At 36.1% G+C, this 72089-nt stretch overlaps 3 protein-coding genes, 3 long non-coding RNA genes and 1 pseudogene across 10 annotated transcripts; 4 read left to right on the forward strand and 3 right to left on the reverse strand.

Moving 5' to 3' along the window:
* Positions 1-17215: 17215 nt before the first annotated feature.
* LOC147499952 (uncharacterized) lies at positions 17216-19139 on the reverse strand. Of its 2 annotated transcripts, XR_015194563.1 has the most exons (4): positions 18991-19139; positions 18744-18804; positions 18527-18666; positions 17216-17538 (listed from the first exon to the last, which is right to left on the reverse strand). It is a non-coding gene; the product is annotated as an uncharacterized LOC147499952 (long non-coding RNA). The 2 variants fall into 2 exon arrangements; XR_015194564.1 differs by lacking the exon at positions 18527-18666 and having other exon boundaries at positions 18991-19137.
* A 2290-nt stretch (positions 19140-21429) lies between these two features.
* LOC147499953 (armadillo repeat-containing protein LFR pseudogene) lies at positions 21430-22541 on the forward strand (annotated as a pseudogene).
* Positions 22542-22667: 126 nt separating this feature from the next.
* LOC147499954 (uncharacterized) lies at positions 22668-30863 on the reverse strand. 3 transcript variants are annotated; one of them, XR_015196141.1, is made up of 10 exons: positions 30667-30863; positions 30352-30580; positions 28796-30263; positions 27280-27374; positions 26879-27023; positions 26706-26778; positions 24331-24482; positions 23429-23625; positions 23274-23309; positions 22668-23174 (listed from the first exon to the last, which is right to left on the reverse strand). XR_015196141.1 is itself a non-coding variant. In XM_086561699.1 (10 exons), the coding sequence occupies exons 7-10, from the start codon at positions 24463-24465 to the stop codon at positions 23124-23126; spliced, it is 387 nt and encodes a 128-aa protein (XP_086417825.1). In that variant the 5' UTR covers positions 24466-24482; positions 26706-26778; positions 26879-27023; positions 27280-27374; positions 28796-30263; positions 30352-30580; positions 30667-30858; the 3' UTR covers positions 22694-23123. The 3 variants fall into 3 exon arrangements, 1 of the variants encoding a protein (XP_086417825.1); XM_086561699.1 differs by having other exon boundaries at positions 22694-23174; positions 23429-23593; positions 30667-30858; XR_015196140.1 differs by lacking the exon at positions 24331-24482 and having other exon boundaries at positions 23429-23593.
* A 3616-nt stretch (positions 30864-34479) lies between these two features.
* Positions 34480-38654, forward strand: LOC147499955 (uncharacterized). The gene is made up of 2 exons (XR_015194566.1): positions 34480-34805; positions 38051-38654. It is a non-coding gene; the product is annotated as an uncharacterized LOC147499955 (long non-coding RNA).
* Positions 37473-38061, reverse strand: LOC147499956 (uncharacterized). The gene is made up of 2 exons (XR_015194565.1): positions 37892-38061; positions 37473-37808 (listed from the first exon to the last, which is right to left on the reverse strand). It is a non-coding gene; the product is annotated as an uncharacterized LOC147499956 (long non-coding RNA).
* Positions 38655-62199: 23545 nt separating the features above from the next.
* LOC147499957 (uncharacterized) lies at positions 62200-67581 on the forward strand. Of its 2 annotated transcripts, none has more exons than XM_086561700.1 (11): positions 62200-62245; positions 62346-62456; positions 62533-62706; positions 62865-62996; positions 63080-63219; positions 63599-63685; positions 63764-63889; positions 64031-64183; positions 64805-64906; positions 64996-65246; positions 65415-67581. In XM_086561700.1, exons 1-11 carry the CDS (start codon positions 62233-62235, stop codon positions 65449-65451), a joined length of 1326 nt encoding a protein of 441 aa, XP_086417826.1. In that variant the 5' UTR covers positions 62200-62232; the 3' UTR covers positions 65452-67581. The 2 variants fall into 2 exon arrangements, with proteins under 2 accessions (XP_086417826.1, XP_086417827.1); XM_086561701.1 differs by having other exon boundaries at positions 64996-65200.
* Positions 66043-67661, forward strand: LOC147499958 (F-box protein CPR1-like). The gene has a single exon (XM_086561702.1). The coding sequence runs from the start codon at positions 66043-66045 to the stop codon at positions 67165-67167; it is 1125 nt and encodes a 374-aa protein (XP_086417828.1). The 3' UTR covers positions 67168-67661.
* The last annotated feature ends 4428 nt before the right edge of the window (positions 67662-72089 follow it).

Genomic DNA, 72089 nt, shown 5'->3' on the forward strand with positions numbered 1-72089 from the left:
TTTCCAAGCAAGCATCCTAGTTGTTGTTGTTGTTGTTGTTGTTGTTGTTTTTTTTTTTTTTTTTTTTTTTTTTTAAGTGGAAATTTTATTGATAAAGATAACGAGTTTTACAAATAATTAGGACAAGCGTGCAACAAGTCAAGGCCGCCAAGTCCTTTCGAATGACAAATCCTATTCTCCTAAAGACAACAAACTCGTTAGAACTAGGTTGTCATTACATTCTTGCGGTCCCATAACTTTCTCATGCCCGCAATCTCTTAAGGAGCTCAATGACATGTTGGGCAAGAAACCAAAAAGTGTCAAACAAAAATATAAAAAGGAATGAAACAATCTTTGGTTAGCTCTACAAGCCTCCTCGTGTTTCTCAATTTCCCTGCCCGCAAAAACTCTATTAGGCTTTAAGCTTCTCCCACCTCAAAGACTCCATTCCCAAGCCCTACCAACGGAGGCTCCGATTTACATCAACACACGATGCCTTCCCTCGGACCAACCTGTAGACCAATACATCTCAGAGGTCGGTGTCGATCTTCCCTCATTGGGATCGAGTGAGAAAATTCTGAGAGCTTCCTTCTTCTTGTACCCCAGCCCTCAAAAAATGCATCACATAAAATATCTCGACATAGTCATTAGCCGGTATTTGAAACCCTGAAAATCTACAATGTGATGCATGGTCCCCAAAAGCATCTAGTCTTTTTTTTTTAAGTGAAACTAGGATTAATAACTGTAAAAGTCTTTAATGAGGCAGTATGTAATTAGTACCAATCAAGTAGGATATGACATCATTTTCTAGCTAGTTCCTTTCTATTCTACTTCTATACCTTCATGGTCCCCCCTTAGCTTCTCCCATCCTTCCCCATTTTCGATCTTCTCCTCATTTATGTTTTTAACATGTGATGCCATAAGCAGCATGCACAGTTATAATATTCAATAGGAAAAGAAAAATATAGCATTGTATTTACGATAACACTAGATCTAGATGGACCTTATTATCCCTTTCTGCAGTAAGGACCATATAAGTTCATACTAATTGGGTACCCTAACTCATTGGCAAGACGAAACTTTGTCGTACTAAACAAACATTCAACTGCTTTTAGTTGCACCATTTTTCTGGGCGAGCTGTCTTTTGGTGGGCTTCAATCGAAAATTTATATCTTCATATCACTTTCTCCCTTTGCACTAGATCAAACAACTCTGATTTATCATGTATGGCATGCACAAGTTCGTTGAGAGACTTTTGGTAAGTCATAACTTCTCGGTGGTGCATAATCCACCCCTAATTAGTTTGAGATTTGATAGAAAATGTACTTTAAAATTTTGTTCAAGGTGCTTCGTTCTCTTTAATGCATTTTGTTTATTCAACACCCATAATAATCAGGTAGCTGTTTTCTCAATCCTGCTGCATGCATTTTGTGTTGTAATGGTAGAGAGCAAAAGAACTCATATGTATGGAAATCCTAATCTCCTGTAGTTTGTTTATTCATTTTTGTGCCTAGAAGCACAGAGTCTCTAGTTTCCCTTGAACATTTCTAATTAACATTCAGTATTATTGTTGATCATTGTGTATAGCCAACTTGAACCGTCAAATCGGAGTGGAACAAATTGCTTGATTTAACTTTGTCCAAGTTAAGATCTATAATTCTTGATTTATTATTATTATTATTATTTGGGTACCATAATAATTCTTGAATTTGAAAGTAATAAAATGTGCCATTCATCTCTTGGCCTGCTGCCCTGCCATTATTGTTGTTGTTGCTCTCTTTTTCAATAGTAGGTAGCCGTATTGCCACAGTTGTGACCATAAGCACATTGACCAGAAGGAAAACGAGGACATAAAACCAGTAACGAAAAAATAACCACTGGCCAAATTCGTTGTAGCTCTTTTTAACCAACGTAATTGCACTGTTTTATAGCATTTTGCTCGCATTTCTATCAACAATTGTAGATTAAAAAGAAATATTCTATCTTGATATTTAATTAAGCATTAATGCATGCCTTGTTAGCAATACTCTGAATAATTCGCGTATAATTCATGAATCGAATTATTGAAAGGTTTGGAAGTGTTAAACGTTTTTTTCACTATAAACGTATAAAACACGAATTACCGAATTATTCAAAAATTCATTTCAAATACTTCATATAAAAAAAAAAAATCTTGTAAAGATGAGTAGCATGAAGAAACATAAATAAGAAACAAAAAATATAGGGGAAAAGAGATATAAGATTGACCATGACTTAAAAGCTTTTGTATATCTATGAAATGCATTCTTTTTTCTTTATAAAAATCAAATGATCGAGTAAACTAATATAAAGACATGAATGTGTTACTTCTAATTCTTATTTTCCTATACAATTTATAAATATACATTCTAAAATAGATGTAAATATAGAAGAGAGAAAAATATTGACAAATATATATTATAAAATTATACTAGAATAAAATTAGTGGAGCATTATACTAAGTAGAACATTTTACTCTAATTATATATTTGCAATATATAGTTATAAGCTAGTAGAACATTATAAGTATAACATTTTACTCTAATTATATATTTGTAGTATATAGTTATAAGCTAGTAGAATATTATAAGTAAAACATTTTACTCTAATTATAATATATAGTTGTTATAAATAAAATTATAAGTAAAACATTATAATAAGTTGAGTAAAATTAGTGGAACATTTTAATTATATTGACAAATATATATTATAATTTCTCTTTAAGTGTACCGAATTTTTGAAATCCGAATTTTTATTTCAAAAAATTTAATACTTGTATAAAACATATTACGTATTATTAACGTATTGCGAATTTTTGACCGAATGTTTCTAACATGTAAACAAATGAAACTCGAATTATTCCTGTACCGAATAATTCCCATATTTCGAATTGCTAACAAGGAATGCATGTCGCCATAATTCGATTTGTTTTGTTTTGTTTTTCTAGGTTCTTCTCTTCCTTACTAGCCTGGCAGAGGGGCAAGGTCCAACACTTGTTAGACAGCGCGACGCGTCGGACGACAGCTTGAGCGACGGGATGATGGGGTTGATCATCATCTTGGTATGCTTAGGTGTACTTGTGCTGGTAGGAGGTGTTTATTACGTTGGGTGGTGCATTAGGAACAGGAGGAGGAGTGTTAGGGTGACCGAGCTACAACCCGTCCAGCCAGCCCCGCAGCCGCTCGAGGAAAGATTTGAGTACTTTGCTTTTCAGTTTGATGGTTAAGATTCAGAGTTATTATTTAAGTTTATATATTTTTTTAGTATTACCCCCCTACTAGATGAGCCAATTAGGATTTCCCCCAACTAGATGGGGAAATTAGGGTCTCCCCCCTGAGTACACCAAAAAAAAAAGTCAACTTGCTATTTTTGACCGTGTTTTTTTTTTGTGTGCACTAAGGGGGGAGACCCTAATTTCCCCATCTAGTTGGGGGAAATCCTAATTGGCTTATCTAGTATAGGGGTAATACTAGTTAACCCTAATTTGATAGTACTGGTTGTGGTTTACGTTTATAACCTTGCTACTTTATGTTCAAAAATTTGTGTTTAGTCTTCATAACTATGACCATTAATGTAGAACGCTTAGGCGGACTGTTATAGTTATACTGTTTTCTTTTCTTCTTCTTTTTTTGTTTTTATTTTTTCGATAGAGATACTATTTAATTTCTGAATAGTATTCTAATGGATAGTTAACACTTAACAGGATAATATATTTTAAAAGATATAATTAATAAAGAAACAATCATATATTGTAATTTGTAACTAGGATAACATAAAAGGTGAAAAAAAATCAGTAACTATACTTTCTTTGGATCTGAAATGGTCACAAAGGGCATAAAAAAAAGGAGCTTTTTTTTCGATAACCATACCAATAGTCCAATATATATAATAATTAACAGCAATAGGCAAGAGTTCTGCATCCAACATACACGATGGTTAGCCCAAGCAGCTAAACCTACTGCACTCAAAATTTATTTGTTGGGTTCTTGATCACGTACTACAACATTGTCACCTCCAAATACTAAGCTAGTTCCTGTCAGAAAGCATGCTAACAGATCGAACTGCTACTTCTATTACTATCATTTATGCCTCCCCAGGTTCATGGGCTTTGTATCTACGCACTACTGCTCCAAATATCCTTCCTTCATTATCATCCCATGTCATACATCCGGTTAGCTCCAGCCTGACCTGTTCCCCTGAAAAAAGAAGCATCAAATCTTACAATAATAATAATGATATTGTTGGGATAAATAGGAAATATATGGTCTAGAGAAAGGTTAGACAAAAGGATAGGAGGGGGCTCTTGAGCCACTTCTCTGAATGCTAGTAAGCATTTTTCTACCTCCATGGTGCATCTTCAAAGTAAACTACTGCCTCTGCCTCTGTTGGCTGCTTTGTGCTCAAACTTAACATCATTCCTAGTCTCCTATATACCATGTAGAAGAGTAAAGCAGAAAATGCCAGCATGCCAAACATTTTGGTCACTATTGTTACACCATATATATCATGAATTGGTGCAACCATTCCCTTGATATTTCACCCTCAAGGTTTTGTAGTCAAAGCACATAAAGGTTGAAGCTTGAGTCTTTGATGTTTTGCTGCACCACATTACCACAGTAACATCATTGAAACTACTGTCATGAATTCTTCATTCCAGCTCAAACAATCAAAATTTGAGTCGACAAGAAGCTTCCTTGGACGTTTCAAGAAGGAACTTCTATCGATGGAAAGATTTCTTTGCCACGTTAGCATTCTCCAACTCTCTGCAGTCACCTAAATTCACTTTCTCTCCTAGATACGTCTTTCTTGTTTGAGGGGGTTTCTCCACTTGAAAATGCGCTTAGACCTGAGTAATTTTCTCTACATTGTTGAAAAACTGAACAGTTTTAGATTTGCGTATATCCGGACCGATCATGCATGCCAGCCCTATTGTTGACGTTGAGGGCTTGTTAACCCGGTTGATTAATTCACCCTCTAATGTAACATTTTCTTGCGTGAAAATGAAAATGATTTTCAATTCCCTTGTTTTATTAGAAATATATATAAAACTAAACGTAGAAACTACTTAATGATTTATATTTATATTTATATTTTATTTTGGAGAAAAAATTTATTAATAATGATAACAAGTTTTATAAATAATTAAAACAAGCGTACAAGAAATTGCGCCACAAGTAATTTATGAATGGCAAATATATATATATGCGGTCAGGCTATATTGACACCACTAATTGACACCGAAAAATATCTAACGGTCGTGACTTATTCACCAAATATACACCCTAAAAAAAACGGGCTTGAATGGTAATTTTACATTCTTCTTTCCTCTCTTGAAACAACGTGAAGAACAAGCTATGAACGAATGAATGTGAAGAACCCTTCTTCCAGCTAGAGCACTCCAACGAACAAGCAAAATAAAAAAAATAAAAATAAATAAATAAATAAATAAATATATATATAGATAGATAGAAAGAAAAATTCGTGAATAACCTTGTTGGCCAGTCGGTGTCAAACACCCATAAGGATTTTTTTTTAAAATTTTTCACTAGTACTTATGCACGCACATCGTGCGTATTTACATCCAATTTGTTAAAAAAAAGAAATCTAACGAAAACAAAAGATTTTCTGCTAATTCTAAAGTAGAACGAGTATGCCAACCGTGCTACGCATCAGTGTTTTTTCAAAATTTTAAACCTGTCGCTCTAACATCTCTCTGATAATATGATTTTTTGAATTCTAGTTATAATCTAAAAAATAATATAAAAACATTAGGAGGGGTTGAATATAATTTGAGTGACGTGAATGAGGTTTTCTAAATTATTTTAAATAATATGAAGCTAATTCTAATTTCAATAAAGTGAGAGAGTTTTTGGTAAATTATTTAAAAAGAAAGGAGCTGATTAGAATAATTAAGGGAGGTGGTTCAATAAAGTGAGAGAGTTTTTGGTAAATTATTTAAAAAGGAAGGAGCTGATTAGAATAATTAAGGGAGGTGGTTCTAAAATCATAAAATAAAGAGATTACAAATACACAGTTCGGTTGAGAAATTTTCCTCCTAAAGATCGGCTATCATATAGTGTAGATATGTATATGTGTTATGATACCTACTAAATAGGGGTGGGCAATGGGCCGGGTCGGGCTAGCCCGGCCCTAAACATTTAAAGCCCTTCAGATATTAGGGCGAGATTCGGCCCGCCCTAAAGTCGATAGATAGGGGCGGTCGGGCCGGTCACAAGTCTAAATCTCAAGCCTCGACCCGACCCCTAGCCTCTTTAAGGGCTTTAGGGTCGGAGCTTTAGGGGCCGGGCCTATATATTTTCTTTTTTTACTACATCGGTTTTAAAACTCATTTATATTACAAAAATGTCAATAATCTACAAACTCAAAGTCCAACCAATCTAAGTAATAATCTTGTATAAGTCCAAAAATTTAAAATGCACATCCACAATCTAATGAATCAAGTACATCGAGAGTTGAATTTGTTCTTCCTTGTACTCAAACCTCACTAAAATTACATTTAACATTGAAATACATAGACAAATAATTATATTATCATTTTAAAGGAAGAAGTAATAGATATAAAGAAGAAACATAATAGTTTTGGTTAGGGGTCATGGAAGTTGTTAAACTATTTGTAATATCATAAATTATTTCTATAATAGATTCAAACAAATATAATATTACCTTTATTCTAATTTAAAAGTGATTCAAGCTTTGTATATGGAAATGAAAATATTGGCTTTTGAACAAGTGATGGAGAAAGGTTTGAGATTACAAATGTCATTTTTCTGACAAAGGGTGTTTTTTGGTTTCTATGTTACAAATTAAATGTCTGCTCTGTATTTTGCTTTAATGGTGTGGAAGGAAACCTTTAGTTTTAGACTTGGCTTGGATGTGAATAAAAATATAATTTATAAGAAATAAGTGAGAAAAGAATTTGAGAATAATAAGTTATGGACTTTGACTTGATGATCAAAGGAATAAAGTCTTATTTTTTATTAGGCTAGTGCTCATTGTTCTTCGGTACGCTAAGTTGACAAGTTTTTGTTATATAAAACAAGTTATTGGAAGTACCCTTGGGTGTAAAGTGATGATAAATTTAAAGCCGACAATGTTATTTTAATTGAAAATATTTAACAAAGAGTTGGACAATTATGGTATGTGTATTTATAGTGAAAGTATGAAAACAAGGGGGTAGGTTAGGGCTTGGTTGGGGGCTTGGTTAGGGTCGCCTATGTTTTAGAATCTTAGCCCCTAGCCCCCGCCTCTAGAAAGGCATTAGGGCCGGCCCGGCCCGGCCCTAAACTCTGTGAGGGCTTTATAGGGCTTAGGGTCGGGTCGGTCAGGGCCGGGTTAGGGTCGTTAGGGCCAAATTCCCACCCCTACTACTAAATGTGCGTGTGTTACACATGTAGAGAAGAGTGTATCTAACATAGTGGGGCCGGCTAACAAAACAAAAGAAATTATAGGACTCACGTTTTCTAGAAAAAGTAGGTCAAATATTTGAATCTTATATTTACCAATTTACCCTTCTCCAATATAAAATTTACTAATTTCACATATTTTAGGTAGGGGTGTTCATGGGTCGGTTCTTACCGGTTTCAGTTCTGGGTCTATTTTTAGCGGTTCCTATCGGGTTCGGTTCTTTCGGGTTTTTTCTTATATTTTGAAAACCCAGACCCATACCCATTAATTAAGTCGGTTCCGATTCCGGTTTCGGTTCCTTATCGGGTTATACATTTTTATTGCTAAAATTATTTTTTTTAGTTATATAACCGATATAAAAGTTGGTTTACGGCAACTATAATACTTGTCATCGATATTTTTGTCCTCTCATAAGAAGTAATGGTCCTAAATTCAATAATAATATTTGAAAGTTATCTAAAAATTTTAAATACATTCTCATACATTATATGTATGTATATATTTTAAATCGAACATATGTATATTATACTATACGTAATGCGTCATATATAGAATAAATACCACATGTACCACAATTGTTATTTAGCATTACACGTATTCGTTATCTAATATATATACATGTAATATATCAAGCACGTACACGTTCATGCATTAGTTAATATAGACAGTGCATAAGTTAATTCATAGTATCACGACTATACATTGATAGGCGTGAGACACGTAAACATTATTATTAATATTTATAATACACATATTTAATGTAATATTATAAAAGATGCATTTAATAACACACATTCACTATTATGCTAAATGTTATATATATTTAGTATAATTTTATACCTAACAAATATAGACTATATATAATACTATATATAATAATAATGTTTGGGTTTGTTTTTATTTAGTGTAATATAATATTAAATTCTATATATCAAAATCAAACTAATCGGTTCCGGTTTCGATTCGGGTACCCATCGGTTTTTTACTATTCGGTTCTTGCGGTTTCGGTTCTTTATCGGGTCGGTTCTTGAAGACCCACTTTAAATGGGTCTAACATTTTAGGACCCAGACCCGCTATAAATGGTTCCGGTTCCGATTCCAGTTCGGGTAATTGGGTACCCATGCACACCCCTAGTTTTAGGTGATATAAATCAACAAAATAAGAGGGTAAAACTGGAAAAGAAAAATCATGTAGATGGAAAGGAGACCATCTAATTACCTTTATACCCTTCTATTTTATAACTTATTATCCTCATTGGGTTGAACAAATATCAAAATAAATGAAAATTAATAGGGACAAAAGCAGAAAATAATACTATAGATAGGGGGGTTTTATTTAAAGTAGTAGATATATACTAATATGGGTCTATGAGATCAAATCTCAATTGACATGTGTCAATATATCTTTTACCTTTTGAACTTAATTACTGGGTCGCACTTTTTATAAAAACTAGATTTTTGGACCCGTTCAACGAACGGGGGTCGTTTTTATATAATTTTTTTTTTCACTTTATTATTATATATTAAAAATCTTACTTTCAAACTATATTGAAACTCAGACAATAAATTAATTGATCAGAGTTTCCCGCGCCAATAATTTCTTAGACTAAAAGGCTGCTTTTTTTGTATCAATGGGCCTTTAGATTTCATACCCGTTCACTAAACAAATGCCCTTAAATAAAATGATTTTTTGTTGTAAGAAAATTTGCAATAATTTGTAATTAAACATAGCATTTATTCTTTGATGTTAGTTTCAATGCATTTGTATTTAGTTTTTTATTTTTTATTTTATTCTATGAGGTTAGTTCGATGCATTTGTATCCAGTTTCTGATTTCCCGTTAATTATTCTTTGAGGTTAGTTCGATGCATTTGAATCTAGTTTCCGATTAATTGTTAATTATTCCTTAAAGTTAGTTTTTAGCATTTGAATCCAGTTTTTGATTTCTCATTGATTATTCTTTGAGGTTAGTTCGATAGAGTTGTACCCAGTTTCCGATTTTTCATTAATTATTGATTGAGGTTAGTTCGATGTATTTGCATCCAGTTTCCGATTTTCCATTAATTCATTGAGTTTAATGCATTTGCATCTATTTTCTGAATTCATATTAATTAGATAGTTTAATGCAATTGTATTCAGTTCCCGATTCTCGTTAATTATTTCTATGAGGTTAGTTAACTCTGAAAAACATATAGTGCTCAATTTGTTCCATTAGCTAGAGATGCAAAGCGCATCACAAATATACTGAGAATCCATTACATTAGTTGGTCGCTTAATTGGTTAAACTCTCTCCAAGATTCATCCTATTGCGACAGGGAGACTTTAATTTGTACTTCTTTTTCTGATCCTTGTTTGGTTTGCTCTTAGAATCTGAGTAATTCTTTAAAAAGAAAACTGCACAAGGGCTGCATAATGTTACGCCAAGGTATGAAGATTTAATGTATTGTCAATATAAAGGCTTAACTACATAAGACAAAGCCAAATGAATTCTAAGAGTTTTCTCAATAAAGACTCTTCATTTCATTAGGTCTGCAATTGAGCAATTTTAAATCAATGAAAAGCAATACAACAACAAATAGCTTGCTTCAAGTTCTTTTAGATTTTTTTGGCACGAATTGTCCTTGATATTTTTTACTTGATATTTTATTTTTAGCTCACGTCTTATCTTGGTCACATGTTTTAGTTAAATTTCTTTTTCAATTGAAAGAAATTTATTACAAAAAAGGAATGAAAGTTCAGTTTTGCATTTTTATGGACTGATTAATTGTCATTCAGCAAGAAACTTCAAACATATATACTCCTTTAAATTAGTACGTATACAACATATTATCAAAAATATAATCAACAAAGAATTCAGACAATTAGGCGACTATTAGGGACATGCATGAACATTCCCAGTGAGCGTTTGATCCATAGTTGATATCTACAGTGGTATACCACACTTCACTTGTATTGCAAAAAATTGAGACTAAGCAACAAAATGAAATGTCACAAAATTTTTTTTTTTTGATATATGTCGAAGTGATGGAAAACAAAGAATATCTTTTACATACCCACCAAGTTGTTCAATATTTTTTGAAATGATACAACAGAATATGTTTTTCTGTCGTGATGCTATTAAGGAAATGAGCATTCCCAATGAAATAAACCAAGATGACCCTAAGCTCGTACACAACTTCATAACAGCTTAAGGTGAGCAATATGCCTAGCGCCGTCCCACACTCCCCGCTTTATGATACCTAAAAGCAACAAATCAACCTATCATGAAAAAAAAACAATAATAAACAAAAGTATAGTGATCTAATAATAACTCAACAATATACAATATTACGATAAAAAGTCAAAGAAATCCAATAATAAGTGCAATGTATTAGTAATCTAAGTAAGAAAATGTTGCCTAAAAAGAATCTTATGTGCTACTTCTTACCAAAGGATTGTCAACGTGTTGATATATATGCGAGTCTTTGAGTATGGTGAGTGTCCGGAGTCGGCTCCGAGTGTAACGGGTATCCGTATGTCTAAGGTCAAGCCATGCTGAAAGAGTTGTTGTATGTGGGCTTTGTGCACATCACATGTCACTTAGTTTAATTATTTTCTCTGGACGGAGTTGCTATATGGAGTTGTTAAAATTACTGTAAAATAGGTATGCTAGTGTAACGTTCAAACATGAACTCCGGGTAACGATCAATTACAATTTTAAAAGGTCGCATGTCTGTACTTCGAGTAGCCCACCTAACAAAGTTTGGCAAATATTAGAAACCAATAACACAATTTACATGCGGCAATGAACATCCCATCCCAAAAAGTGAACATCACTATAATTCAGAGGGGAATTCGTAAATGACTTCCCTACAATCTGCACTTATTTTTTATTCTTTAAAAATCATTCACACTTTTGTTGAACGGAGTGCATGGCCAAGTTTCTGTATTTTCACATTGTTGGGCCAATCGTTCTTCTCCACTTTTTTTTTTTTTTTTTTTAGACCAACCTGATCAAATCAACTAAAACTCCAGAAAAAGGAAATGGCAACCATATTCACAATTTATTGAATTAACATGCACATGTGTTTTTAGTACGATATAGAAATATAGGAAGGACAAAATTTGGTTTTCTCTTTTCATTTCCCAAATAAAAGTGGAGAATACTGTTTCGACCAAATATGATCAAAACACCAAGTGTTGATGAAAAGACTAAGAACGTGAGAAAGTAATTAGAAAAATGATGGTGATCGGGAATGATGAGATCAGTACCTTGCGGTTGCCCTACGCATCCAAATTATCGGTGGGATCAAGTCTCAAGAACGAAGTTGAATGAAAAAATAGTTTGGTATTTATATAGGTAGAGTAGAGAATCCTTGTAGATCAAGTATTCTTGTAGTTTGAGTCATTGTGATAGAATATAACTCTCAACTGATAATTATCTCTTTGATAAGAAATGAATCTGGACATAAATCAATGTACATTAGTGGCAAGCCATGTGGCTAAGGTTCAGCCTTAGACACATGAGTTAATGGGCCTGTACATTGATCCATGGTATTGCGAATTGGGCTTTAGCCCTGTCGATTAAACGAATAAAGTGGAGACTCCTACCAATGGACGCTTTTAACGTAGGTGGGGTCAAACACGCCCTCTTTGGCATGCGAACAAAGTTCATATGGCAAAGAAGAAAGAAAAATGAGCGAAATGTATAACGAAGTGTTGTGAAAAAAAAAATATTTGGAAAATTGACTGTCGAAAAAAATTCGTGAATTATCGGGACCGAAATAATGTCAAACTAACGTATACGGGACGCAATGTAGTTAAATAAAAGATGGCCGAAAAGGCATAGAAAAAAAAAAATAATAATAATAAAATATGCACAGAAATAAAATTGCAAAAGAAATCGATTGCCGAAAATTGTACCAATCAACGCAGCGTTAATAATATCTGAAATTTGAATTCGACGATGCGTGCCAACAGAATAGCGATACTCGGATTATATTATTAAAAATTAAATAGAGGGGCAGTTTAGTAATAATATTAATAAAAGGAATTTAAAACGTAATTGGACTCAAAGTGTTCGGATAAGATAAGAATTGAGTGTAGAGATGAAGTCGGAGTTGGAGAAGAATCCCACCAGCACTGGAAAACCTCGTAAACCTATATAAGTGTCTGAGCCGCGACATCCCATCTCATAAAAATAATCTTCGCTCAATCAACCGAGCAGGGCGTAAGCGATAAAACGTAACGTCGTCCGTAGATACGGCAGCATTCGTCTTCGCCTTCGCTTTGACTAGCAGGCACGTTTTCTATCACTCATCTCATATATAAAGTTGTATCGGTTTCCGAAGGCGCCAGGGCTGGCCGACAAAGCAACAAGGCCTTGACACATCTGCGCCATCAATCGGGCTTTTACCATAAATCAGCTTCTAACGATGTTTCGGATCAAAGCGTGAGAATGATATCTCCAAGTCCAGAGCGAAATCCATGCAAGAAGAACACGAGCGGGATGTTGTCGAAGAACATCATGAACAAAACCCAATAAAATTTAGGCCCTAAATTGTGGAAGTTATAAAATCGATGCTTCAATGCTCTTTTGGCTTTCTCTTGGGTATGCATTGTAGTAGCTGACACAAGAAATCTCCACCGCGGAATTATCGCGAGCTTGTGCCTTGTAGTAGCCGACAATTATCAAATTCCTCAAACCACGCACCACGCTTTTTGAACCGCATAATGCTTGATCCTCTTTTTATTTATTTGCATTGGCGGGACGGATTGGAAGGCCTATCCAAGCTGATGTCTTCGCTCTTGCATTAGTTCATTGACTGTGTTTTTTAAAATCATTGAAGCTCCGGAGGAGCCATTAATGGCGTCGACCTCGATTTTGTCAAGATAACAAAATCGCGTTTTGAGGGTATCGGTGGATAGGGTTTTTACAGAGAACCAAACCGGCTGGTTTTTTTGTGTAAAGGTTGCCGGTGGTGGTCGTAGTGGTGGCCGGATTGTTAGTGGTCGATGGAGCTAGAGAAGATGAACAAAGAACAAAACCGAACTTGGGCTTGGGCTTGGGTCAAGACTAAGTGGGTCGGCCGGGTTTGGGCCCGGATTCTATTTTAAGTTGTGTGGGTCGTAATTTAAATGTTTTGTTTGGGCCCAATTTAATTAAGTTTTGGGACCGGTTCTATTTTGTTTTGTTGGGCGGTTTTCGACTTTTCGTGTCCGATTTTCGACACCTATCGACCCGATGCGTTATGTGCTTTTTTTCAGGTAGAAACTACCGAATATAATGGATGAAATATAATCGAAGAAAAACGGCGATAATAACGCAGACTTGGTGAGGTGGAAAGAAGGTGGCGATACAAATGGCCATCCGGAACCGGAACCGTCGATGGTCGCTTTTAAGGAAATCTGAGAAAATACTAGGACTCGAAATTTGAGATGGATGAAATTGAAAACGAGTTTGAAACGGAAGTTGAAGAAGATGAAGTAGTAATGGCTTACACACAATTAAATTGCGAGGAACGCAATTCCGTTGGAGCAAAGAAATAGCGCGAATTGCTTTGGAGTGGTGGCAAATTGCACCGACAACCGCCAATATCGCTCGCTAATCTTTACGAGAGCTACACTGTTTACAAAATGAATTTAACGAAGGTTCGGGCTCAAGAAATCTTCGCTGTTGATAATGACCAAAGAAAGCCATAACCGATTTAAAGGGTACATAAAATTTGAAATTGAATTCAAGGATTCAAATAGAAGTTTTAAAGGGTTTCCAAAAGTATACGCCGGATGGGATAGATTGCATCGCTTTCGAGGGAAGTGGAACTGGAGCGAGTTTAAAGTGCCGAACAAATTTCGAGGTAAGCCAAAACATAAGTATTGAAAACTATACCACGATTAAACCGTTGACTAACACGAAGTTATTTTTGTGTCTAACAGAAAACGCGAAAGTATACTACCGCACATTGAATTGGACAAGGAAGTGGAGAGCAATCTTCGGTTCTTCTTTCATGAATGCTCTGATGAAAGATTGGTAGATCTGAGCTACTTTGATGATATCGTCGATTTCCGAAATTATGGGGGTATCGAACAACGGCCCGATAGGTCCAAGGAGACACAAAGCGAAATGGCAAAGAAGAATAAGAGTCGTAAATGCAATATTCGGCAGCCGACAGCTGATAGTGAAAAAGAAGATGGAACGGAGTTAACACGGCGAGAATTAGTGCTGAGTTTGCCAAGCAAAAAAAGTGAACTGTACAAAAGAAGATGTGCCACAAGAAAACGGGCGAACGGAGACCAAGAGAGACAACCCACGGTACAATGTATGATGCCTCGAGGGACGAGACTACAATGCACCAAACATCCCGCATTTAAATATAATACATACGGAACACCAAGAGGAAAAGGTATGCACCGTAGAAAACATAAATATGTAAAAGTGTGGTGAAATGTAATATCTCGTTCTGGTTTGGTATATACAGGAAAAGAATGAAACAGTGATACGGACAAAAGATAGTGCAATGATCACAAAGTCGGTGAAAGAAAATAAACGGCAAAGCAAAATGCAGGAGCAACGAATCCAACAACCAAGCGGCAAGTGGCCGAGGGTAATACCACGCGATGGAGGAAAACCACGTAATCTGTTAATGGTAAGTTGATCGTTGATTTTATTATTGCGTTAGGGACGGTAAAGAAATGAGTGTCCAACACTAATCCGATGAAATTGGTAGTTGAAGCGAGATGTTCAAGTCCCGAAAACTAAGTGAAGGAGTCGCCGGGATTACGCCAATGAAAGGGCTCAAAAATATCAAAATGTGACCGGAATCACGGAGAACATCGGAGAATATGACGAGCAATGTCAATGATCTTCGATAGTATAAACCGTGTATGATAGTATTATTTTATCGGTTATTGCAAACTTGTGTTTAAGTCAAAAAATGATGAACGAGAGTTGTATAACCCATCTTTATCAAACAAGATAGCTTCTTTAAAAGCGTAAACCACCATTAGATCGGATTGCTCGTGAAATCTCACCGCGGCTTGGCGGAAACGCGATAAAACTACGGAGAGTTTCCTCCGTTGTTGCTTGATGTTGAAAAGAACTTCGGACTCCATTTGGGCGTTTGAGATTATGATGAAAACGCCTTGAAAACTTTTCGCTTAAGTCCTTGAATCGACGAATGAAGCTGGAGGTAATTAAGCTAAACCATACCAACTTCCCCTTTTAATGTAGAAGGGAAAAGTTTGCATTTTTAAAGCATCATCACCTCCGATAAAACCAGTTTGTTTGTGAAATTAATCACATGAAGCATAGGGCAACCCTCGACATCATCATATTGATCAAACTCGGGTTGTTTGAAGTCTTTGTTATGAGTAGTAGCCCTTTGGACGGGCGAGAAAATTTGTCCAAAATACCATCTTCAATTTGCCGATTTTCTAGTGTCGATTCAAAAAGGATCGGCTGTCGGAAAAGAGCTTTTTAATAATTTCTCCGACGTTGAGGAGTCATTAGATCCGTTATCTGTTGGATCATGATCATAGTCACGATGGCGCTATGGGGAAGCGAATGAGCGAGAAGAAAACGGCGAAGATTCATCGTTTCCGTGTTGAGATGATTGTGGATGGTACGCGTTGGGCTTTTAGTACGATAATGCTCCGGAATGATAGAAACCGTTCTTTGAAGTGTTTCACCATCGGGATGGTTCACGATCATGAGTCGATCATTATTCTGTTCACCATTTGAATTCCTCGGGACTTGCCAAAATTTGTAGGACCGTGGGGTGCATTCGGACGATTATGGCGGTACCTTGCCTACCGAGAACGTGACCAAGTGGGTGGAGATTTCGGCGGAGGTCGGGGAATTCGTTAAGCCCATTACTCTTAACTTGTTGATGGCTATTGCGCGAATATTGCCTCATCCTCTTAAACGATCCCACACTATTATGTCATTGGTGTGTGGCGTTGTGGTGTGACGGATACAACATCATCTAACGGAGCGCGTTTTAAGATGGCGCTGTAGTAATTATTCTTTTGGACCGGTCTTTAACTTTTGAAGAAGTGCTTCCGAGACATATGACTTACATTATCCGCGTCGATAATCGGAGAATCGTCGTCGAAGCAATAACCTCCGCACTGAATAATTTGGCGCATTGGTGGAACGACGGTATTTGAAGGTATTATGTTTTGTCGCCAAGTTGTCCTTTTTGACCATCATGTTAATTGATGATGATCGATAATCACATCGGGACCTTGAGCTCTTCGTATCGTCATAACTTTCGCGAGAACGTGATCGAGGGTGTAGTATAAGAACCCAGACGAAGCGCCAATTATGTTTTCGACCAAATATGATCAAAACACCAAGTGTTGATGAAAAAGGCGAAGAGCGTTAGAAAAGTAATTAGAAAAATGATGGTGATCGGGGAATGATGAGATCAGACCTTGCGGTTGCCTACGTACCCAAATTATCAGTGGGATCAAGTCTCAAGAACGTAGTTCTGAATGAAAAATAGTTTGGTATTTATATAGGTAGAGTAGAGAATCCTTGTAGATCAAGTATTCTTGTAGTTTGAGTCATTGTGATAGAATATAACTCTCAACTGATAATTATCTCTTTGATAAGAAATGAATCTGGACATAAATCAATGTACATTAGTGGCAAGCCATGTGGCTAAGGTTCAGCCTTAGACACATGAGTTAATGGGCCTGTACATTGATCCATGGTATTGCGAATTGGGCTTTAGCCCTGTCGATTAAACGAATAAAGTGGAGACTCCTACCAATGGACGCTTGCCACGTAGGTGGGGGTCGAAACAAATACATTCATGCAAGATAATTATGGGTGAAGTCGAAAAGGCATATCAATCCATGAACCATATTGCAAAGCAATAACGATGAAATTCAGTAACTTGTGCATTACAACATACAAAAAGAACTCCTTTCACCAACCAAACTTATTCAAGAAATCCCTTGTACCCTATCTTAAAAGGGTGATAACTATTACAACCAAGGTAAGAATCCATGAAGGAAAGTGGAGACCTGGGAGCTTTAAACTCTTTAGCCAATCAAGAGTTTCCTCCATAGCCAAGGTTATCAAAATAGTTATAACGACAATTCCAACCAGGATCTTTGTTATATGAGAATCCTGCAAGTTAGAGACGATATGTGAGAATGAATATATATATACTGTTAATTAGAATATCAAAACTCTAGATTGTCAAACAATAAGTTAAATTAAACAAAGGAAAACTTTGTATTGAGTGTCAACTAATGGCTAATATTCAGTATTGTTCCTCTATCCTCTCGACATTTATCTCTATCTCATTACTATTATTTGTTCTACATAAAAGCAACTTCCTTCCTCTCGACATTTATCTCTACCTCATTACTATTATTTGTTCTACATAAAAGCAGTTTCTTGCCATCTATTACAATGTACCAAATGTAAAATCTTCTGACATACTGCTAAGTATTACAGAACCTTAAAGAACCTATGCACCCAGAACAAAGCAATTGAGTCATGCACAATATGCATGTTTGTTAATTATCTTCCAAGACAAAAACAAAGTGGCTATAACTTAAGTAAATTTTAATATTTAAGTCCTTTAAGTGGCTTCAACTGAACATGATTAGTTGATTACACTGTGCAACTTAACGAAAATACCGGTGAACACCAAGGGCAAGAAACATCTTTTACTCCACAGGCAGAGAGGTACGACTAACTTAAGGTGTAAACTACTAATACTACAATAGCGTGTTGACAATTGAAATTAATTAGTTCATCAGCTTTACCAAGCTACTATTATCCACAAAGTTAGTGAGTAGTTATCAAATAAAAAAAAAACAATTTGGGAATTTCATCTCGTGGGGAGAGAACTATTAAGATATCGAAAAAGTCCCTTTTGATTTTTCACTTATTTCAAACACTTTTAATCACCAGGAATCTATCTCTACAAAAATTCCTAAGTGTTCTATGACCAAGGCCACCAAAACCAATTCATCCATTGCAAAGTATGTATGTAGAAGTAAAAATAGCTATCAAACGGTGCCACCTAACTCGGAAAACAATTATCAACAACCTATTAAAGTATTATTTTTTTAATCAACAGAAAGATAAGAACATTTGAGAGTACCTCAAAGCATTGTAATATGCTGCGACTTCAAACTTGGGCGTAACCAAGGTTGAATTTAACAGACTCGCAACACCAACACTATCACACTACTACAATCACCATTATAATATCTTAACACTGCCTTTTGGTCTTGAGCAATTCTAAGAAAAAATTGGATGAAATATCTGCATACAACTATAGAAGGAAAAGACTTTCACATATCAATTTACATACTAACCTCTCTGTTTAGAATCATCCAATCAAGAATCGTCTAAAGGGTCCTATGGAAAGCATGTTAACTTAAGAAAAAAAAATGGGAAAAAAAAAAAAACTCCATTAGATCTGAACAATCTAATAAAAATCTGAAAACCGTATGGAAAGAATTTAGTCAAATCCCAAAACTTCTCAGAACAGTGGTAGTGGTATAGTCCAACCGTACCACTAAAAAGTTTTAGAACCTTCAGGAATTTGACGTTTGCACATACCTCATAATTTTTCAGTTTGATGCCTAAATCCTTCAACTAAGACTAAGAATGGGAGGACATGTTCTCAATCAGTATAAACCCATTGTGGAGCCCTAGTAGTAGCAAAAACATAAAAGACTTCTTAATTAATTAAATTCCAAGTGTTAAAAATAGTGGCTAAGTTGCATGCTTGTGACATGTTTGAGAAATATAAAATTAAATAATGAGTCAAATATTATAAACAACAATTAAAAAAAAGTTAATATGACAAAGCAAGATTAGAATCATTAAGAGAAGACATATATAAAGAAAAAATCAATTGTGCGGGCACTTCAAAAATACTGTTGGATGCTTAGCATATAATTGGAGGAGGACTCGAGTAAAATAGCTAAAAGTATCAGAGTCAATGAGCTAACTACTAACTTTTGAAACAGCCTCAGATGCAACTCGATCTTGATGCATTAAAAGAACGATTTTCAAAGGAGAAGATTCTACAAAGCAAATGGGCTATATAAAATCGCTTACCGATGCGCCAAGTATTTGCGAAGTATTGTGCAACACAAACCATATGTATGGAAGCAAAAGCAACACCTAAACCCTTTATGCCATTGCTGCTTCTTTTAAAGTCTTCTCACCAACTCCTCCAATTTTTGTTCTGTGGGGAGCATTTTTTTTTTAACAATCAACCTAGTACACACCAAGTTAGGAAAAATTGAAGAGAGACCTCAACTAACCAAGTTTCTCAATCAAATTAATATTTGAGAATTATTTTTTCTCAAGTTAATAATATGAATATCTTGACTATTCAGATTTGCGCTATTTTTAATATCTCAAAACAATATTGAAGAGAATACACATGAATAACTTAAATGTTCAATGACAACAAAATTATGTGCATCGAACAGAGGCTCCTTATCATTCTCAATAGCAGCATGGTATCATCTTTCTTGAGAATTAATAAAAAATCTTATAAATGTTTTGAGATTGACATACTAATAAAAGAATAGCGCTATATCATCTTTCACAACTATGAGCAAGCTTTCACACATTAGGAGCAAGTGTTGGATGTGGGAATTTAAGCCAAAGAGCCACGGATTTCTATACCATTTGGTAAGAATAATATAAGCACATCTAGCCATCTTAGGTATATACATATCTATCAGGCCAACATTCAAACATAAGGATCTTTATTTCTACATTTCATGTGATTGTTCACTACAATAGATGCCGAAAGCATAAGCTTGTATGTATAGCATGAATCTATTACGTATAGAAAACTGAAACAACAATCAATTTATATCTTTGAAATCATATTATAGAAGTTGATTATAGGGCTCTCAATCCTCTAGTGTTTGGAGATTATTCCAGAATCATGAAGAAGAATGTTGGGTCAAGAATTCCATCATTTACGAAAGGTGTACACTTCAATACAATGTATATTATAAGCTTTATGAGACAACTTAAAAATTACAGTAAATGATATCAATATTGTCATTATCTTGGTCGTGCATTAGAGGAAGAAAGCAATGAACACACTAACCACATATATGCGTAAAATAAGTCTAATGGTACTACTATCATGCTATGGTCCATATGACTGACCATCACATCCAATAGTTTACTACTGGCATTGGAGTCAAATTGAATCAGTCATGATCATTATTTGTAAGCCAACAGAGACCATAATACCAGTGAGAGAGAAAATATACAATGTATATATAACCTGAAAGACATCTAGAAAAAAGAACAACACGCGTTAGTACATTGACAACAACCATATATGCAGGCCTGAGAATATCATGTTGAAAGGCATCTTAATTGAACAAATAAGCTTGGCAAACCTGGAAAGTAACTACAACTCGGTATTTAGTCAGTAGTAATGCCATCTCAACTTAGGGTTTCAAACGATGCAATTAATAGTCTTAGATTGTTAAGTATCTATATATATATATATACAACCCCGCTTTTAAGCGGACGTCCGTAAGCGGACTCAACTTAAACACCGAAATATCGAAATACGAAATATACTCACGAAGGGTTTTAGAAAACCCCAAACCTCGCTCATATTCTCTCTCTCCTGTTCTCTCTCCCATATCTTCATTCGTGATTCTCTCTCAATGTTATCGCGACTTTCACTCTCTCTCCTATTCTCTCTCAGTATTATCGCGACTCTCTCCCTAAGGATGCCACTAAGATCTTCTCAGGCTGCCCGTTTCTTTAGTCGTTGAGCTTAACCGATATTGAGTTCGACAAGCTAAGGAGTCTTGATATTTGTTGTCCTAAACTTAGGCACTTAGCAATAGAAGATTGTTTTGATGCTAATTTTGGTGACCCTAGTACGGATTGTGATTGTAAGATTGAAGTAGTTGCTCTAGTTTTTTATCTTTAAAGTTGAAAGTTGATTTAAGTAACAAATACTCTATTGAGATCCCGTCTTCTCTAGTGAATGCTGACTTTGACATGGAGGTTGATATAAATGATGAAGAAAAAGTGATTGATGAATTCAATTTGGAATATTATGTTCAAAGGTTGGAAAAATATCTAAGAGAAGTCTGCAATGTCAGAACACTCAGATTGTGAGATTGTTAGGTGCAAACTCTGTTGTTTCTGGGTTCAGAAGTGAATACGAGGCATTATATCAGGATGAAGCGCATCTTCACCATGACTTAGCACCATCCGCATCTAGTACCGCGAGCTTAGGACGTAAAAACTCAATAAATCATCATCCCTCTGAATGGTGGTTCGATGAAGATGGCTTGTTTAATCTAGACGAAGAAGGCCGAGCAAAAACGCAGCAGTGTGCTGTTGTTGCTTCAATTATCATTCGTAACTTCTCTTTTATGCTGGAAAATGAGATTATTATGGCTCAGCATCGTCATTTCTTAGAAACCGTGTTCCAATGCATAGAAGATCATTCCACTGGGGATGAGGAGCTTGTAACAAATGCTCTTGAGACAATTGTGAATTTAGCACCACTGCTGGACCTCAGGATCTTCAGCTCTTCCAAGCCGTCATATATCAAATTAAACGAGAAATGTGCAGTCCAAGCTATCATGGGGATTCTAGGATCCTCTGTCAAGGCCTGGCACTGTGCAGCTGCTGAATTTCTTGGTCGCTTAATAATAAATCCTGACAATGAACCATTTCTATTGCCTTTTGCGCCACAGATATATAAGCGCTTAGTTGATCTCTTGAGTCTACCAGCAATAGATATGCAAGCCGCAGCTGTTGGAGCACTTTATAACCTTTCAGAAGTCAGTATGGATTGTAGGCTGAAGCTTGCAAGTGAGCGATGGGCAGTCGACCGGCTTCTGAAAGTGATTAAGGCTTCTCATCCTGTACCTGAAGTTTGCAGGAAAGCAGCAATGATACTGGAGAGCCTGGTCTCAGGGCCACAAAATAGAGCTCTTATTCTAGCTTTTGAAAATGCCTTTGCAGAGATCCTCTTTTCCGATGGAAAATATTCAGACAACTTTGCCAGGATTTTATATGAATTGACATCTAGACCTAACAGCAAAGTGAGTGCGGCTCATGGCATTTGGGGTGTAGGCGTCTGATTTAGATTGTTCCAAGGAATTTGGGAAATCAAAGCAATAGAAATCTGAGTTTTCTATCACATTAAAACACAAGCAAAGACAATATATAACGTGACAAAAAATGAAGCTAACGGGAGACATGAATTTCATGACTGAAAATCCAAAAAAGAATAATTCAAAGTTGTGTATAGAGAGAGAGATATGTAAAATATAGTCCATCAAAATACTTCACATGGATACAAAAAAGACCTTCATAAGTCTATGGTATTTACATAAGTCTATGGTAGTACAAATTCAATCAGAGGAGGCCTATGTCAAAGGGATCAAAATAGCCAACCATCGATATCTGCCAGAAGTTCAACTACGTCCAGTTCAAAAGTTTCTTACTGAGGTTTAGAGGAAGAATGTTTCAACAACGGACGATGCTCACGGAAGATGTTGTAGCTTCTCTTGAAATTTCCCTAGATAATGCTTTATTGTAAGATCACGTTCCTTGGAAGTGGAGAAAACCATTTTCTCCAAGACCACGACATTCTTCCGCAAAATTTCCACAAATTTAATTCCATTTGTATGCCCTAGAAAGCTTTGAAACTCAAAAGACTTGAGGTGGTACATGCATTACAACGGCAGCCCTGTATCTTTGTACTTGTGTGGTGGACTGACCCAATTCTGTGTTGAAATAATACAATGATGGTTAAAACAGTTTACTTTGATAGGCTGATAGCCCCCAGAGTCCTGAAGTATTTGTGTTCATAAATAGAAAGGTACCTCATACCACTCAGTGCAATTCACAAATATCTCGCGCTTCAAGGCAACAACAAAAGCAAAATTAGCACAAATTATAAAAGAAACCAACAAAAGCTACCAACAGAAGGTACAATAACTTTAAAAGCAAGATTTTGTATTATATGATTGGTCATTACCGACAATACTTCTACACTAAGAGTTTCCAAATTAGGAGAATAGTTGAGCAGGTATATTATTGCACGAATGCAATCTCCGTAAAGCCAGGTTTGGGGCTTCATATACCTCAGACTGACGAATTGCAAATCTAACGTTTCAATTTGAGAAGCAGGCTTAGAAAGAACCTTCACTCATGAAAAGCCCAATATTAGAAAATCTGTTGACAAAACAGCAATCTCAAAAACAAATAAATTATAAACCATAAAGTTAAAATTCAAACAACTAAAGCAAAAACAGCATATTTCAGTTGGTGCAGAGAACCAGAGTTTATAAATCTCTACTTATGCGGTTATGCATCAATTGAAAGATTTACTGACCACCTCTAGCTTGAACTCTTTATAAACAGAATAAATTTATAAGTAATAGACTGCCTGGGAACAGCCCGCTTACAGAATTTGACCCAGTTACTTCATCGAAATACAAGACAGAGTCAAGAGATAAGTTTGCATCTTGAGCACAGTGATAAGCTAACAGACTGCAAACACTCAAGTTATCTGAAATTTTAGTATTCGACAGAAATTGCTACGACAGTTAAACAGAAGTCATAATGGTAGCAGTGAAACTTTTAAACAAAAGTCATAAGTAAAATTTCAAAAGTTCATGAGAACTTTTACACTTCAACATTCTTTTGCAGCCAACATCGGTCTTCAACAAACTCAAAACATGTTCAGAAAATTTCATATTACAAACAAGTTAAGAACATCCGAATTGTTATACGCAATACCATAGCAACAGGACTACAGTCTTCTAGTACAGCACGAATATATACTACATTTTTGCTGAAGAATAATAAATATGTGAAAGTACCTAAAATGCAGCTTGAGTTGAATTTAGGCACTCAAACACAAGGGATCATACTAACCTTAACTAACCATGGACACAATCTGAGTGTTCTGACATTGCAGACTTCTCTTAGATATTTTTCCAACCTTTGGACATAATATTCCAATCTGAATTCATCAATCACTTTTTCTTCATCATCTATATCAACCTCCATGTCAAAGTCAGCATTCACTAGAGAAGACGGGATCTCAATAGAGTATTTGTTACTTAAATCAGCTTTCAACTTTAAAGATAAAAAAACTGGAGCAACTACTTCAATCTTACAATCATGTTCCGTACTAGGGTCACCAAAATTAGCATCAAAACAATCTTCTATTGCTAAGTGCCTAAGTTTAGGACAACAAATATCAAGACTCCTTAGCTTGTCGAACTCAATATCGGTTAAGCTCAACGACTAAAGAAACGGACAGCCTGAGAAGATCTTAGTGGCATCCTTAGGAAGAGAGTCGCGATAATACTGAGAAAGAATAGGAGAGAGAGTGAGAGTCGCGATAACATTGAGAGAATAGGAGAGAGAATCACGAATGAAGATATGGGAGAGGGAATATGAGCGAGGTTTGGGGTTTGGGGTTTTCTAAAACCCTTCGTGAATATATTTCGTATTTCGATATTCCGGTATTTATGTTGAGTCCGCTTACGGACGTCCGCTTAAGAGCGGGGGTGTATATATATATATATATATATATATATATATATATATATATATATATATATATATATATAAACTACAATTCAGCTACGTTTATCGTTTGAATTATAATAAAATCAGACTTTGCCACATCAATTTATCTGTTTCTGAAATTTAACTTTATTAAACTCTAATGATCTTTAACTTATGCCTGAAATAGCTCTGAAGAGACAGTCCTAAGCTTCCACGTTTGTCTGAGACAGTTGTGAAGATAGTCCTTGGGTTTCTCATTCTAATAGCCATTTAAGCTACTTTAATGTTTTCAAAAACAACTTCTCTGTATCTAGTTCTCCTACACCTCCAATAGCTACATCATAATAATGTTCTCGACGACCCATGTTTGACAAACTGTTTGGTAATACACTTATTAGGAAGAAAAAAAATGCTCTACTTGTTGGCTATGATGTCTCTCATCCAAACACGAATTCGTACTATTGACTTTATATCGGAAAAATACATCCATAAACAAAGAATATATATAGAAACAATTAAAAGAAGATGGACTTGAATGCAAGCATGGTTGTTGCTTAAATTACAGATAATAAAGAGCGGTGGAGTGTGTTGGATTCATTGTTCGGGTCCAAGAATTAATTTCTCGAAGCACTGAACTTCCTCTGATCAAAAGAAACTTAAAGATATATAAATACCGTAAAATATAAACATCTTAGTTGTAGTGTGTTAAGAGTACTACAACATTTGAGTTGTTATGAGCTCGGTCCATATAAGAGCAAAAATGGTGAAAGGCTAGCATTCAAAAGATGTTGATTCCATTACAGTTTAAATGGGTGATTATAAGAACAATGCAGTGATTAAGCTCAACATACCACAAAATGATTTTGTTTTTGTCACATTTAATCTAAAAAAACTACATCTTCTATTGAAAGAAGTTCAAAAGTTATTGAGCTTATTTGCTCAAAAATCCCAAACTATTTGTTTTCCTCTAACTACATTACCGTAAACATAGATTTGAAATATTATTTACCACGCTAGTTGTGCTAGTAAAATAATGCAATTATTTTTCCTTAGCAATCGTGTGCTAGATTACTAATTTTTGTTACGTAACAGATTCATGGATTACGTAAACTTTTTTCAGAAAAATATTTAGGGAATTGAAAAGATATCATAGAGATAATAACTAACAAAAATCATGGGCAAGAAATACAAAAGGAGGTTCAAGCAAATCAATGAGAAAACAATACATTTCAAAGAACAATACAATAAGAGCAAGATCGATACTGAGTAACCTAAATGGATTGCATAAAACCATCATATAGTCTTGATTATCCAAAAAAAAAAAAAAAAAAAAATTTACAGGATCAATTTTCGGTCATATAGAGATTTTTTTTTAATATGATTTCAAGTTTTCAACTAACATTCACTAAATCCGTATTAATACAATAAACAATCTAATCTACAGTTCACAATAAGTTTTCATTAAAGGATATACTCGCCATCAAATTGATAAATAAAATTACTTGCGAACTTTAAACTATAGTGGCCAGCTTGGGCTTTTATTGGCATACTTATCACATTGTGGAAGACCATGAAAGATTGAAACACTCTAGGTATTGCTATTTCATGACTCATGTACATTTTTTATTTATGCTCAGAAAGTTGAATCAATGAACCAACAACTTAAAAGTCAAACATGAAAATCAATACTGAACAAATATGTAAAGAACAAAAATGATGAACTCATACTATACCGAAACAGGTCTATCTTAGAAGAAGGCAAACATCTTTTTCTTTGGATGTTCGCTTTCACTTGAAGTACGGAATCTGAATAATCAAACGAAAACAAAGATTAGAAAGCACCAAAATAGACTATGATAGAAGACACAAAAATTAGAAATAGAAATGTACATAGAGAGACACAAACCTGAGATTTTATGCGATGAACAAAACCCCATGAAAATGGGCATTAAGAACAAAACCCCAGTAGGGCTCGAACCCACAATCACCTAATTAGAAATCCTTATCCAGAGATTAGCATATCTCTAGTCCCAACCTTTTTTTTTCCGTATCTGTAGTTTACATTTGAAAGACATGCATGGCTGATATTTTTATATAATTACCAAAGAAGTGAAAGGAAGTGGAAGTTGAGAACAAATTAAAGTACATATATCAACATAGATTTGAATTATATAACTTGATCCTTTGTATAGGTTATTTTGTGACAAAAAACCCTGGAATGTATCGAAAACATCCTAACTATATATAAATCAAATTTCCTCATACAAAGAATAGATATAGGGAAGAAAGAAAGATAGTGTAACTTACATATCAATGCTATGAGTTTTGAGAGAGGCGTAGAACGTGGTCGATCTAGTTAACAGTAGATAAGAGTCTTTCTATCTCGAAGCACTCTAAACACCCTGTTTAACAATGTGGAAACCCCACAACAAAATCACACACAAAAAGATTTTTAAAAGCAGGTTTTCAAGCCCAGTAGTTATATCAAACTGTTGCTACTTGGTAAGAAATAGTAGAAACCACACAATCACATATGCTACAAAATATTCATTCTGGCTCAATAAGTTGTGAGTCTGTGTGTGGACTGATTTATACCATGGTTTAAAATCGCCATACCAACCAACCGATGTCTCTCATCTAAACATGAATTCATACTATTGACTTTATCTCTGGGAATTCATAAACAAAGAATATATATATATATATATATATATATATATATATATATATATATATATATATATATTCTTTGTTTATGAATATATATATATATATATATATATATATAAACAATTAAAAGAAGGTGGACTTGAATGCAAGCATGGTTGTTGCTTAAATTACAGATAATAAAGAGCGATGGAGTGTGTTGGATTCATTGTTTGGGTCCAAGAATTAATTTCTCGAAGCACTGAACTTCCTCTGATCAAAAGAAACTTAAAGATATATAAATACCGGAAAATATAAACATTTTAGCTGTAGTGTGTTAATAGTACTACAACATTTGAGTTAGTATGAGCTCGGTCCATATAAGAGCAAAAATTGTGAAAGGCTATGCATTCAAAAGCTGTTGATTCCATTACAGTTTAAATGGGCGATTATAAGAACAATGCAGTGATTAAGCTCAACATACCACAAAATGATTTTGTTTTTGTCACATTTTATCTAAAACAACTACATCTTCCATTGAAAAAAGTTCAAAAGTTATTGAGCTTACTTGCTCAAAAATCCCAAACTATTTGTTTTCCTCTAACTGCATTACCGTAAACATAGATTAGAAACATTATTTACCACGCTAGTTGTGCTAGTAAAATAATGCAATTATTTCTCCTTTGCAATCATGTGCTAGAGTACTAATTTTTGTTCCGTAACAGATTCTTGGATTACGTAAACTTTTTTTAGGGAAATATTCAGGGAATTGAAAAGATATCATATAGATAATAACTAAACCCTGTAAAGTTTAGTACAATAGAGACCCCTATATTTAAGTCTACAAAAATTGTGGAAATTCTACTCGTATTGTACCACAATAAATCATATTATATCAAAAGTTCTGAAAAACATAAGTTTGTAAAATATATTATACCAAAAAGAAATATTCAACGATCTTAATGATAATATCTTTGATAAGGATTCTGTCAAGTTAACTGAAATTGTTTCATTACTCAAAAAAATAAATAAATAAACAACCAATACAAAATATTGAGTAAGCAAGAAAATAAAAATAACCGCAATGAAAAACACGATCAACAAAATGATATTGAAAAGGCAGACCATGCAAAATTAAACAACAAATTTTCAGTAGAAGTTATAAATTTTTTGGTACCTGGTGGTGCTTCCACTGGTACTTGCTCCATTGAGTTTTTGAAAAACATAACCAAGACGCTGTAATAATGACCTAATAAAGATACTACTCAAATCACAGACATAAAATCAATATTAATTTCTAACGAACGAAATGAGATTATATCTGCAAACAGCGAGGCCACCGAGAAGCTTATTTCGAAGAGACTCAACTTGAGTAAGTGCAACACTGTTTTTAGGAAACTTGAATCTTTTCTGAACAACAGATGTCAGTTCCCTAATCCTCCCCCCCTTCTCACCTTTAACAAACCAAATAACCCAATAAGCAAAATATAAATATCGGGGAAAAAAATGAGAATTTTATTTTAATTTAATTTACCGAGAACTTTTGAGTACGGGTGGCACAGATGATGATTTCAGTTTTATCGCTTTTATATAATTGATAAATACTGACACTTACACTAACTAAACCCCTCTTTAACTACCCCATTTCAATCATTCTACTTTATCTACCTTCAGATCCAAAACAATCCAAATTCAGCAATAATATTATAAACTCATAGAGTTTCTTACACCAAAAGAAAAGTGGATTGCCAAGCATCTTCCTAACGCATAGTGTGGGTTCTTTGGTTAGAGCGAAATAGGAAAATTTTAAAAGCAAAGAGAAAGAATTGTAAAAGATCTTAATTGAAGTTAAAGAGACTTTGTATAATTGGTCGAGGAGCGATGCTAACTCTAGGGAGTTGAACTCTAGGGAGTTGAGATTTCAAGATTTTATTGTGAATTGGGATAATATAGTCTCAAAATCTTTGCATTTTTCATTTGTCGGGTTATATGGAGCGTAACTGTTAGCATCATGCTAACAATGTGGTGATTATGTGTGATTGTAAAAAGGAATTAGGGAATGAAATATAACTTTTCCCGATCAAATAAAAAATGCTCATAGTAAACCAACATTCCAAAATAACTACATATCCCATAAGCATTAAGATTGGACATAAAAACCCAATCAACTCAATCAATCTAATTTAACACTACCTGATTAATGACCGGCGTGTTCTTTAACATGCTAAAGAACGAATAATCAAGCATTGTATCAAAACTCTCCTGACGACTACGTCCACTAAACCCCTCTTTAAAATACACATTTTATATTCATTATTTAACATACTTCCTCTATATTCAGATCCAAAAACTAACCACATTCAACTAACAAACAACAATACCCAAAATGTCCAATTTATATTAACCAATCAATTCAATTAATATAATTACCAGACTAATAATTAAAGCAAATCAATGAATCTAATTATAATTAAAAGGATGATATGACATATCTGACAATTAATGAGCAGCATGTTCTTGGGCATGAGCAAGATGACGATGTTCTTCAGGAAGAGCAACCAAGTAAGAGAAAATCATCCCACCAAAACAAACATGGAAAATAGGATCAGGTGAACCGGTCAGAATATATTTCTGTCAGCCACAAACTGTTAACCCCAAAATGAACACATTAGAAAAAATAAAAAAAATAATAATATTATATATAGTAAGAGAATGGAAAGAGAGGGAATTTACCTGTCTTTTTTTTGCTCATCTCGGTCGTCATGATTGGAGGATGAGATTTAGTGGTGGTGAAAGAGAAGAGGTTTTGCATATCAGGAAATATCAAAATAAAATGCATCCACTCCATTCTAAAGTTTTCACCTTGTGCCATATATGGGTGGGCTTTGATATGAGGAAACTTGTATTCGGTGTAATTTGGATTCATGCATTTAATCTCTTCTCTAGTTGGGGTCCCCAAGACCTGACATAAAACCAAAAGAATCCTCATAGATGAAGCATGTTAAGAATGAACAGAAGTAACACCATCGACGTAAAGCAATTGTTAACCTTGATTACGTCTACCAGCTGGTCAACGCCACTTTCTCCAGGAAATAAAGGCTAAACAGCATAAACCACTCATTAAACACCAGAAGAATCCAGGATCCAAATGAAAAATGTAATTTTACACGCAAAATTCAAGTTCTGTGAAGTTATGGTATAACCAGGGAAAAAAAAGAAGGGGGCAGGAGGGGGTTATGGCTCAGAATAAATAGTCGGGGGTTTTGGATTTCCATTTTAAGTTTAAGTTTAAGTTGGAGACGCCCCCAAATATAAAATTTGAGGAGGTCAGAGTAATACGAAAAAAAATAAAGGAGATTTAAACAAATTTGGGGAGGTCTGACTAATTATTATTACATCCGATTTTTTAGGAGCCAATCATATTACTCAAGGTGCAAAATGGAGAGATATGGTGAGGAGAGAGAATGTGTACGAGCTTTTATATATATATAAGGATAATGATCTCTTTGTAGAAACTGGATCATCAGTACCTATCTCATCTGAATTTGTCTCAGTGCGCGCGTCGGGTTTGAATGAGATAATGAGCAACAAACTTAAACCCGAGTTTTGCAATCTGGAAAGAGTGCTTAGTTACAATTATGTTATTATTATCCAATGGGAAAAATTCAAAGCCAAGCAATAATGTCAATCAATTGCCAGCGCGGCAAACTCTATTTAACTGGTGAGAACAAAGCTAACAACGAAGTAAAATTGATTTTGAGAAAGAGAGATTAAGGTTTAAATGGAGAGAACGAATGATTTTTGTTTTTAGAGTTTTGTTCGTGGTGAATTCTTTGAGTTTGCGTTAAGTTGGGGTTTTCTTTTGTATCTCTTTTTAAGAAAATTGGAATTTGGGGAGGTCATTATAATTTGAAAATAGACAAAGGAGAAATTAACAAATCTAGGGAGGTGTTTCTAATTATTTAGCTCTCCTTTTTTTGAGGAGCCACTAATATTGCTTGGGTTGTAAAATAGAGCGATATGGTGAGAAGAGAGAATGTGCGCGAGCTTTTATATATATATATATATAGATAGTTAAATATAATATGAAATTATCTTTTTGCCCCTTAAAAAACAAAAAACAACAAAATTACCAAAATGCCCATATGACCCCCAGATTTTTATATAGAGTAAGATGTATGTATGACCAGACACAATAGCAACAACACATTTTATTATGAAAATTTTCATTTGAAACTTTTCCATGATATGAGAAAAGGATTAGTTTCTTGAAATATTATCCAACCAAATTTAGGGTACGTGATCTTGGACACACCCATAAAAACACTCCTGTACCCCAACTTTAAATTAAAAAAAAAAAAATAATTTTAAACACATTTAATTTCTAAATTACCATTTTTTTTATTAGGTGTACCCAAGACAAAACAAGTCATTTATTTAAAATACATCATGGGACCCTATACGTACTAAACCCTAGATATACTCTACATTCTTCACTTGTAACTGAAAAAGAACATATTCATTCATCTTCTTCTTCTTTCAAAAGAAAAAAGTGTTTTTGATTTCTTCTTTCAAAAGAATGAGTAATGAGTACCCAAAAGACGTGTTGTTATTTTTCTTTTCTTTTTTAATCATTTTGCCCCTATTGTAAATATCCCAAATTAATTTGGGAGATATTATTGGATTGAGGCGGTTATTGGGGTATGGCAAAAACTTAAGTTAGTTATGGGGTACAGGAGTGTTTTTATGGGTGTGTCCAAGATCACCCCAAATTTAAGTGGCAGCAAAGAACCAATACGTCCGGGTTTTTTTTGTCTTTATTTTTTTTTCAAGCTAACACGTTCTATAATTCAAGTTCCAATTATAACTTATAAGTGGAAACAAATGAATCTATCCCTTATTTTTACCATAACAGAAAATAACAGTGTTACAGTCCAATTTCAGTGGTATGTACATATGGTGATATGGAAGTAAATGAATCAATATAATCTTACCATTTAAACAAAAAGAAATGAAAAAATATTACTATATATTTATAGTAAATAAAAATCAGAATAGATAGTAAGGTGACAACAACGTTTCTTATTAAGGAAATACGGAGACTGTTTAATGTGAATGAGTTGTAGTAATGTTAGACGGACCCCACTTATTTGACCTACTCTTTGGACCTACTGATGTGTCAAAAGTCTTAATCATTGATTTACCTAAAAATACATGTGCGTGTGTATTGCAATGCAAACCAACATTATCCAAATAGTGAGTCGCAATAGTAGGTCTAAAAAATAGGTCCGTGTAGAACTACTCGAATGGGTTGTATGTGTTGTAAACGGCGGTGTAAAATCAACGACAGCCAATGGGATGTATACGCAAAAAAGAAAATGTTATTTCAAATCCTCAATATCGTTTATTAGCATTTATGGCGGAAACACGATATAAATAGAGAGGATATGTCTAAACCTTGATACAGTAGTACATACACTGATACACGTTAAACTAGCTAGTTCCAGATTTCTCATTCATGGCTTCTTTAGGTTTGCTAAATTTGTGTTTACTTTTGCTTAGCCTTCATTACCATGGAGCTTATAGAAAGAGTAGCTTGACATAAAACATTAAATTACATAGAGAACTAGAAATTCTGAACAAGTCACCAGTAAAGACCATTAAGGTATGTATTCGTAGTGTTTGTTTGTTGATTAAAATGTTGTTTGTTTTGACTTCCTTTTACGTGCACATACCCAGACAACAAAAGGTGACATTTTTTTTTTATCGGGTTAAAAGAGGTGATATATAATATATAATAGGACCAAAGATTACATAAAACCTGACATCTTCTCTTAAAGGGAGACATTTGAGGGAGGTCCTCAAAACAAACCAACACAACTAATCTAGTAAACTGAACAAAAACGGACAAAGAAGGCTTGCACCAAACACTACACCCAGACAACTCGCCCTCAGAGTGGAGCTATGAGAGAATCCCAGTTCACCATCATGTCAGCAAAGAAGAAATTTCTCCTGTCCTTATGTGCTCCCATCCAAAACCATAGGATTCCTTTGATATCCTTAATGATTCGATCAATCCTCACACCACCATTGCGGAAAATTACATTGTTCCTTGAGTTCCATAACCCCCATATGATACCATATGGTAGCAGACACCATAGCTGATCTGCAAAACCACTTGACATTGGAAGCTTAGGCCACTTCTTGAGTAGTTCACACACTGATGTAACATGGGAGATGGAGAGATGACAGAGATAACCCCATACTTGAAGTGACACCGAGCAGAAGAGGAAAAGGTGCTCAATACTCTCTTCCCACAAATGGCACAACGCACACCTGTTGGGGATGATCATACTAATAGAATATTTTTCTCATTACTCAAAACAATCTTGATTACACATTTATATATTCATTAGCTGACGTGAGTTAGTTAGTTACAAAAGAATGTTCTAGAACTACCTTTGTTGAGCTGGCTCTTTGTCTGTTGATGCTTCATTCTTTTGCTCAATTCCCTCCCTCAAACCGAAGGGATTAGAAAGCACTGAAAGCTTGCTAGTAAGAAAATGAAACCGTTGAGAAGATAGAGCTTTAGTAAGGACATCGGCAGTCTGATCCTTGGTGTTGAGATATTAAACATCGAGAAGTTTACTGGTGACCAATTCTCTGACATAATGGTAATCAATTTCCACATGTTTTGTTCTTGCATGATGTTTCGACCCCTACCTACGTGGCGAACGTCCATTGGTAGGAGTCTCCACTTTATTCGTTTAATCGACAGGGCTAAAGCCCAATTCGCAATATCATGGATCAATGTACAGGCCCATTAACTCATGTGTCTAAGGCTGAACCTTAGCCACATGGCTTGCCACGAATGTACGTTGATTTATGTCCAGATTAGTTTCTTATCAAAGAGATAATTATCAGTTGAGATTTATATTCTATCACAATTACTCAAGCTACAAGGATTCTCTACTCTACCTATATAAATACCAAACTATTTTTCATAAAGAACAACTACGTTCTTGAGACTTGATCCCACTGATAATTTGGGTACGTAGGCAACCGAAAGGTACAGTCTCATCATTCTCCCGATCACCATCACTTTTCTAACTACTTTTCTACGTTCTTCGTCTCTTTCATCACCACTTAGTGTTTTGATCATATTTGGTCAAAACATAATTGGCACCGTCTGCGGTTCTTATGCAAAACCGACGATCACGTTCTACAAAAGTTATGATGAATACTCGACGAGCCTAAGTTCTCGATGCACTTACTGACGATCATCGCGAATGTGTGGTTCCAGGTCAACCTGGCGGTATCGAACTACTCCCTCCTATTCCTTTTCAACATCCGACAGATACGACCCGCTACCGGATCCACCGATCGCCAAATTATTCATCACGGTTATTGCCTCTGACGATTCTTCGTCATCTGTTGCGGATAATGTCCATCATATGTCTCGAGGCATTCTTGTATTGAAAATATTACACTGGCCTTGTTTCATGCTGTCAGACGTCTTAAGCTTATTTCAAAGAAGGAATAGTCGAAGTTTATACTTGTCGAATATCCGCTGCACAAGTTTTTTCGCAACGTCTACGGATCGAGTCGCAGAATGGAAAAGTTACCTTAGCGTTTACAACATTGTCTCTAACACTCATACAATTAAACAAAGACAAACTTTGGTTTCGATAATGACTGATTTTCTTATTGATGATATTCCTATGTCGAAAGCATTACTCGATGAGGAAAACATCGATCTCTAATTGTCATTACCTCCCGGGGGCGATGACTTAAAATATTTATCGGATATATCAGCTAATTGCTAGATTTACACCGATAGTTCGCATAATAAGTCCGCCTCCGGTCTTGTTTGTGTCATCTTGAAGCTGAATGAAGACATAATTGAGAGCTCTCTACATTGGGGATTTGACGCGTCAAATAATATGGCCGAGTCCGAAACTGTCATTTGTGGTATACGCGACAACTCTTCACCGGGCTTACTAAGTTACGATTAATTATTCTAAGTTAGTCGTTAGCCAATTTGAATGATAATATCGCGGCTCGCGACCGATAGAATGGACGTTTATTTAGACTTCGCTCAACGAATTGCATGAAATTTTACATCTATTCATTATCAGATTAAGATCCGGCGTTATGATGTAAGGCATCATGATTCTATCGCATACTTATCTGTGGAAAATCAAGTCGTCACTGTTATGACAACACTGGATTAACCACTTATGCTGTAAGATGATTCCAACGAGCTTAGCACTGATAATGTCTCGGTATCTACCGACGATCATGCAGCTGACGATGCTCAGGAATTCCTGATGACTAAAAAACTCTATCACAGCAGCACAAGTCTCAATCCTATCCTTCGTTATTTGGGCAAAACGAACAATTTACTAGGCCTCGAAGAAATTCATTCAGGACTATGTGAACACCACTCCCGGGGGCAAAGTCTCGCTCACATAGCAATGACCCAATGGTATTGGTGGCCATACATGCCAAAGGATGTTAAGCGTTTGTCCGAGAAGTGTGTGCCTTGTCAAACACATTATATATGATATGGGTCAACTTCCCGCGACGAAGCATCATCCAATCCATAAACCTTGGTCATTTTCGAAATGGGGCTTTGACATTGTTGGTTTATTTTCGACAGCCCCTGACAGTGTTCGTTTCTTGCTCGTCGCAACAAGTTATTTTACTAAGTGAGCGGACAAAATTAACAAGTTGGATGAAAAAAACCGGACAAAAATTTGTTAGTCTGTTTCCAGTTCAATAGTTTCTCTTCTGTTATCATCTTTGCACTTTTCAAGATTTGGTGATCAATAAAGTTTTTCTTTCACTTCAGTTATAATGACATAATTTTGTTTCCATCGCAACATTATTATCGCTACGATAAAATCTGATGAAATTACCACGTTTAATTTTGTCAGTCTAAGTTGAACGCTTTTACGCTCGCTTAGTCGTTATTATCGCTACGATAAAATCTGACGAAATTACCACGCGTTAATTTAAAATCGATCCCTAGTTGAACGCTTTTACGGTCGCTTAGTCGTTACTATCGCTACGACAAAATATGGCGAAATTACCACGTTTAATTTTGTCAGTCTAAGTTGAACGTTTTTACGCCGTTAGTCGCTACTATCGCTCGGAAAAAAACCGACGAAATTACCACGCGTTAATTTTTCAAATTCTAAGTTGAACGCCGCTTATTCACGCTTAGTCGTATTATCGCTACAACAAAATCTGGTGAAATTACCACATTTAATTTTGTCAATCTAAGTTGAACGCTTTTACACTCGCTTAGTCGTTACTATCACTACAACAAAATCTGGCGAAATTACCACGTTTAATTTCGTTAGTCTAAGTTGAACGCTTTTACGCTCGCTTAGTCATTACTATCGCTAAGATAAAATCTGACGAAATTACCATGTTTAATTTCGTCAGTCTAAGTTGAACGCTTTTACACTCGCTTAGTCGTTACTATCGCTACGATAAAATCTGACGAAATTACCACGTTTAATTTTCGGGCCTAAGATGAAACGCTGAACGCATCGCTTAGTCGTATTATCGCTACGACAAAATCTGACGAACTTACCACATTTAATTTTGTCAATCTAAATTGAACGATTTTACGCTCGCTTAGTCAGTTACTCGCGCTATGTCAACATCTGATGAAGTTACCCCGTTTCGTTTTGTCAATTCTGCGTCGGAGCATTTTTTCGCTCAATCTAATTTTGCAAGCTTAAAGTTAGCATTGAGGGCGTTTCATTCTATTTCATTTCAACTGCATAAATCTACAACATTGTCAGTTTTCCGTAGGTATGTTATCTGACACAACAACAATATTCAATAGCAAACGCATACTTTATTTTTATTTATTTTTCATCAAAAGAAGTTTTAGCTCTATGGTATTATATTCACACAATTACCTAATCAATTGTCTTTGTCAATTATCTTACGGTCGCTCGATTAAATCTTCGTTTTCTTCTTCGAAATTTGCATTCACTTCGCTTAGCACTTTCGGTTAACTATCTTCCGCATTCATTATTTTTTCTAAGGCATTGCGCCGCTCTTTCTCAACGAAACCTTTCTTCAGCTTCTTTATTTTTTCTAAGGCATTGAGATCTTGCCACTCGAAATTTTTCGTCAATATCTTTTGCTCGTAATTCCTCCGTTTCAACCTGCGACAAAAATACAAATCTTTTCGTCAGTTTTTCAGACTTAACCAAAATTTTAAGATAACTGATAAAAAATACTAACATACCTGTTTCATACTGTCGAAACTATTTGACACCGCTTTATCATATTCTCCCAACTTTTTTCCGTCTTCTTCGGCAGCCCAAATTCAATTTTGATCGAAACCCAACAATTTGAGCTTAATATCCTAGCAGATCCAATTTGAAACTGATCAATCCTGGCCTAGATTATGCCGGTCAATCTTTAGTTGCATATCCAATTTGAAATTACCGACATCTCGTAGTACAGCGAAATTCCAGTATAGACTTAATTGTAAAACCACGCTCTGTTTCAACTGCGTGGTTAAATCGATCACTAAATCCATCTTTTTCGATCTCAACCTTCTTGCATAGTCCACTCGATCTCAAGTCCTTACTCTTGATTGTAGGAACCAAGTACCAAGAGCTAGTGGTACAACGTATAGCCAAAGATTTCCATAGATCACCAAGAACAACAGCAGTGCAACCATAACCATAACAAAAAATAAACGTGGACTCCATCCTCCCATATTTGTATTCATTGTCTTCTCATCGTATGTAGTTTTGGGTATTTGTTCGATTGCCTCCACTTCCTTCTTGGCCATCGCCGGCCTATCTTCTTGTGATGAAACTAATTGCTAGTAAATCTGTCGTTTTTTCTCATCGGCCAACACTGTATCAAATTTATCAATCCCTTGAAACGAGATCGCGCTGTTGTTACTCTTGCTGTATCTTCTAATGCAGCTTCTTAATAATCTTCTTGTTGACGAACTTTTTATGTCTCGTGACAAGAGCTGCTGCTGTTTTTGCTCCGAAGTTTGCATCCTCAATTTCCCCCAAATAAATTAATCCAAGCTATGTGTATTACACTAAAATCCAAAGTCTTCACTAATTTGGATTATTCTCAATTCCAACTCACCCAAATAAATTACTCCAAACCATGTGTCACCCACACAAGTCCGAGTTCTAATGTAACATGAGCTCTGACCGACCAAGAGAAGCTTATATTGATCCCGTGGATTATGACCTTGAACTAGTCCATCACCAAGACCACGCTTAGGCTTGACTTGAACCATTGGCCTCTACTTAGTTTTTTACGTCTATTGTTTTGCATATGGAGTTTAGCCGGCACTTACATAATATTTTTTAGATCTAGTTTTATATTGCTGGTTGATGGTTGCTGGTTGGATTCTTATCTAATCCAAATTCTTATCTATTCTGAATTCTAATCCGACTTTTTATCTCATCTGAACACTTTGAGTCCAATTCGTATTTAACTTCCTTTTATTACTATTATTACTAAACTACCCATACATTTAATTTTCAACGGTATAATCCAAGTATCGCTATTCCTTTGGCACGCATCGTTGAATTCAAATTTCGTATTATTACGTGACGCGTTCGGTATAGTTTTCGCCAATCGAATTTCTTTTGCAATTTTATTTCTGTGCATTTTTTATTTTTTCTGTGCATTTTCGGCCATCTTTTATTTAACTACATTGCATCCCGTATACGTTAGTTTGATATTATTTCGTTCCCGATAATTCCCGATTTTTTTTCGACAGTCAATTTTCCAATTATTTCTTTTCGCACGACACTTCGTTATACATTCCGCTCATTTTTCTTTCTTCTTTGCCATATGAACTTTGTTCGCATGCTGATAAGAGTCCAAAACTGTAGTTTTAACCCCTTAATAATCATACTGTTAGACCAATTATGTGAATAATAAGTAAGAGTTAATACTGATTACGTGTTTTTATGCATTTCAGGCTTCAAAGTCCATTATGTGCAGAAATGTGCCACTTTAGCGAGATAAAGGAGCAAAAGTCAGCAGAACTTCCGAATGCCATATCTTTGGACTCAGACCTCGGATTGAGGCCTACCTTATGTCAAAACGACCGGCTCGGAAAGAGCTTTGCAATGGTCCAAGCCTTGACCCAATCAGAGGAGCAGAAGTGGACGAAAAGTCTGTGGAAGCCAACTGCAGCTGAAGAGGCCTTTTGAATTTGAAGAATTGGGTTTTGGGCCCGATTCTCGGCCCAAAACATGGCTCCAAGCCCATGCACGATTTTTGGATCTGAATGTATAAGAACAAAAGCTTAACTCATTGTTAATGGCAGTTAGGTTAGGTAGATAGCTTAGAATAGAAAGTAGCCATTAGAATCGCTTCTAGATCTAGATTTAATTGTTTTATTTAATTAGTTTCAAATCCTGTATTAGATTAAACCTTGGAATCTTGCTCTTCAATTTGATTAGATCAATAAAGTAGTATTCTTTATCAATTTCGATTTTTGTCATTTCCATTTCTAGATCTAATTTCAATTCTTGTTCTTATTTCATTTTAGTCATTAATTTAGATTTCATTATTGTTTAATTAAGTAAATTTTAATGCTTTATATTATGTTTAGTTTTAATCTAAATGGAAATGATTATGAATGATTCAAGGCTAAACCTCCATTAGAGGGGTTGAGAAGCCTTGATGAAAGCTTAATTCCGTTTATCGTAGAAAATTAAGTAATTTCTATTCCACGTAAATAATTAGTTCACCATGAGAATGGGTTTAATTGTTCACATGCTAGTTATAAATTGGTAGAAATGCCATGTGTAATTAGGGATTAGGAAGAACCGATTGTTCAAGGTGCGTTCAATTCGATTACGACGACTCGTCGCTAGTGGATTAAGTTGAGTTAAGGTGGAATCAATCCCCCTCTAACTCCTTAACATCGAATCAACGTAGCATTCCCTTAATATTCTGATAACCGACTAGTTGCATTTCGTGGGTAGTTGCATCGTAGTCTAGTCCCCTTTTCGTAAAGCTCTCATTGACTTTAAGTAGAGTATTGAGACTAGAAAACAAGCATACGGAAGGACTAAGAGTGGAACGAATCACTCTACTCCACTATATCTCATAGGATTGAGAGTAGAAGAAGAAAACTTTGATAAACAAGCAACAAAAGATAGTTTAGTTTACTTACGTTGTGAATTCATCGTTCATTTCGTAGGTAAACTATTCATTTCACTCTTATCACATGCCAAAGAGGGGGTGGTGTTTCGACCCCCACCTACGTGGTGAACGTCCATTGGTAGGAGTCCCCACTTTATTCGTTTAATCGACAGGGCTAAAGCCCAATTCGCAATATCATGGATCAATGTACAGGCCCATTAACTCATGTGTCTAAGGCTGAATCTTAGTCATATGGCTTGCCACGAATGTACGTTGATTTATGTCCAGATTCGTTTCTTATCAAAGAGATAATTATCAGTTGAGATTTATATTCTATCACAATTACTCAAGCTACAAGAATACTTGAGCTACAAGGATTCTCTACTCTACCTATATAAATACCAAACTATTTTTCATAAAGAACTACGTTCTTGAGACTTGATCCCACCAATAATTTGGGTACGTAGGCAACCGAAAGGTACAGTCTCATTATTCTCCCGATCACCATCACTTTTCTAACTACTTTTCTACGTTCTTCGTCTCTTTCATCACCACTTAGTGTTTTGATCATATTTGGTCGAAACACATGAAATACAGGATTGTGAGCTAAGAAAATTGCACTAATGTTATCACAGTGAACCAATGGAGCTGAAGGTAGAGAAATCTTGAGATCTTTTAAAAGTACACATATCCAATAGATCTCAGCAGCAGTTTGAGCTAGAACATGATATTCTGCTTCAGTTGACGATCGAGCAACCGACTTTTGTTTCTTAGCAGACCAAGATAAAGGATTATGATCAATGTAAATACAGAACCCTGTAATTGACCTTCAGTCCATTGGACAGCATGCCCAATCTGCATCAATATATGCTTGTATTCTGAGATTGTTCTTTGTAAATGTATAGTCCCTTTTAAGTACCTGAGAATTCTTTTCACTGCTGATAAATGAGGAGCTTTTGGGCTTTGCATAAACTGGCAAACCATATTAACTGCAAATGAAATGTCAAGTCTGCACCATGTTAAATATTGTAAACCACCCACAAGTGATCTGTATTCCATGGGATCAGGTAGAAGTTCTCCAGTGTGATTGTCAAGTTTGCAACTAGTTGCAAGAGGAGTAGCAATAGGCTTAGCATCTAACATCTTTGCTTTTGTTAACAAATCAAAGGTATATTTTGTTTGAGACAGAAACAATCTTGTAGAGTTTCTTTTAGCCTCTAGACCCAAAAAATAATGGAGAGAGCCAAGATCTTTCAATGCAAAACAATTGCCTAGCTGAGAAATAATATTTTGATATACACTTGCAAAACTGCCAGTAATCAGAATGTCATCAACATATACCATAATATAAGTAATGGATGCTAAGTCTTTCTTAATGAATAAGGAGTGATCAACATGTGAGGTAGAGAATCCAAGAGATAATAGCGCCTGAAATAACTCTTCATACCAAGCCCTAGGGGCTTGTTTTAAACCATATAAAGATTTCAATAGTTTGCAAACATGAGTAGGTCTAGTATGATCAACAAAACCTTTTGGCTGAGTCATGAACACATCCTCCTTGAGATGACCATGCAAAAAAGGCATTTGAGACATCTAATTGCTTGATATCCCAATTATAGTAAACTGTTAGAGATATAATAAGTCTGATAGTTGGTGGTTTTGCAACTGGGCTAAAAGTTTCATCATTATCAAAACCATGTTTTTGATGAAAGCCTTTAGCTACCAGCCTAGCCTTATACTTATCAAGGGAGCCATCTGCTTTCTGTTTCAGTTGAAATACTCACTTGTTATCAATAAGATTTTGTGAAGGAGAATAAGGTACAAGAATCCAAGTACCATTTTTATTAGAGCATTAAATTTACTGACCATTGCTGCTCTCCATTTTGGATCTTTGTCAGCTTGAGTGAAAGAAGTAGGTGTAATAGGCAAAGAAGAAAGAGTAGTTTGAAGAGTATGAGGAATAGGATGTTTAGTGGTGATGAGAGATTTTGGTTTGAAAATGCCATTTTTGGCTCTTGTGGCCATAGAAAGTGTCAATAAGTAATGCAGTAGTAGTAACATAAGACTTATGATTGTGAGAATGAGTAGGTGATAAAGAAATAAGAACTTCAGTAGAATCAAAAGATGGTGGAGTGGAAGTATGAGAAGAAGAGAAAATGATATCATTGCAAAAGGATGAAAGAAGAAATTCTGTAAGAGACATTGAATTTGAATGTAGAGTTGTGTTTTTTAATGGAGATTCAGACTCATTGAATACAACATGCCTAGATATGTAGATTCGACCAGTTTGTATATCCATGCATTTGTAACCTTTGTGGTTTAAACAATAATGAAGAAAAATGCAAGGTTTAGACCTTAAATCAAGCTTATTAGTTATAGAAAGTCTTAACCAAGGAAAACATGTGCATCCATAAGCTTTGAGATTGGAATAATTAGGTTGGACATGAAACAACTTTTCAAGAGGAGAAATATTTTGAAGTGAAGCTGAAGGAAGTCGATTAATGAAATAAACTGAGGTAGAGAAAATGTCACACCAATATTTCGATGGCATCCAAGAATGAGAAATGAGGGTTCTTGCCATATCTAATATATGCCGGTGCTTACGCTCTACAATACCATTTTGTTCAGAGGTATGAGGGCAAGTGAATTGATAACTGATACCATGGGAGATAAGAATTTTTTTAAATTGAGTACTGATGAACTCGCCACCATTGTCAGTTCTGACACATTGTATTTTACTAGTCAAAAGATTCTCAACTAGAGACTTGAAAGATTGAAACATAGAGCAAAAATTAGATTTATTGTAAAGAGGAAATATCCAACAATATCGAGAATGATCATCCACAATAATGGTAAAATATCTAAAACCATTAATAGAAACAATGGGAGATGGACCCCAAAGATCAATATGCAGTAATTATAAAGGTTTTACAGTTTTACAAAATGAAGAACCAAAAGTAAGTTGAGTGCTTTTGCCCATGGCACAATCAGCACACAAATTAAAGTGTTTTAAACCTTGAAGATCAATACTGTTGGTTTGAAGAAGTTTGTGACTGCAGCAGATGGATGCCCAAGTCTTCTATGCCAAGTTGCAACAGGAGCTTTATTGGTGATGAAAGCAGAAGGAAATAGAACTTTACTTGACGAAGTGGAGAGATGAATGGGATACAAACCATGCTCAGTTGGACCTTTGAAAATAGTCCTCCATGTTGCAATGTCCTTAACATAGAAAACATTTGGAGCAAATATGAGTACACAGTTATTATCATTGACAAATCGATGGACACTAAGAAGATTGTGTTGTATTTGGGGAACATGTAAAATGTCTTTCATATGAAAGTTATGCAAGGAATTATGTGGTTTAACAGATGCAGAACCAGTATGAAGAATGGACAAACCTTGACCATTTCCTACAAGGACTTTGTCAACTCCTTTGTAGTCTGAGTGTATGGAGAGATTGGAAAGATCATTCATGAGATGATTTGAAGCTCCTGTATCAGCATACTAGTAGGATTCCTTTGATGAACTAGGACCAGGATAATTGTTAGATCCATTGTAATAAGAAAGAGAGCCATTGGGAGCTAGACCCATTGTAGTAAGAAGGAGAGCCAGTATATTGTAAAGTAGAACCATCATACAGTGAACCAGAACCATGATATTGAGAACCATGAGGCTGAGGTATAACATCATTGATATTGGCAAGCATAGCTAGTTTAGTATGTGGAATTCGTCCTGCATAGGAGTGGTTCATGCTACATAGGAGTGGTTCATGCGATTGTGGCAGTCAATTGCCAAGTGCCCAAATTTAGTACAAATCTGACATTGAGGGCGACCTTGTGAGGCATTATTGTAACCATTAAAGGTGCTGGCATTGTTGTTGTAGCTAAATCCATTTCCTCTGCCAGTGTTGTTACCATTAGTGAAACTATTTCCTCTGCCTCTATAGTTTCCTTTGGCATTGCCTCTATAAAAACCTCGACCAGTTCCTCTGTTGCTACTGTAATTATCAAACCCTCTTCTTCTACCAAAAGTATTTGACTGATTTTGATTTTGATTAAAAGCTACAAAAGCTTACACTGGATCAGCTTGAATATTGCCTCTAAGATCTTGTATTGAAAGTTCCTCACTGATAATAAGGCTATATATGTAATTCATCAACTTGTACTGGATCATTGTTCGACCTAGTCTTTATGGAAGTAGCAAAAGCAGCATACTCCTTTGGAAGACCTCTTAGTGTATGAAAAACCATATCAGCATCAGAAACTTGTTCACCAGATGCAGCAAGGCTATCAGCAAGAAATTTAAGGGGGTGTTTGGATCCTATTTATTTGTTGTCAAAAAGTGTTTATTAGTGAAAAAAATATTTTTTGAAAAAATAAATGTGTTTGGTTTCTATTTTTAAAAAAAATAGTTTTTCATCCAAAAAACACTTTTTGGTCCCAAAAACTTGTTTTATGATAATTAGGTAAAACTTGTTTTTCAAGTTAAAAAACTATTTTTCTTTGAAGAAAACACTTTGGGTGCTAAAGGCAAATGAACTCCTTGGATGTTTTAAACTTTAGTGATTTATGCCACAATATGCCAAAATATATCGAGAAACATAGTATGAATTATGATTTGATAAAATAGCTTTTAAGAAAAATCACAACCAAACATGTTTATTGAAAAACTGCTTTTAGAATAAATACTTTTTCATAAAAATGTTTTTTTAAGAAAAAATGATTTTTTGAAAAAATGAGAACCAAACACCCACTAAGCTTATGAAGATATTGCGCCATAGTAAGATTCCCTCTCTTTAAAGATTGAAGTTGTGCCTTGAGTTGATTAATATGAGACCTTGAAAGAGTAGATAGCCTCTTTTCCAGTTGTAACCATAATTGCCTTGATGAAGTGACACCAACAACATAAGGAAGTATTTCATTTGACAAAGTAGCGTTGATCCAAATCATTAACATTTGATCTCTTTTGAGCCATGTAGTGAAAATAGGATTGATCTTGTTTGTGGGATTTTTACATTCATCAATAATAAAACGAGAAGGGCAAACATTTGTACCATCTATATGTCCTAATAAATCGAAACTGTTGAAAACTGGCATGATAACTGTTTTACATAGCAAGTAATTCTCCCTATTAAGCTTCAGAGTAACTAGATTTGTAATGTTTTGAAATGAATATGATGTATTACACGATGGAACCGCCGTTGGAATAGAGAAATTAACTAAATTCAAACCTTGATCACTGATTGTTGAATGACTACGATCTTGATATAGAAATTGATTGCTTTGAGTTGGAATTTGTTGATTTTGAATCGGATCGCTTTGATCATTTGATTGACGATTAAGTTCATGTTGAGCTATCTGATCCATTGTTTGTTGAATAAGCACCGCATCAATATAAGAAGAAGGTTGTTGATTTTGATTGGTTCGAACCATTTTTCTTGAAAGAATTAGGGTTTGATGATTTCTTGATATTGATACACAAAAACTATAAGAAATTAATATGAATCTAGATGAAGATGAATCTAGATGAAGACGAATGATTGAATGATTAATTCAAATTGACTAAAGAAATCAATTTGAAACAAGGCTTCAAAAGAGTTTTAATGGTGGATCGAATCGCACGGAGTGTAATGGCTCTGATACCATGATAGAATATTTTTCTCATTACTCAAAATAATCTTAATTACACCTTTATATAGTCATTAGCTCTGATATGAGTTAGTTACTTACAAAAGAATGTTTTAGAACTATCTTTGATGAAGTGGCTTTTTGTTTGTTGATGCTTCATTCTTTTGCTCAATTCATACCTCTTCTCCTCAGGTTATTGACCGTAAGAATCACCAAACAAAGAATTTTATCTTTGAGGGAGGTTTGAGGGAGCTTTAATTCTCCGTACAATCTTATATGGGAAAGGAGGGATAGGAACCGCCCCCTCCGTATTAAGAAGGTGACGTTGTTGGCTGTGTTGACATCTACAAACAACCTTCATTGAGTCATCCTTTGCTCAAGAATCACAAAATTCAGGTACCCATATTTTTTTTATTAATATATATTAAGAGTGTTGTGATCTCTACAATATTACTTTAATCGTCCTATTAATTTCTTTTTTTGTTTCTTTTTCCCCTTATTATACAGACGATGCCTACTTATAATCCAGAAAGTTCACCTGATAAATCATTCTCAATGCCGATTGTCCAAATGGAACTGTTCCCATTTGAGCCAAGTCTTTTTCTAAGAAGTTTTTAACAAAGACTCACACACTTATAAATGTTTTTCCCGGTAAACATGTAAGTGCTTAATTTTGACCTCAATTTTATCTTTTATCCAATTTATTGAATGTCCTGATAAATCAAATTCTATTCTCATTGCAATTTAATTTAACTTTTGAGTGTACCTTTTTATTTCCTCAGCTTGCCATTGTTAGAACGGTACCGAATACAAATTTTTTTTACAGAGGAATTCAAGCAATGTTCAATATATATAACCCATCAGTGCAGCCGGGTCAAAGTAGTTCCTCTCAGGTGTGGGTAGAAAATGTTGGAATCTCCAAGAGTATTTCAAAATACTTGTGTGTGTGTGCAAAGTGGAGGAGATGAACTATGTGTGTTCTCTCCACTTTAGTGCATTGTGTTTAGTCCCACATTGGTGAACCACCACTAGCAAGTGAGGTATATGAGAAATTCCTCTATCATAAGGGCGTGCCCTTAGGATACAAAGGCTTTTGTGTTAGGAGGGAGGACTCACCCAAAGCCACACACGCGCGCGCCCGCCCCGCACCGAGTCGCGTCGCGTCGTGTCGGGATTGGGCTTGGGCTTATTGTCTAGTGGGTAGTGGCTTACCAATTGCCTAAACTTTTGCTTTTGCAGCAAGTTTCGGCTAGAGTTCTACTTCGACTTGGTTTTGTGAAACCGACTTTGAGTGGTCTTCTTCTCCCATCTGGTAACCGATTGATACCTCTATAAAAACACTGTTGTGTCCATAGAGGGGTTTGATTACAGAACAGAGAGAGAGAGAGATAGGAGCTAGAACTCGAGTGCACCAGCAAATCCTTTACAGGCCAGACGCATAGAGAGACTAGTACAACCTTCTATCCACCCTATACAGAAACCAGTACTTGTCTTCTTCTTCTTCTTCTTCTATTCTTACTGTCAGCCGCCAGAGAGAGTTATATTGCTGTTCTAGAGGGTAGTCTGCTCTAGTGCAAAGTCGTCACTGCTTGTTAACCATTGAATCCTGTGGAGGAAGACGCCACTGTTGCCTTTCTGCACCATTGGAAGGGGCGAAATCTTTCCTTAAGGACAGCCTAATCCGCGCCTTGGTTATTACCTATTATTTTGTCCTTGTCTTCTATTGTTTTCTTTTATTTACTTACAACAATCTTAAGGAAAGATTTAAGATGTCTACACCTGTTGACACCACGCCGATCAAAGAAACCAATTCTGGAGTCATGGAAGTTACTTCGTCTATGAGAGATCTTTGCCTCTCATGAATGCTCGCAACTTACCCAATGTGTCAAAGATTGAATCCTTTAACGGTTCACACTTCAAGCGATGGAGAGAAAGGGTGTTCACAGCCCTAGATGTACTCAACTATGTAAAGTATCTCACTGATACAACACCCATGGAGGGTTCTAATGATTTCGAAAGAAATCAAGCTGCTTGGCTCAATGGGAATAAGGTATGTCGTCATGCTATTTTGAGTACCTTGTCCAATGAAATTTTTGATATTTATTGTTCAAATAAGAATGCACATGATATATGGGAGAGTTTGAATAAGAAATACATAATAGAGGATGCTGGTACTCAGAAATATGCTATTGGGACTTTTCTAAAGTTTCATATGAGAGAGGATAGAGATGTAACGTCTCAAATCCATGATTATCATGTGCTGATTAATGATTTGAAAACTGAGGGTATTAATTTACCCGAAACCTTTGTTGCTGGATGTTTGATTGAGAAACTCCCCGAGTCTTGGAAACACTATAAAAATAGTATGAAGCATAAGCGCAAGCAGATGACCTTTGAGGATGTGATCATTCACATTCACATAGAGGAAAAGAACAAGACTCGGGATGAGGTGTTGTCTAAGGAATTCCATTCTAAAGCCAATATCATTGAAGGTAATCCCAACAAATCTAACAAAACCTCTAAAAAACAGAAGTACAACAAAAATAAGAATTTCAAGGTCAAAGGGACTTCTTTTAAAAGGAGTGTAATGGGCAATGGAAATTGTTATGTTTGTGGTAAACCCGACATAGGGCTTTTCGGTCTGCGGACATAAGAAAGACATCGATGATCCTCCCAATGCTAATCTAGTTGAGGGAGATGATATTATTGTTTGCTTTGTGGTGTCACAAGTGTTCATGGCCACCGGAAGGAAGAAGAAGCTGGGTACTAGATTACGGTGCCACCATGCACGTCCTGGTGGTGATGTTGAAGCCTTCTCAGACTACATACTAGTGAAAGATGAAAAGGTCTATATGGGTGACTCTGGGTCTGTTCCTGTTGAGTGAACAAGCAAGATTCTTCTGAAGTTAACTTCAGGGAAAACCCTTTCACTTAGTAATGTTCTTCATGTTCCTGAGATTCGTCAGAATCTGATTTCTGTGTCCTTACTGGGAAAAGCTGGCGTCAAGGTGACTTTTGAGAGTGACAAGTTCGTTCTGACAAAGAATAAGGGTTTTGTTGGTAAAGGTTATTGTAATAACAGTGGTCTTTTCATGTTGAATGTACTTGACAACATTATTATTAATAAGGATGAATCTACTTCTGCTTACTTGCTTGACTCTTTTAATATATGGCATGGTAGACTAGGACATGTGAATGTTCAGTATATGAAAAGGATGAAAGCATGTGGTTTATTGTCTGATATTTCGGATCTTTCTAATGATAAATGTGAGATATGTGCTGAGACTAAAGCCACGAAGAAACCCAGCAGAACTGTTTCTAGAGATAAAACTGGATTACTAACTCTTATTCATACGGATTTGGGTGAATTCAGAAGTACCATGTCTAGAGGGGGGAAGTTTTATTATATTACATTCATAGATGACTTCTCTAGGTACACCATGGTATATTTACTTAGAAACAAGCATGAGGTAGGTGAGATGTTTCTCAAGTACAAAGCTGAAGTTGAAAACCAGCTTAATTGTAAGATTAAAAGACTTCGGTCTGATAGGGGTGGAGAGTATGAGTCTAACCCCTTCCAGGACTTTTGTGACAAGAATGGCATTATTCATGAGACTACTCCACCATACTCTCCTGAGTCTAATGGAGTAGCCGAACGGAAAAACAGAACACTAAAAGAGATGATGAATGTTATGCTTGTAAGGTCTGGAGCTTCCCTGAACTTGTGGGGGGAAGCAATCCTATCTGCTTGCCATATACAGAATAGGATACCCAACAAGAAAACAGGGAATAAGACACCATATGAGTTATGGAAAGGTCATGTACCTAACCTGAAATACTTCAAAATATGGGGGTGTCTTACAAAGGTTCATGTGAACGAACCTAAAAAGAAAAAATTGGGACCTAGAATTGTTGATTGTATGTTTATTGGTTATGCTCATAATAGTGCTGCATATAGATTTTTAGTAGTAAAATCTGATAATAACCTTGTCGATGCTAACACTATTATAGATAGTAAAAATGTTGATTTCTTTGAGAATTTGTTTCCTTTGAAAATTGGCATTGAGAGGTTGGTTGCTCCTAGTGAACAACAATCAATAGATCCTGAAATTTCTGAACAAGAAATTCGGAAGAGTAAAAGAGACAAAAAATCCACCAATTTTGGTGATGACTTTTACACATTTCTTCTTGATGATGATCCTGTGACGTATAATGAGGCAATCAGTTCTCGAGATGCACCTTTCTGGAAGGATGTTATACACTCGAAACTAGATTCGATTATAGCTAATCACACATGGGAGATAGTTGATCTACCTCCTGGGGCGAAACCTATACGTTACAAGTGGATCTTCAAAAAGAAATTGAAACTAGATGGTTCCATTGAGAAATACAAGGCTAGACTTGTAGTCAAGGGATTCTCCCGAAAAAGGCATTGACTATTTTGATACTTATGCTCCCGTGAATGGCGGGATTTCTTCTATAAGAGTTCTAATGGCTCTAGCTGCTATTCATAATTTATTTATTCATCAAATGGATGTAAAAACTGCATTTTTGAATGGTGATCTTGATGAAGAAATATATATGATGCAGCATGAGGGTACGATAGTACCAGGGAATGAGCATAAGGTATGCAAGTTAGTTAAGTCTTTATATGGGTTGAAACAAGCGCCAAAACAATGGCATGAAAAGTTTGACAGTGTCATGATGTCTAATAGATATCACATAAATTATGCTGATAAATGTATTTACTTTAAATCTTTTGATGTGAATACATATGTGATTATCTATCTATATGTGGATGACATGTTAATCATGAGTCCTAGCCTTAATGTTGTGAGAAACACCAAGATATTTTTATCCTCCCAATTTGAAATGAAGGATTTGGGAGAAGCTGATGTGATTTTTAGAATCAAAATCATCAGAAACAGTGATGGCTATATGCTTTCACAAGAGCATTATGTTGAGAAGTTTTTGAAGAAGTTTAACTTTTATGATAGTAAGCCTGTGTCGACACCTTATGAGGCAAATAATGAACTTCAGAAAAATGCTCAACATGGTGTCCTTCAGTCTAGATATGCCCAAATTATTGGTAGTCTCATGTACTTGATGAATAGCACTAGACCTGACATTGCTTATGAAGTTAGCAGGTTAAGCAGATACACTCATTGTCCTAGCCAGGAACATTGGAGTGCATTAGAGAGACTAGCCAAGTACTTGAGAGGAACAATGAATTACGGCATACGGTTTAGACAAACTCCACCTGTGATAGAGGGTTATTGTGATACAAACTGGATATCTGATTCTCATGATATCAAGTCCACTAGTGGTTATATTTTCACCCTAGGTGGAGGTGCAGTCGCTTGGAAATCTTCTAAGCAGACCTTGATAGCTCATTTAACCATGGAGTCCGAGCTTATTGCTTTAGATAAAGCAAGTGCTGAGGCTGAGTGGCTTAGAAACCTCTTGGCAGATCTTCCTATTGGTACAAAACCGCCTCCAGCTGTACCTATGCATTGTGACTGTCAGGCCGCGATAGCAAAGGCAAAGAGCAAATTGTATAATGGGAAAAGCAGGCATATTCATCTGAGACTACAGTCTATAAAGCAGCTGCTGGAATCTGGAGTTGTGGCTCTAGATTATGTGAGGTTAGAGTTAAATTTGGCCGATCCTCTGACAAAACCGCTTAACAGGAGACAAGTGGTTGAAACGTCGAGGGGGATGGGACTTTTGCCTTAGATAGAGGGCGACACTGACGGCAACCCCACCTATGTTATTGGAGATCCCATGAAGTAGGTTCAAAGGGAAAAACAATTCATCTCGTCGCTCTGGTATGCTATTGTCTTTCTTTGAGACGTCCCACCCTATGACTAGATAGCATTATTGTATACTTTGTATAACTTGAATTGCAATGAGAAAGGATGAGTTATCTTACTCTTAATGGAATCCATAGTCCATTATTTTTTTTATGAGATAGTGTATTCTAACTGCTCTGTACACTTGATGGATATCCACCTACGTGAATGTAGAACTGGGTCGGTTCTTATGAGTATTTAGGCAAGTACTCTAGAGCATTCATGGAACACACAACGTACGAGGGCCAAAAAGCGCAACACCGCAGAACAGGCATATAATGAAAGAACAATGTGGGTGCATGTGCTCTATTTTACTACAAGGGAATGTTGGTTCAAAGATTTTTTAATCCACCACTTTCACGTATTATAAAACATGTTACCCTATGACTGGTTCAAGCCCGAAAAGCACCAGTATCTTATGCATTGTTTTTTTGATTCTCTCTGGCATTTCGTTAACCCTTTTCTTTTGTAATATCCTATTCCAAAATAGTGGGGGACTATTAGTATTTTGAAATAGTGGGGGATTGTTGGAATCTCCAAGAGTATTTCAAAATACTTGTGTGTGTGTGCAAAGTGGAGGAGATGAACTATGTGTGTTCTCTCCACTTTAGTGCATTGTGTTTAGTCCCATATTGGTGAACCACCACTAGCAAGTGAGGTATATGAGAAATTCCTCCATCATAAGGGCGTGCCCTTAGGGTACAAAGGCTTTTGTGTTAGGAGGGAGGACTCACCCAAAGCCACACACCTTGCGCCCGCCCCCTTAGAGCCAAGTCGCGGGTCCGGGGATTGGGGCTTGGGCTTATTGTCTAGTGGGTAGTGGCTTACCAATTGCCTAAACTTTTGCAGCAAGTTTCGGCTAGAGTTCTACTTCGACTTGGTTTTGTGAAACCGACTTTGAGTGGTCTTCTTCTCCCATCTAGTAACCGATTGATACCTCTATAAAAACACTGATGTGTCCATAGAGGGGATTGATTACAGAACAGAGAGAGAGAGAGAGATAGGAGCTAGAACTCGAGTGCACTAGCAAATCCTTTACAGACCAGACGCATAGAGAGACCAGTACAACCTTCTATCCACCCTATACATAAACCAGTACTTGTCTTCTTCTTCTTCTTCTTCTATTCTTACTGTCAGCCGCCAGAGAGAGTTATATTGCTGTTCTAGAGGGTAGTCTGTTCTAGTGCAAAGTCAGGCTGCTGTTAACCATTGAATCCTGTGAGGAAGACACCACTGTTGCCTTTCTGCACCATTGGAAGGGGTGAAATCTTTCTTTAAGAACAGCCTAATCCGCGCCTTGGTTATTACCTATTATTCTGTCCTTGTCTTCTATTGTTTTCTTTTATCTGCTTACAACAGAAAACGGTACAAACAGCATACAAGCTGGATGGATGGTGAGTTACCGAAATATTAAACCTGTTCAAAATAATATTTGGTACCTTAATAAACAAACTTGGATATGCAATTATGCATTACCAGTTCACTAAGCTGTTTGCTGGCCTGGTTATACACGGTATTGGATGAATTCCAAATTTAATTATATGCCTTTCGGATAGGGGCACTCATCATATTGGATTAGACAACCCCCAAAAAAAATAAATATTACAAATTTACTATATTACAAGTTTGCCATCAAAACTTAGGCCCAACAACCAATCCAACAGGTCTTGCCATAACGAACCACTCGGGTCGTCACCATGTAGTTTGAGCGCACACTCAAACGACTTCACCATGTGGTTTGAGTATACATTCAAACGACCTCACCATGTAGTTTGAATGTACACTCAAACGACTTCACCATATAGTTTAAGTGTACACTCAAGTGGTCTGTGCGTGTCGTTTGAGACAAAACTCCTGGTATTTTGCTAGACGATATGGCGGGGTCGTTTGGGCAGTCTCCAGGACGACAGAGCGGGGTCGTTTAGGGACTTTCTTAGGCGACATGGCTGGGTCGTTTGGACTTAAAAAATTCGGTTTGTTTGTCACAATGTTCATTTTAAAAATCAATTTCCACTTAATCAACCCAAACTCGAACTCAAACTCAAAAACGACTTCATCAAGCTTGGGCAAACTCGAACTCAAGTTTAATCAACCCAATCTTCCACCCAAACTCCAAAAAAACATCAAGTTTGAAATCATCAAGTTTAATCAACCCAATCTTCCATCCCAATCAAGTTTAATCAACTCAGTCTTTCACCCAATCAAATTTAATCAACCCAACCAAGTTTGAGTATATACTCAAATGGAACACGACTCGAATTGGGTGAAATCGCCAACTTCAATTCTCATTATTGATTCACAACTCAACACTCGAAGTATGAACAGAAAACTCGATTTTTTTTTTTTGTTTGGAGTTCAGTCTCGCAAGAGAAATGATACCGGCTACAAAAGGTTTGAAAAAAAGAGTAGCCGGTATGCGTTGAGGTGGGGGGTGGTGTATTGGGCTATTGTTGTTGGACTTAGTTGTCGGGCTTAGGCCGGAGGCTGCCCAATGCAATTTGATGAGTGCCCGATTAAATTCTAAGACCAAATATCCCTGTTCATCACCTGGTCCTTTTTCCAGCTAAGATGGAAGATGGCTTGAAATATTGCCACATAGGACATTCTATTTTGGGTATCTATACCCAGTTAAAAGATTGTTTCAGGAAAATCATGTTTGGTATTTGTTTGTGATGATAACGTGGACAAGTGTGTCTGCTAGGAAGTATCAGACACAATGTAAAGTTGATATGTAAACGCTATAGAACTGTGTCTGCGTGTCTTTGAACTTAGGTTGGATACAACGTCTGATTTTGTAGAAATTGGATCCCTGATGTACATAGGTTTCTGCCCAATTAGCCTAGTTGTGTGATTTTAGTGAGTGGTCTGTCATCTGTGATCGTCAATGACCCACTACTTTCAAATAGTGTTAATAACTTCATATTCACTCTGTTTAAAACAACGCTTGATGTTCAGAGTCTGTGGCACTGGTGAAATTGGGTTAATGAATGAAACCTTAAAATTGTGTGTGTGTGTGTGTGTGTGTGTGTGTGTTTGTGTGTGTTGGTTTGGTTTTGTGGTTCATTGAGGGAGGGAGTTCCCTAGGGTATGTGCAAACAGTGAGTATATCATAAGGAACCTAAAGCAAATACTTTTCTTCTTTTCTCTTTATAAGGATCTATTAATCTGGATATATAAGCAATTAAGCATAGTTGGATGCTTTATAAACATTTACTTATGTCCTGAGAAGATTTATGGATTTGTTGGTACAGTTGGTCCCAGTTGACAGGTTTTATGGATTGGACTTTGTAATTATTATACTTGAAACATTAATTTAATCTGATAAAACATCTAACTTTTTTGCAGAGAAGGCTCAAAGCGAGCAGGGGCCTTGACGAGGCAAAACAAAAGGAGAAGAAGCTTTCCCTCGAAAAAGGATTATCTAACGGTAATCTCTGATATTTTCTTACATTTCAATCATCAAAATGCTGAAGCCACCTAGATTAGTTGGGTTCTCTTGAGCTTGGAAATGACATTTGTGGATGTTAACTAATAAAGAAGATGTAAGAAAATGTGGCTTAAAAGAGAACAAGCACATACAAAAATAAAAACAAACTGACACAAGTGACCACTAATCCTAAAATAATCCCGCAATTAATACAGTTAGAAGCAATGCCGTTTGATTCCATTGACACCTTTTATGCCCTTCATATAATGTCTGTTGCCACCTAGGCACTAAGGTACACATAAAAGTTGAATGACACACTTGAGACCAAGACTCTGAGAGTTCTTTAACTGGCTAGACTCCGCTGAACTCAGTTAGAACTTAGAAGTACAAAGAATGAAGCACCAATTCCTTGACTACAATGACTTCATTTTGTTTCACATATTTGATGGTCCATTGTATTCTTCACTTTTGGTTGCTCTTTGGATCTCAACTCTCAAGTAATACAACAAGTGGTTCAAAGTTGGCAGATTTTGAAATAGTACGGACTTGGTGCCTTTTCCCATGTGATGTATCAGTAATATGTAAACCTTGATTGTGTGACGGAGTTAGACATACCAACCTGCTTCATTTGGTTATGGAAATGGTTGTATTAATTTCATATAGCATTGTTCCTTATTTCACATCATTACCTTGTCTATGATAGTAAGACCAAGCCTAGTGTCTCACCTTCAAATCATGGCACTTGGATCTTTGAGATTCTCCCTCCATAATCTTGTAGTTATCCTGGTATGATAGGATGTATTTCATATCTCATATCTCTATGGTGTAGGGAACTGTTGAGTTTATGATAAAGATGGATCTCATAGTCCTATTGTGGAGGAAACTGTTGTAATCCTTATTATAAATAGAGGACACGACCACCTTGGTCTGGGGTGTTTTTCCAGTCCATTAAACTCTCTCAATAAACAATCTTTCATGGTATCGGAGCCTTAGTCCAGCGACAAGATTTTTTTTTCCCCCTCTTTAACATCAATCACAATCACAATGGACGCAGGAAACACCTCTTCAATTGGTGTCATCGTACCCAACCATTCCGGGTTCATGTCAATCAAATTGGACAGGGCCAACTATTCTCTTTGGCTTGCTCAGATTGTTCCTGTTTTGAAGAGCAAGACTCTAATGGGTTTTGTAGATGGTACAAAACCATCTCCATCTGAATTCAAACGGGATGCTACAGGCACAGTGACAACTGAAGTCGATCCCGAGTGTGCTGCTTGGAATCAACGGGATCAAATGATCTTGAGTTGGATCAACGGCTCTCTCACTCCATCAGTGTTATCAACGGTGGCTTGCTGTACATCCTCACGTGACACGTGGTTGTCACTAGAAAAGAGGTATGCTTCTCACTCACAAAATCGCATTCTCCAACTGAGGAATGATTTGTTTACAACAAAAGGGGAAGGCCTTTCAATTTCTGATTTTGTGGACAAAATTAATCAGCTTGCTGATAATCTTGCCTTAGCTGGCAAACCTATTGAAGATGATGATCTTGTTACTATTATTATGAACAATGTTGGTTCCACGTATGAAGCTACAGTAAGTTCTGCTCAAGCCCGTGACACTCCTATATCCTATGATGATCTTGTGGCATTGCTTCTTAGTGCCGAAATGAGACTTAAGGCACATAACACACCTTCACTTGAAACCAATCCGACTAGAATGTATGCTCCTAAATCTCATCAGAACAATACTCGTGGTCGTGGTTCGCCAAATATCCGAGGATCTCACATGAATGGCAGAGGTCGTGGTCGTGGATTTTATTCAGGACCATCAAACTATGTACCTCAAGCTAACAATTCTGATCATCTTGTTTGTCAAATATGCAATCAACCAAGACACTCTGCTATAGATTGCTATGAGCGCATGAACAAAGCATATGAAGGTCGGGTTCCGACTTAGAAGCTCACTGCTATGGCAGCTACTGCATCATTCAACAACAATCCAACCACTTGGATTACTGATACTGGTGCATCGAATCATATCACTTCCGATCTAGCTAATCTGGCCATTCATGATGACTATCACAACAAGGATCAAGTTGTTGTGGGTAACGGTGCAGGTTTGGCTATAAAACATATTGGTTAAACTAATATATCACATGCTATGTCATCCTATAAAATGAACAATATTTTACATTTCCCTTCTGTTGCTGCTAACCTCCTTTCAGTACATCAATTTACTCGTGACAATAATTGCTTCTTTGTTTTCTTCCCTGGTTGTTTCTATGTCCAGGACCTAAAGACGGGGAGGACGCTTTTCCGCGGACAGTATGAAAATGGTCTCTACCCTTTTCACATTCATAATCAGATTTCGAGCAAGTCAGGTCATCCTTTTGTGTTTGTTGGTGTCCGTGTTGGTGCTCAAGTTTGGCATTCTCGTCTAGGCCATCCTACATCAAACACCTTATCTAGACTTCTGTCAAATAAATGTCTTCCTTTGAAAGGATCAACTTGAATCTCTTTTTGTCATTCATGTCCATTAGGCAAAAGTATTAAATTGTCGTTTAGTTTGTCGAATTCAATAACAAATTAAAACTTCCTTTAGAGTTGGTGCATTCAGATGTTTGGTGTTCTCCCACTATGTCTTTTAAAGGGTCGAAGTATTACGTTTTATTTGTCGATGATTTTTCTAGATACTCATGGATTTTTCCTATGCAATTTAAACGCGAAGTCTTTGATATTTTTGTCCGATTTAAGTTGCATGTTGAAAATTTATTCTCGGCCGAAATCAAAGCTTTTCAATCAGACGGGGGAGGCGAATACACTAAACGTGTTTTTCAAAACTTCTTATCAAATCATGGAATTAGTTTTCGTTCCTCTTGTCCTGACCATCCTGAACAAAATGGATTGGCCGAAAGGAAACATCGACATATAGTTGAAACAGGTCTCACTCTCTTGGCACATGCTCATTTGCCAAGCACATATTAGGTTGATGCTTTCAATACTTCATACAACTCTAAGGCCATACAACTCTAATAAGTTACAATTTCGCTCCAAACAATGTGTTTTTCTGGGTTATTCCCTTAACCATCAAGGGTATCATTGTCTCGATCCAACTACAAATCGTGTGTATTTATCACGTCATGTTGTGTTTGACAAAATTTGTTTTCCTTTTAAAGAGATCATTAACATGAAATCTGTGGCGGCAATCTCCCCAGACTCGTTTGTACCAATGATACAAATGGTTTCATTGCCTACTAATCATATGATGACGTCCAACTCCCATATAGAACCTAATGTCACTTCAATATCTACTCCACAAAATTCTACCTCATCTTCTTTCACTAGCACTGCCGGCCACATGCTAACTGAAATAACTCCACCCTCCAATAGCACCTCTGACCAATTGCCCATGGAGTCCGTCCCTTCACCCTCCACTACTATTTCACCTTCTACTACTAATCAAACCACTATATCCCAAGACCATGTCCCACAACATAACCCAGAATCTTTACCTCATTCAATGGTTACTAGGAGACAAAATGGAATACCAAACCAAATCCCAGATATGACAATGGAATTTCCAAACCCAAATTCAAGCCAAATCGCAAATGTGCCATGCATGTGATGTATGATTCTAATGTTGAACCAACTTGTTTTAGCCAGGCAGTTAAACATGCAGAGTGGAGACATGTTATGGGAGCTGAATTCAATGCATTGCAACAAAATGGAACTTGGTCCCTAGTACCTGCTAGTTCGGATATGAACATTTTGCCGAATATGTGGTTGTTTAAGATAAAAAGGAGGTCAAATGGTGATATTGAACGCTACAAGTCTCGGCTAGTCGCAAATGGTTTTCATCAACAGGAAGGCTTTGATTATACAGAGACCTTTAGTCCAGTTGTAAAACACTCGACAATTCGCATTGTCATTGCTCTATCCGTTCATTTTAAATGGCCCATCCGGCAATTGGATATTCAGAATGCATTTCTTCATGGAGATTTATCTGAGGATGTTTACATGCGTCAACCGCCTGGTTTTACTAATCCAAATTATCCTCAGTATGTGTGCAAGCTTCATAAGTAGCTCTATGGCTTGAAACAAGCCCCTCGCGCCTGGTTTAAGAAATTTTCAGACTATTTAGAAGAACTTGGTTTTCAAGATTCTAAAGCAGATTATTCCTTGTTCACTTTTCATAAAGGTGATTTGATCATGGTTCTTCTCATCTATGTTGATGATATTTTGATCACTGGAAATAGCCAGTCTCATATTTCCCGACTTATTACAAGCTTAGGTCGACTATTTTCTATGAAGGACTTGGGTTCTCTTAATTTCTTTCTTGGAATTGAGGCTGTACAAGACGCTAATGGTTTATATTTGACTCAATCCAAGTATATTATGGACTTGCTTCGCCGTACAAAGTTCCAGGATGTGAAACCAATTTCTTCTCCTTGTCAAACTGGTAAGAAATTAAGTCTGTATGATGGTGAATCTCTTTCTGATCCGAGTGAGTATCGCAGTGTGGTAGGAGCTCTTCAATATCTGACAATCACTCGTCCGAACATTTCTTTTGCAGTCAACCAAGTATGTCAATTCATGCACCAACCCACCACCACTCATTAGACTGCAGTCAAACGCATTTTGAGGTATCTGAAACATACTCATGATCAAGGTCTGTTCTATCGATCCGGCTCACTTCGCCTAGAAGCATATTCGGATGCTGATTATGTAGGGAATCCAGATGATCGACATTCTACAGGAGGTTATTGCATTTACCTTGGGTATAATCCCATATCATGGAGTGCTAAGAAGCAACGTACCGTTTCTCGCTCCAGCACTGAAGCTGAATATCGCCAATTAGCATACACTGCGGCTGAAACTTCATGGCTTCGGTCCATATTCAAGGATTTGGGTGTTTGTCTTTCAACACCCATTATTTGGTGTGACAATATCAGCTCGATTTCATTAGCATCAAACCCGGTGTTTCACGCTCGTACCAAACATTTGGAAGTGGACTATCACTATGTTCGTGAGAAAGTGGTTCGCAAAGAGCTTGATGTTCGTTATCTTTGCACTGAAGATCAAGTCGCAGATGTGTTTACCAAAGGCTTATCCTCTGCTCGTTTCAAGAAACGGGCAAACAAGCTTATGGTGCGATCTTGCCCCATTAGCTTGCGGGGGTGTGATAGTAAGACCAAGCCTAGTGTCTCACCTTCAAATCATGGCACGCTGGCTGCTGAGATTCTCCCTCCATTATCTTGTAGTTATCCTGGTATGATAGGATGTATTTCATATCTCATATCTCTATGGTGTAGGGAACTGTTGAGTTTATGATAAAGATGGATCTCATAGTCTTATTGTGGAGGAAACTGTTGTAATCCTTATTATAAATAGAGGACACGACCACCTTGGTCTGGGGTGTTTTTCCAGTCCATTAAACTCTCTCAATAAACAATCTTTCAGTCTACTCACTTTTGAGTTTTGACAGGGAAGTTGTTCAAGCGAGAATGAAATCCATGAACGTAACTCAGGGGAGATGAAACCACTCAGATTGTTAATCAGACGTGATTTAATTTGGAGTGTTCGTTGTTTTGGAAAAGACATGTATATTTCTAGTGAACTTTGGTATTTCGTGGGTTGGTATGTAAATAACAGTATTTTCCATTGGACCTCCATTAGATAGGGAGGATGCCGTAATTACAATTTATGTAAGATTTAAAACAAAAACAATATTTTCATTCCTACGTGGCTTTTCCAAGTCTAATGTGGCTGAAGTCCGTGGTATATACTCTTGCTCAGGAGTCAGGACTCGTGAAGAAGGCTGGCTGATTTTTTTTAATCTGCCTTCTATATTTTAAAACGGTATTATTTGTCTGATGTGTTTGCGTTGTCTGATCTTCTTGCTGAAGCTCGTCCTACTACACTGAGGTAGCATGGTCTGAAAACTTAACTACTGTAAGTTAGTGTGGAATTATAAACCAAGTTCTTGGCAATAAGCAACCCATTTAATGAGTCACAGGTGCCCTATATTTTTTGGGATACTGCATGCTTTCAACGCCGCTGTGCACTCTATTGTCAATGACCAGACCCTTTTTGGTGACGCCTATACGCGATGCATTTTTTCTTTCTTCACACCCCAACGAAATTGTCACAAGTTGTTTTTTGAAATATCTGAAGATCGTATTATGATTTTTCTCCCTAATTGAGTATATGCCTTTAAACCAAAATAAAATTCAACATATGTCATGAAACAAGATTATATTTCATTATTTCGTGCGATGGTCCCAAAAAACACATTTGATTTACAGTAGTGAGGTTAGGATGGTGCAACATCTGTGGTGATCTCATTTGTTTGTTCCCGAGATTCCAAGCTGAGCTGTAAATGTTAGTTAGGACAGCTGTAGTTAGTTATTTGATCAAGGGTAATAACGTAATTTACCAACAGCAACCCAGAGTGTTCTTGGCGCCAATATATAAACGTTTGCAACACATTACCAGATCACTCCAAAAATCCAAAAAAAATCTCACTCCTGAAACTCGCCATGGATTCTTTAGGTTGATTCTTCTTCTTTCTTCTTCTTTAAGAAATAACGTTACCATGTTTCAGTTCCAATTACTCATTACTCAAAACCCTAACCTGATGTTTCATTTGCAGAATCAAAGAAAGTGGTTGAAGAATCATTTAAATCAACATTCGTAGGACTTCATAAATTTCAGAAAGATATACTTTTAGCTGCTTCTAATGGAAATTTACAACATCTTAAAGGTAAAATTTTCAAGATTTTAGAGTTTTTTTAATTGAAAATTTGTGTTTTAACTATTTTTTATCTTTAAATTTGTAGAACTCATTTCGGGACTTGTTGAGGATGGGAAGAATGTTGGTGAAATACTTAGCAAGATCATAGATCGAGATGGGCAAACAGTTCTCCATATAGTAGCTTCTGAAGGAAATTTGCAACTGTGCAAATACTTGGTGGAAGATCTGAATCTGGATTTGCGACTTAAAACCACTGATGGTATATGATTCTTGATTCTTTGTTGGCTTGATTCTATTTTTTTTTCGCAATCTTGATTTTGATTTGGATTGATAGAGAAATTAATAGATATGCACTTTAAGAATTATGCATCTTTGGAATTGTTGTATCAGCTGGTTAACTTATGATTCGTTTTGCAGGTAAAACCCCATTAATCCTCGCATCTTTAGGAGGGCATATGGGCACTGCACTTTACTTACTAGATCAGGGAGCTAATCCTAATACAACAGATGATGCAGGATTTACTCCATTGCACTATGTTGCTGAAAGAGGTCCTTTTCCTTTGCCAAGTTTTCTGTTTCAATTGATGTTCTTTATTGCTTTGAATCACTAACTTGGGTTGGTGTTATCACAGGAGACAACCAGTTACTCGAATTACTACTTTTGAGAGGTTCTGAGGTGAACATTGTCTCAAGTCTCGGAACTCCCCTACAAAGAGCAGCGGGTGCTGGAAAGCATGAAGCACTTCAAACATTGTTGAATCACAATGCTGATGTAAGTTTTCGTTTCATAATTATGTAACTATGTTAATGTAGGCTGCACCTTATCGTAGACTCCTAAATATTGTGTAACAATTTTGATTCCTACGCTGTAAAACTTTATTGTTAGCTTTATATCTATTAGGACATCAACGACAATCACGCAGGCTACATTTTTTTTTTTACTAATTAATATTACCCCTATCAAAATCAGAATGTTATTTCATTATATTAGCTCTATCAGTAAAAAAAGAACTTTATAAAAGCTTTGTGTCTTATCTTATGCTATAAGACTTATAATGCTTTTCACCTGTATGAAGTTTTTTCAGTTGGAGCTAATATAATGTTTTTCCCCCTCTTCATTAAACTGATGTATGCTATATGTACATTCGCAGCCCAATTTATACTATCACAGTGCTTTGACCCCCCTGGCGGCGTCTATTATTGCAGAATCTTTTTGTTGCACAGAACTTTTGTTAAAGGTACGAAACTAACCTGTTTTATGTTCACAGTATTCATTAATCAATAAGTATTGTTTAATCATGCTTACGTATGTATAGGCTGGTGCTGAGGTCGACACTGGGTCGTGTGGAAGAGTGCCCATACTTCTTGCTGCTTCAGAGGGATTAACAAATACACTCAAACTTTTAGTCGAATTTGGTGCCAATGCAGATGTTGTTGATGATGTAGGGGGGGGAAACAGATTTCTGTGCAGATTATCTTCTTTTTATATATATATTTCTCTTCTTATTTTTTGTTTGTAATTCTGAAAATACGATAGTTGTCCTGTTTGAAACTTATAAGTTACTCCATCACTGGTTTTACAGGTTGGCCTGAAAGCGATAGAGATTGCAGCTTTAAAAGGGAATCGTCAAGATGTTGAAATCCTTTTGTCTAACTCCCAACAAATTCCGACATATTTAGATTGGACCGTCGATGGAATAATCAAGCATATAGATTCTGAAGAAGCGAAGGAACAGGTGTCATATTGTATTCTATATTTTGAGGCTACGGTGCTATTACTTTTCCTTCTATTAACTGCTTTGTGAAAATTAATATCCTATCTGATGTTCGTATAGATGTATGTTATGTACTGGAAATAACTGTATCTTCTAGGACCTGTTTTTTATTTTAACACTCCCCACATTAAGATTATAGTCATTGAGCATTGGTCAATGGACTATAAGTAATCACACTTTTATTTATAGGGTGTTTATAGAATTTCAAATTCATTTTCACATTCTAAAGCAACAAAAAAAAAAATGTTGAAGTGAGGGCAGATACTATATATCCTAGTGACAGTTTGTTTTCTGAAATAGATTTTCCTTCACCTTAGTCTTTTTTTTTTAGTGAGGCCTAGCTTAATACATCTTGTGGTTTCCTTTTATCATCATTGAATATACATTTAATTCATGTGTGTAAGTTTGGATAAGTAAACATCATCTTATACGTTATGCGTTATAAATATTTGACTGGGTCCTTCCTAGAATTGTATATTTGTTGGTGCAGTCCCCATTGATACTTTTATGGATTGAACTTTGTAATTATGCTATTGTGAACTGTCATTGTACTGTCTCATTAAACTAGAAAACTTCTTCCAGATAGAGGTCAAAACGGAGCAGAGTTTCAAGGAAGCAAAACTAAAGGGAGAAGAAGCTTTCAGCAGAAACGATTATCTTGCGGCCATACTTTGGTACAGTAAGGTAACCAAGCGTGTTTTGTCTTGGAGTCTTTCTTTTAGTTGCTGTTTTTTTTTGCTTAACTTTATTTTGGCTAATTGTGTTCTGTGTAGGCCATCTCTGCAAATTCTTCGGATAAATTTCTGTTATCCAAGAGAAGTCTTTGCTGGGCGCTTACTAGAGAAGGGGATAAAGCGTTAGATGATGCTAGGAAATGCTTGGAGTCGGACCCTGAATGGGCCGAGGCACATTACAGGGAAGGCGTAGCGTGGAGTACATTGAAGAAGTATGATAGAGCAGTTGCTGCATTCCGCCAGGGTATAGACCTTGACCCTAATGACAAGGAACTTAAAGTTGCATTCCAGTTAAGTTTTTTCTTTTTCTTTTTCTTTTTTATATAATACCTATTTTAGTATGGTTCTCTGAATTTGGGAATGAGATTTGTAGAAGGTCATTTATTTTATATATTTATTTGCTGATCAGTAAAACAGAAGGCTTTTGAATAAACTGACAAAATGATGCATGGTAACAGGAGAGCTTGTGAAGCTGATCTTGCTGATGCCATATGAAGTGGGAGGGAAGCTGAATTTCATAAGATGAGCTAGGGAACAAGATTAGTCAGATACTGCTTGCAATATGAAGGATTTTTGGGAAAAGACAAATCTACTCTTGACTAATTCATTTCAATATGTACATAACAGTTACTCTTTAGTTCACAAGTTGTTAATACAATGACTGTCATTGTTGGTATAGGACTTTTGTAAAGTTGTTCATATAAATGTAGGGTAATTGTAGCAACTGTAAAGGAAAAGCAAGGAATTCAGGCTTTTTTACGTTTGATTATGCAATTTTAAAGCGCATATCCACTTCAACACTCACTTTATGAATGTCACATAAGTGGGGTTTAGTAGTGGTATATTAACTCGATTTTCGTTGATTTTGATTTGATGCAATTCTGATATGTGGTCTGAAGTGGGAATATGATGAATGGAGGAAAGGCTTTCCAAAGAATATAGGAAGATGTTGAGTGAACGTGGCTTTCGTGCTTTGGGGCATTTTTGTCATATAATTCTAACCGAAACAGAGTTATAATTGCAATTGGAAACCAAAACAGAGTCCATTACTATTTATTTGAAGATAAGATTGAAGAAAACAGAGAGATGATAATGGAGAAGAAAAAGATTAACAATGGTCTCCCAGATGAGATCATTGAGTCAATACTCTTATGGTTACCGGTCAAGTCTATTCTACGATTCAGGTGCGTCTCAAAACCATGGTGTTCTTTAATTGCCGATCCTGTTTTTGTTGATAGCCACTTAAAAAATTTATCAAAGGCCAAAAACCATCTTAATAAGTATGCTATATTCATTGATCCACATAAAAGCTTAAACTCATTAGATTTGGAAACATCTCATTCAAGAGTCATTGATGACGATCCACTGGAAACTGGGTTTAGTGGAATTAAATTGTGGGGATCTTGCAACGGGCTTGTATGTATGTCGTCAATGTATAACACAGTCATGTGCTTATGGAATCCTTCTACTCGGAAACACAAGATCTTACCAGCTACATTATGTGGTGACAGACCGAATCATAACGGACATGGTTTTGGTTATAATGCAACTGGCAAGGATTATGAAGTTGTAAAGGTTTGGAGGGTATCGTATTATGGTTCCAATCGTGGTTACGAAGTCACAGTCTACTCACTGAGAAGAAACTCATGGCGTAGGATACAAGACTTTCCTTACGGTGTTACTACGGGAAAGGTAGGAGTATTTAATAGTGGCGCGCTTCATTGGAATGCACAGAGATCAGTGAAGAATGGCATACTATCTTTGGAGTCGGTTATAATTGCTTATGATGTTGGGGGTGAAAGTTTCCGTGAAGTGCCCTATCCTGACCATCGGATTTGCAATTCATTTGAGTTAAGTGTCGCAACATTAGATGGGAATCTATGTGTAGTCTCGTATGATGAAGCCTCTTTTGAATTGTGGGTGATGAAAGAGTATGGTGCATCAGAGTCATGGTTTAAGCAGCTCATCATAAGACATGAGTTGGGACAATCATGCTTCTTAAAACCGTTGTGCTTTATAAACAAAGGTGAAACTCTTGCAGTGCACAACTCACAGTATCTATTTTTCTTTGAACTGAAAAGCCAATCTTGGATGAGATGGCCGTTGGCTCCTTCACATTATGGGCATGACTCCACAATTGATTGGTCCAAATTTAAAAAGTATTGTTATGAAGCAACAAACTACACTGAGAGCCTAGTTGCTGTGGAGTGAGAGTCACAAATAGGGGCGATAGGCTCCATTTATGTCTATGCATGTTTGCTTCACCAACTTCCAGCAGGCAGTGGAAGAGGCAAGATGCTCCAGTACTTTTATGAAGGATCTCTGGTGTGCAGCTGCTATGGTGGAACTGTGGGCAGAAGGAATGGATTGCCCTTTGACAGACAAGTTAGAGTTAATTTTTCCAAGGATGGAGGTAAATAATTGCCTATTCTCAGACCAACTATGCTAGTTGCTAAATGCTACCTGGCATCTTTTTAGCTAGTTGGAACCACTAATGTGTTTCAGTCGATGTGGTTTATGCCATTTAAGGAACCTTTAATTCAAGCCAAGTGAAAGAATTTTATTTTGTTGTATCTTTGGCAGATGGACTATGGTCTTAGAATATAAGTTAGTATTTGTTTCTCAGTGGAGTATTGTGGGCTTATTGTAGTCTTTAGTTCTGCTTGTGAATGCACAATCTGAGGTTTCATTGAAAGAATGATTCATTCTTGTTTTTTTTTTCTCATTATACTAATGTGTTGTCTGTTTCTTCGGGTAAACTTTATTATAGTCACACACACAAAGCTTTTTGGTGTTTTGATTAAATGGATTCTGTCTAGGCCATCTATGCAAATCCTTTGGATAAATTTCTGTTATCCAAGAGAAGCATTTGTTGGGCGATAAAGCTTTAGAGGATGCCTTGAAATGCGTGGAGCTGGACCATGAATGGGCAGAGGCACATTACAGGGAAGGTGTAGCGTGGTGTACATTGCAGAAGTTCGATAAAGCAGTTGTTGCATTCCACCATGGTATGGAACTAGATCCTGATGACGGCCACCAAATAATGATAATACTCGTCGGTTATAGTCATAAACGAGTCACGCCTCCCATGCATCATTAGATGTAACTTGGCATATGCTTCCTAAGTGTAGCCTACAAAAAAATCAATAATTTTAACAAAAATTGTCACTATAAACCAAATATAATTCGAGTTTCAAAATAAGCATAATACTAACCTCATCTAGAGTGTCAAAATCCGGGACAATGCTTAACATATTTTCACTAACACATTGAGAAATGTGTGTTTCCAGGTTTCTAGCCAATATAGGATGTGTTAGTGGATTGATTGGGTCCGAAAATAGAAGTACTAGATAGTTTTGCAAATTATAAACTTCGTTTTCATTCTCATCATCGTTTAATGTTGACATTGACTATTTTATCAATTTATTAACTGATTTTCAACTGAAAAATCGTTTACCCTTATTACTCATTTTGAGTTACACCTGCAATTCAAGCATGATCAAACTCATTACTACCAAATAATGCTCAATCAACCAATTAATCATGATAAAAAACCAATTTGATATCTAGTTAATTCATTGCCACCAATTAATGCGCAATCAATCTATTACCACCAAATAATGCCTAATCAACTAATTAATTTAATCACAAACAATTTACCAACCAAATAATTCGAATTTCATATTAAATAGACTATTCTTAAAAAAAAAACCTTAAAAAATTGAATTTCTAAATTATAAAGTCATACCTTGTTGCTATATGATTCACCCAAGCAAAAATCGCCGAGATTTGAAGTGAGAACGAAAATTTGAGGTGGGAGACTGAGAGAGAGAAAGGGAAGAGAAACTGATGAAGGGGGAGAAGGAAGTTCACGTTTTCTATCTCCTAGGTACAGACGACAAAGTATCTGCCGTCTGTTGTAACTTAACAGACAAATGACAGAGTTTCTGTCGTCCGACTTCCGAACTTTACAGCTGCTAAAAGGTGTCTTTTGGAATGGTTTTTGTGTTTGGCCAGCCAAATTTGGCTGGGCATGCTAAAAAGGCTAAAATATATCGATTGGTTTTATTTTGAAGAGTCTGGTTGGGATATATTAGCCTATTAGGCGCCCCAAATTGTGGCCTTAGGCGAAAATCAAATGTGAGGCTTTTTCATCTAAACCTTAACCTTTTGGCTTTACAATCAACTGCAAATATATATATTTATCAACCTAATAACATATTGCTAGCAAAAAAACGAAAACTAAAAACAAAATATGTCAAGAGATTAAAGAAGAATTGACGAAGAGCTAAAAGGGTTCAAAGTGTTAAAAGAGGAATCTACAATCTATATACTAAAGCAAAAGCTCTAGGTGAGATTTTTCTTTTTCCTAAGTGGTACTCTAATATCAAAGTTTTTGAGTCTACTAGCCACGTGGATCTCTAATTGAAACCCTTCCTACTCTAATTGAAACACTTCCTACGTGTAATTAAGGAATAATACTACTCTAATTGAAATACTTCCCACAAGTACTTAAAAATTTACAATCAAAGTACCATAATTAGAGTAGAGTAGTACCATAACTGAGAAGCCGATTGAAATCGGCTCATTTGATACTCCTTTGAACATAATATGTGAAACGCAATGCTGGACATTGCAATCTCGCCAGCAACATAATTACCAACAATGTTGCCAACATCATAACAAATGGACCGTATCCTAAAATTGTTTGAGGTCTATTTTGCATTTGTCTCTACTTGATTGATTTCCCTCACTGAAAGAACACACGTACGCCTAGATAATTACCTTGGGATAGACTAATTTTTTAACGAAATTGATCCTATTGTGAACATGCTGTAGCAAAAAGCAAATCCTCTATGAATCTTGATTAAGATGGTTGATGAGTATGTTGTTGGAATCTCTTGCGTATTTATAAATACTAGTGTGTGTGTGCAAAGTGGAGGAGATGAACAAATGGTGTTCTCGCCACTTTAGTGCATAGTAGATAGTCCCACATTGGTTATCCACCACATCGGGTAGGGTTCAGGCCTGGGCTTGGGCTTACTGTTGTGGGTAGTGGTTTGACCAATAGCCTAAACTTGTTTTGCCTTTTTCTTGAGCAGCAAGTTTCAGTGTTCTATTAGGAGTTGGTCTCTCTTTCTCCTAACCTCTATAAATAGGACTGTGAGTCCATAGAGAAAACAGACTTGATCAGAAACTCAACTCAGAGAAACAGAAAACTAAAACCAATCCTTTTCTTCTTCTCTTCTTCCGTCGGCCCCGAGAGTTATATTGTTGTTCTAGAGGGTAGTCCGTTCTAGTGCAAAGTCAGTGCTGCTTAACCATTGAATCCTGTGAGGAAGACGCCCTTGTTGCCTTTTCGCACCATTGGAAGGGGCTTAATCTTTCCTTAAGGATAGCCTTAATCCGCCTTGGTTATTCCCGCCATCGCCGTCCTTGTTTTGTTTATTGCTACTTCGTTCCTTCGTTCTACTTTAGTTGTTGTGTTCATACAACTATTCTAACAATCTTAAGGAAAGATTTTTGTAGTAGAACAAAGGAGAGTGCTTTAATACGACAATCAAAAGATAAGTCTTTTACTTTGAGTTATTGTTTGTGTTATTGGGTTATGACTTTAGAAATTTTCTAATAATTTCGTTTTGGTAGGGAAACCAATTAAAGATTGAATATTTATTGATCTTTTGTGGTTTATCAAACCCTATATGGTTGTAGACCTTTCTCCTACGTTTGTGGTAGTCAAATATGAGATTTCTATCAAGAAAAACGTCAAAGTTCGTCTTTTTGACAGCTGCGTCACTCATTACGGAAACTGCTATAACTTTCAGCTCAGAGCTCGGTTTTGCAATCCGCTTCTTGTGTTGGATAGCTGATTCAAAGAGCTTTCCAGTGGTATAAGGCTTGATACCCAATTCGTCCTGAGCTGGTTCAGAATTACAGTTCTTTTGAACTGTTTTTTCTAGAAGGAGGAAAATATGGTAATCCGATTTTTCAATCGGTTAGGTATCGTATTCTTTCACTCATTGCAATTCTTTTGGTTTGATTATATGGTGATATTCTTGCCTTGAGTTGCATGCTAGTTTTTCTTAGGAGAAAAATCCCTAAGCTTAAACTTCTTTAATAACCTAGTCAACAAATTATACGTGTTTATCACTAAGATATTAATTGGTTTGACTAGAAGTAGTTTGATATTATTTTCTTTGTACATATGTAGATGTATGTAGATGGTCTAAGAGTGACCTTAAGATAGCTAATATCAACCACTCTCAAATCTTGGATAGTAATTATAATGTATTCAATGCATAAATTGCTTACCTTTATTGAGTGAACGTGTTGTTAGACGATGAGTATAATTGTACTGTTGTGAAAATACATGTTAGATGAAGTAACTTGTAGCTTATATCCAATAAAGCATATGTTAAAGTTGTGTAGCATGCTAGTTTTGGATATTAATCATCGTGGATTTGCTTTGAACTTGATGATAGTTTATTGGTAAATTTTTCTAGTTGAAGACATTAATGGGTTGAGCCATTAGATGTTGTGGTAGTACTTGAGGTCTTGTTAATATGGTATCCTATCTTGCTTGAGCTCATGTAAAAAGAGGAGGTGAAGTCCTCAGTTGTTTTGCATATTCAGTGGCTAGATTTGCTTAAATATCGTATACTTTTTGTTGTGAGGGGTACAGTTAAAGTTTACTTTTCCTGAACCTATTATATGATATTTACCATGTTTGGCATGAATGCATTATTTAACATTGACATGAAGTTTAACCATGCCATATATTATTAAGTAATGAGTATCGTTGTCTACGAGAGGAAACAATATGGGAAACAATCATATCCTCCTAAACCTAATTTAGTCAAGGAGATGTAAGGTTATGGATTGTCTTCTTAGACAATATCCTCCAGTGACTATTTTAGACAAAGAGATGTAACGCTTGTGGATTGTCTTATTAGGCATTATCCTCCTATGACTATGGATAAATAGCTAAGGTGATGTACAAGTGCGTGGATTGTCTCCCTATGATAGTTGGAATGTTGAATGATGAAAAGAAGGATGATAATGATATTATCTCTAAAAACCTTTTCATCCGATTCTTCTATTCTTTAAGATTCATTAGAATCTTTTGTGGATTT

Source organism: Coptis chinensis, chromosome 5 (genome assembly GCF_015680905.1).
Source record: "Coptis chinensis isolate HL-2020 chromosome 5, ASM1568090v1, whole genome shotgun sequence".
Lineage (NCBI taxonomy): Eukaryota > Viridiplantae > Streptophyta > Magnoliopsida > Ranunculales > Ranunculaceae > Coptis > Coptis chinensis.

Excerpts from the sequence above, each read along its gene's own strand:
- LOC147499954 (XM_086561699.1), bottom strand. The coding sequence starts at position 24,465 with ATGGAGGTTGATATAGATGATGAAGAAAAAGTGATTGATGAATTCAGA. Across the intron at positions 23,594-24,330 it reads TGTGTCCATGGTTAGTTAAG|GTTCTTTCTAAGCCTGCTTC; the intron begins GTTAGTATGATC and ends TCATGAGTGAAG. Across the intron at positions 23,175-23,273 it reads ATTGCACTGAGTGGTATGAG|AATTGGGTCAGTCCACCACA; the intron begins GTACCTTTCTAT and ends ATTTCAACACAG.
- LOC147499958 (XM_086561702.1), top strand. The coding sequence starts at position 66,043 with ATGATAATGGAGAAGAAAAAGATTAACAATGGTCTCCCAGATGAGATC.
- LOC147499957 (XM_086561700.1), top strand. Across the intron at positions 64,184-64,804 it reads CTGAAGAAGCGAAGGAACAG|ATAGAGGTCAAAACGGAGCA; the intron begins GTGTCATATTGT and ends AACTTCTTCCAG. Across the intron at positions 64,907-64,995 it reads CCATACTTTGGTACAGTAAG|GCCATCTCTGCAAATTCTTC; the intron begins GTAACCAAGCGT and ends TGTTCTGTGTAG.